General features: G+C 38.1%; 6 protein-coding genes and 1 pseudogene across 7 annotated transcripts in view; 1 reads left to right on the forward strand and 6 right to left on the reverse strand.

The window, feature by feature from the left end:
• Window positions 1-1238: 1238 nt before the first annotated feature.
• Window positions 1239-14931, reverse strand: LOC141348535 (patr class I histocompatibility antigen, A-126 alpha chain-like). Its single transcript, XM_073852818.1, has 5 exons — window positions 14799-14931; window positions 14608-14729; window positions 3710-3974; window positions 1581-1859; window positions 1239-1390 (listed from the first exon to the last, which is right to left on the reverse strand). Exons 1-5 carry the CDS (start codon window positions 14929-14931, stop codon window positions 1239-1241), a joined length of 951 nt encoding a protein of 316 aa, XP_073708919.1.
• Window positions 14932-26110: 11179 nt separating this feature from the next.
• LOC141348669 (DLA class I histocompatibility antigen, A9/A9 alpha chain-like) lies at window positions 26111-30364 on the reverse strand. Its single transcript, XM_073852946.1, has 8 exons — window positions 30246-30364; window positions 29766-29973; window positions 28015-28272; window positions 27513-27791; window positions 27028-27318; window positions 26748-26870; window positions 26581-26625; window positions 26111-26479 (listed from the first exon to the last, which is right to left on the reverse strand). The coding sequence occupies exons 2-8, from the start codon at window positions 29812-29814 to the stop codon at window positions 26457-26459; spliced, it is 1068 nt and encodes a 355-aa protein (XP_073709047.1). The 5' UTR covers window positions 29815-29973; window positions 30246-30364; the 3' UTR covers window positions 26111-26456.
• A 3328-nt stretch (window positions 30365-33692) lies between these two features.
• Window positions 33693-36463, reverse strand: LOC141348536 (major histocompatibility complex class I-related gene protein-like). Its single transcript, XM_073852819.1, has 5 exons — window positions 36211-36463; window positions 35717-35995; window positions 35255-35545; window positions 35004-35126; window positions 33693-33775 (listed from the first exon to the last, which is right to left on the reverse strand). The coding sequence occupies exons 1-5, from the start codon at window positions 36449-36451 to the stop codon at window positions 33693-33695; spliced, it is 1017 nt and encodes a 338-aa protein (XP_073708920.1). The 5' UTR covers window positions 36452-36463.
• Window positions 36464-48047: 11584 nt separating this feature from the next.
• On the forward strand, window positions 48048-57387 carry LOC141348537 (major histocompatibility complex class I-related gene protein-like). The gene is made up of 5 exons (XM_073852820.1): window positions 48048-48279; window positions 48871-49155; window positions 49428-49718; window positions 49907-50035; window positions 57353-57387. Exons 1-5 carry the CDS (start codon window positions 48048-48050, stop codon window positions 57385-57387), a joined length of 972 nt encoding a protein of 323 aa, XP_073708921.1.
• Window positions 53810-59912, reverse strand: LOC141348539 (class I histocompatibility antigen, F10 alpha chain-like; annotated as a pseudogene).
• Window positions 59913-60157: 245 nt separating this feature from the next.
• LOC141348670 (DLA class I histocompatibility antigen, A9/A9 alpha chain-like) lies at window positions 60158-64094 on the reverse strand. The gene is made up of 7 exons (XM_073852947.1): window positions 63958-64094; window positions 62680-62937; window positions 62289-62567; window positions 61824-62114; window positions 61558-61680; window positions 61351-61395; window positions 60158-61213 (listed from the first exon to the last, which is right to left on the reverse strand). Exons 1-7 carry the CDS (start codon window positions 64004-64006, stop codon window positions 61197-61199), a joined length of 1062 nt encoding a protein of 353 aa, XP_073709048.1. The 5' UTR covers window positions 64007-64094; the 3' UTR covers window positions 60158-61196.
• A 525-nt stretch (window positions 64095-64619) lies between these two features.
• Window positions 64620-71456, reverse strand: part of LOC141348667 (DLA class I histocompatibility antigen, A9/A9 alpha chain-like) — a 100066-nt gene continuing 93229 nt past the window's right edge. The window contains exons 1-7 of one of the 2 annotated variants that reach the window (XM_073852942.1): window positions 71014-71157; window positions 67898-68155; window positions 67021-67299; window positions 66563-66853; window positions 66299-66421; window positions 66133-66177; window positions 64623-66037 (exon numbers count right to left, since the gene is read on the reverse strand). In XM_073852942.1, coding sequence (XP_073709043.1) covers window positions 66015-66037; window positions 66133-66177; window positions 66299-66421; window positions 66563-66853; window positions 67021-67299; window positions 67898-68155; window positions 71014-71062 — 1068 coding nt within the window. In that variant the 5' untranslated portion in view covers window positions 71063-71157 and the 3' untranslated portion in view covers window positions 64623-66014. Of the gene's footprint in view, window positions 66038-66132; window positions 66178-66298; window positions 66422-66562; window positions 66854-67020; window positions 67300-67897; window positions 68156-71013; window positions 71158-71456 lie in introns of those variants that run through there. The other variant, XM_073852943.1, reaches the window with a different exon arrangement.

The raw sequence follows: 71456 nt of genomic DNA on the forward strand, positions 1-71456 counted from the left end.
TCACAGTACAGTGACTAGTTTAAACACTCTTTACCACAGTGGTAAACCCCAAAACTTCAACATTATGTAACAAAGGTCATATAAATTCCAACATAGAAGAACATGAAACAATTCTCATGCTTTTTTTCACCTTCCCCCTTTCAGATATAATATATTGCTTAATTTCAACATAGTTTACCCTTCTCATAAAATCATGTGCAAGGCATGATTCACTTACCAACACAAATGGATTAACTAAACATCTATTTTACAAATGTAGGTGGATTGATTATGATGAAATTAGGTTGTGACAAAATATTCAACAACTGAGTGAATTAGAATTAAGAATTAGGTTTACATGTAACATGAGACACACAACCCCAGTGAACTGCAAATCATTAACTTTTCTGTGATATGCTTTGTCTTAAACGTAAAATGAAAACGACCGACTTTAGTTTTTTATTGAGCACTTAGGTGTGTCATATAATACTAGATGTGTCAGGTGTTCATAGCCCACAAACTCCTGTGTCATTGCCACACAGCAGAAGATGGTTCTGTTGCAAATACATTTACGCAATAGCTCAATTACAAATTCATTTCTGTAGCTCTAGTATAGTGCTAGCAATGTCCAAGCTTATCAATTTGTTTTCCTAGAAAACACACATAGTGGCAAAAAAAGTATACCCTGATTGCACTGCAATTGCTTTGAAAAAAAGTGTCTGAAAAATGCATAGCCAGTGTAAATTGTTAATAATAATAATAATAATAATCTTATTTTTGATGATAAAGTTTGAAGTGTTCTCCTTTTTGCAACTTTCCAGTGTCTCAGAGACTCCAAAAAGAGCACCAGATATCCACAGAAAACAAAGAACAAATACTGTATGTATATCACTTCATCAATTTAAGTCCATACAAGCTCATTTTTCACGTTCCATCTTGTGCTGAAGCAGAAAAAAGATAAAAAGACATTGCTTCACAATTCAAAATATTAAATTTAAAGAACAACAGATATATACATGTTATAATATTTATTAAGTTGATGAAATAAGTGTTGAAAAAGTAAACAATAAAACTTACTAAAGATAAAAGATAAAAAATAAAAAGTTTACTTACTTGGAGTCTGGACATAATGACTCTGTGGATTCCTGGAAACTGAACCTAAATGAGAATAAAGCAGATACACACTTATACCATAATAAAGTTTAGAACATTACATAATTTTTCTTTTTCACTAAAGAACCAAGTATTTTTCTGTTACTTTAACAGTCTAGTTGTATATCATCCACAGGCTGACCATCTCTGAACAGGGTCAGGTTAATGTGACGCGGGTAAAAACCAGTGGCCAGACAGCTGATCTGAAGCTCTTGAGAGTCTGGGAGCATCTTTTTCATGAGTCTGACTCTGGGTTTCACTATGGTGAAGGATGAGAAGTGTTACTGTTGTTAAACAGCTGGGTTACTTGCATAAGTCATTCATTTATCATAATCATTTCATATGGTATTCAGAGGCACATTCTATGTCAGCACAGCTGCCTGGGCCATATTTATTAATGTGTTTTTATTTTATTTTTTATCATACGTTAATTAGGTTGAATCTCTCACCTTTTCTCAGCACGTTGTTCTTTTCCATGGTCAGGTACCTCCGCAAAGTTTTAATGCAAATAGGAAGATAAACATTTTCATACATGAAGTTTTCGTGAACCCGTTTTAGTTGGTCCCATGTTATCATACACGGCATTTTTATCTGGATAGCATGTTTTCCTATGTCAAAAATAAACTCCTCCATATTTTGTCCACCGAAAGCATCCCAGTAATGAAGTGGGCCTGCTTTATTACTGCTTAGCAGTTCACATCCAACAAGTCTCTGATCAACATGTTGTCACGTATTGGTCGTCTTGTCATCATGAACTCTTGCACACACATTCTGGACTGCAATCCCCATAAGCCACTGCACCAATCACTGCACACAGCTGCTCCTCGTTTCCCACTGCACTGATTGCTGCACACATCTGTTTCACATTGACTCTCATGCATTTAAGCTTCTCACACACACAGCCACCCGGCGAAGTCTTATTGTTCCGTATGGTCTGTATTTCCGAGCGTTTCTTCCCGAGTTTGTTTTCCCTGTGTTTTGATTCCTGGACTCCCTCCCGTGTTTGATTCTTGCTGCCAGCCCCGACCTTTCTGCCTGTTTTTTGACGACGATTTCTGCCTGCCCCTTTGTGTTTGTTTTGTTTCAATAAATGCAGCAAATGGATCCGCACGTCTCTGACCCTCCCTGTGACAGAAGACTTCGCCGCTACAAGGACCCAGCAGCTAGTTTGGTGTCATCCGGTTCCAGCACGAACCCCACTGTACAGATCATGCGTCTCAAGCAGGGTGAGCGGACTATTGAGGATTATGCAAGGGACTTTCTTGAATTGGCTAATCAGTCAACTATGGATGAGGGATGTCTGATGATTTTCTTCCGTGGAGGACTCTTAGAGCCATTGGCTTCCCTCATGCCAATGTTTGAACCGGGCTGGACTTTGCAATATTATATGGATCTTGCTCTTTTGTTGTGTGGCTCTCCTTTTACTGTGGGAATTGTGGAGGAGGACCATCTTTCCACAGTAAGTTCCAGCTCAGAGCCACAGCATAAGATGTCTGCCAACCCAGAGCCTGTTCACAAGATGGCTGCCCCTCCTGAGCCTGTTCACAAGATGGCCTCCCTTCCTGAGCCTGTTGCCAGGATGGCTTCTGTTCCTGAGTTCCCGGCCAAGATGGCTGCCTCGCATGAGTCTGTAAACAAGATGACCTCCCTTCTAGAGTCTGTTCGCAAAATGGCCGCCCTTCCAGAGTCTGCTCTCAAGATGGTCACCCTTCCAGAGCCATTGCACAAGATGGCTGCCCTTCCAGAGTCTCCGTTGGTTCCGCCCGGCCTTCCAGAGTCTCCGCTGGTTCCGCCTGGCCTTCCAGAGTCTCCGCTGGTTCCGCCCGGCCTTCCAGAGCCTCCGCTGGTTCCGCCCGGCCTTCCAGAGCCTCCGCTGGTTCCACCCGGCCTTCCAGAGCCTCCGCTGGTTCCACCCGGCCTTCCAGAGCCTCCGCTGGTTCCGCCCGGCCATCCAGAGCCTCCGCTGGTTCCGCCCGGCCTTCCAGAGCCTCCGCTGGTTCAGCCCAGTCTTCCAGAGCCTCCGCTGGTTCCGTCCAGTCGTCCTGAGATTCCTGTCTGCCCGGTTCTGGTCACGGAGGCCATGCATGGACTGTGTGGGTTCCCACCCACCCTCCCTGCTGCTCCAGTCCCGCCACCTCTGTCTCCTGACAGTCCCTCTTATAAGTCTTATTGTTCCGTATGGTCTGTATTTCCGAGCGTTTCTTCCCGAGTTTGTTTTCCCTGTGTTTTGATTCCTGGACTCCCTCCCGTGTTTGATTCTTGCTGCCAGCCCCGACCTTTCTGCCTGTTTTTTGACGACGATTTCTGCCTGCCCCTTTGTTTTGTTTCAATAAATGCTGCAAATGGATCCGCACGTCTCTGACCCTCCCTGTGACACATGTATACCTTCAAAAGAATGAAAAAAGTTCATATTAATTATCCTTCAAGAACATAAAACCTAAAGGAATTTGATGTAGAAGCAAGAAAGCTACATAAGGGCAGATTATTCATCTTAAGGAAATAACAATAAACACATAAAAGCTACATGCATTAATAAATGTTGAGTGGTTTATACTGATATGCAGACTATATCTCTCACCATCTGTGTGATTTTGGTGCTCCTTAAGATAAAAGGCTCGATCTTTCATGTCATAAAACATATCACGAAATACAACACCAGCATCACTTCGTTCCTCATCATAGTATTTTGAATCACTGTAGGAGCGATAGACAGGTATCCACGTGGTTGAGTCATAATACAGTAATTGCAGATCATCCAGCATCACCACAACACTGAACTCAGGAAATGGTGTTTGTCCAACTATACCCAGCCAGCAAAGACTTGTGGGGCCCAGCTGGGTTAACTACGGGTTCCATGGGAACTGTGTGGGCATGGGCTTTGGCTGGGTGAAATCAGCGGGTCCCATGTAGGTTTTGTAGTATGAGTCCCACATAGGAAGCCCATATGAGCTGATTACATGGGTCACATAAGGGACAGGCATGGGCCAAGTGGGCATGGGTTTGATCTGGGAACACATATATGGGTCCTGCATGGCATATTTATGGGCCAAGTGGGCATGGGTTTGAACTGGAAATGCACATATGGGTCCTGCATAGAATTTTTATAGGCCAAGTGGGCATGGGTTTGAACTGGGAACACAAATATGGGTCCTGCATGACATATTTATGGGCCAAGTGGGCATGGGTTTGATCTGGGAACGCATATATGGGTCTTGAATGGCATATTTATGGGCCAAGTGGGCATGGGTTTGATCTGGGAATACATATATGGGTCCTGCATGACATATTTATGGGCCAAGTGGGCATGGGTTTGAACTGGGAATGCATATATGGGTCCTGCATGGCATATTTATGGGCCAAGTGGGCATGGGTTTGAACTGGGAATGCACATATGGGTCCTGCATAGAATTTTTATAGGCCAAGTGGGCATGGGTTTGAACTGGGAACACAAATATGGGTCCTGCATGACATATTTATGGGCCAAGTGGGCATGGGTTTGATCTGGGAATACATATATGGGTCCTGCATGACATATTTATGGGCCAAGTGGACATGGGTTTGAACTGGGAATACATATATGGGTCCTGCATGACATATTTATGGGCCAAGTGGGCATGGGTTTGATCTGGGAATACATATATGGGTCCTGCATAGAATTTTTATAGGCCAAGTGGGCATGGGTTTGAACTGGGAACACAAATATGGGTCCTGCATGACATATTTATGGGCCAAGTGGGCATGGGTTTGATCTGGGAACGCATATATGGGTCTTGAATGGCATATTTATGGGCCAAGTGGGCATGGGTTTGATCTGGGAATACATATATGGGTCCTGCATGACATATTTATGGGCCAAGTGGGCATGGGTTTGAACTGGGAATGCATATATGGGTCCTGCATGGCATATTTATGGGCCAAGTGGGCATGGGTTTGAACTGGGAATGCACATATGGGTCCTGCATAGAATTTTTATAGGCCAAGTGGGCATGGGTTTGAACTGGGAACACAAATATGGGTCCTGCATGACATATTTATGGGCCAAGTGGGCATGGGTTTGATCTGGGAATACATATATGGGTCCTGCATGACATATTTATGGGCCAAGTGGACATGGGTTTGAACTGGGAATACATATATGGGTCCTGCATGACATATTTATGGGCCAAGTGGGCATGGGTTTGATCTGGGAATACATATATGGGTCCTGCATAGAATTTTTATAGGCCAAGTGGGCATGGGTTTGAACTGGGAACACAAATATGGGTCCTGCATGACATATTTATGGGCCAAGTGGGCATGGGTTTGATCTGGGAACGCATATATGGGTCTTCAATGGCATATTTATGGGCCAAGTGGGCATGGGTTTGATCTGGGAATACATATATGGGTCCTGCATGACATATTTATGGGCCAAGTGGGCATGGGTTTGAACTGGGAATGCATATATGGGTCCTGCATGGCATATTTATGGGCCAAGTGGGCATGGGTTTGAACTGGGAATGCACATATGGGTCCTGCATAGAATTTTTATAGGCCAAGTGGGCATGGGTTTGAACTGGGAACACAAATATGGGTCCTGCATGACATATTTATGGGCCAAGTGGGCATGGGTTTGATCTGGGAATACATATATGGGTCCTGCATGACATATTTATGGGCCAAGTGGGCATGGGTTTGATCTGGGAACGCATATATGGGTCTTGAATGGCATATTTATGGGCCAAGTGGGCATGGGTTTGATCTGGGAATACATATATGGGTCCTGCATGACATATTTATGGGCCAAGTGGACATGGGTTTGATCTGGGAACGCATATATGGGTCCTGCATGGCATATTTATGGGCAAAGTGGGCATGGGTTTGATCTGGGAATGCATATATGGGTCCTGCATGGCATATTTATGGGCCAAGTGGGCATGGGTTTGATCTGGGAATGCATGTATGGGTCCTGCATGGCATATTTATGGGCCAAGTGGGCATGGGTTTGAACTGGGAATGCACATATGGGTCTTGCATAGAATTTTTATAGGCCAAGTGGGCATGGGTTTGAACTGGGAACACAAATATGGGTCCTGCATGACATATTTATGGGCCAAGTGGGCATGGGTTTGATCTGGGAACGTATATATGGGTCTTAAATGGCATATTTATGGGCCAAGTGGGCATGGGTTTGATCTGGGAACGCATATATGGGTCTTGAATGGCATTTTTATGGGCCAAGTGGGCATAGGTTTGAACTGGGAATGCACATATGGGTCCTGCATAGAATTTTTATAGGCCAAGTGGGCATGGGTTTAAAATGGGAACACAAATATGGGTCCTGCATGACATATTTATGGGCCAAGTGGCCATGGGTTTGAACTGGGAATACATATATGGGTCCTGCATGACATATTTATGGGCCAAGTGGGCATGGGTTTGATCTGGGAATATATATGGGTCCTGCATGACATATTTATGGGCCAAGTGGACATGAGTTTGAACTGGCAATACATATATGGGTCCTGCATGACATATTTATGGGCCAAGTGGGCATGGGTTTGATCTGGGAACGCATATATGGGTCTTGAATGGCATATTTATGGGCCAAGTGGGCATAGGTTTGATCTGGGAACACATATATGGGTCTTGAATGGCATGTTTATAAGCTAAGTTTGGTTTGAACTGCAATTTTACTAATTTACTAATTTTACAGAAAATAACTAACTTTTTTACAGTAGTTTTCTGTGATTTCAAATTACATTCATAACTTAGTAATATTACTAATAGTGGTGGGCCGTTATTGGCGTTAACGTGCTGCGTTAACGTGAGACTCTTATCAGGCGATAAAAAGAATATCGCCTTTAATCTATTCTCAAAGTTGGGTTGGGAACTGGGTCTAAACTACGCAAGATATGATGACTTTCAGCTTGATATTTTAGTGTGGATGACGTATACCTAGCCACTGTAGGAGGTGAGAACGAGTCTTCAACCTGTGTGTATGCCTACTATGAGTGTGAAATGACCACATCAAACGAGACGTGCAAACATGGATGCACCTAAGAAGCCGCCGGGTTTGCTTCAGGGCAGGTGCGTTGCTAGACCCTGCACGTGCCCCAGTAAAATCTCAAGTTTGAGTTATAATTTACTTTGATAATCCCAAAATAAAGACATTAAACTATATGCAACAACTGAATTGACGCTTCTAAAAGCAACGCAGTTTAATCGAAGACTATGCACACAGATATCCATGCCCGCACGCGTCTGTGTATTTAAGGGGAACGCGCACGTCGTGCAGCCTTTTGCGCAGAAGTACTTGGTTACACAAGTTTGTATAGTTAATTATGTTGTAAATGCAATTGTCAAGCAGTTTGTGATGCATTTTGGAAACAGGAGATGAGTGCCTGGTCTAATGTGCCACCTGGCTTGAGAAACCCATTCTCAAAGACTACCTTTTAGTCATTATTTGGGTAGCACACATATTCGGATAGCCTTCATCAGAATTCAAATTAGCCATTTTAATCTAGATTAATTTCAAAATTACAGTGAGATTAATCTAGATTAAAAAAAAATTATCTATGCCCACCACTAATTACTAACAATATCTGTAAACGAACTATTTTAGGTCCTATATCATTAAAGGCAAATTACATTTTTTTTTCAGGAAAATTACTTTTACAGTATTTTTTGTGTTATTTTAGATTGTTAAAAACTTTGTAAAATTACAAACAATATCTGTAAATTAACAACTTAACTATTATTTTAAGTATTATTCCATTAATGACAAATTACAGGAATTCTTTTTTTTTTTTTTGCAGTATTTTTTCTGTTTTCTTAAATTACTTACACATTGACATAAAATTACAAAAACAATCTGTAATTAAATAATGTAGCTCATTAAGGTTTATGTCTATACTAACAATTTAATGTTCTTTTTGTACACTGTGTTCCAAATTATTATGCAAATTGGATATAAGTGTCATAAACATAAAAAAAAATTGTTTTTCAATTAAACTCATGGATGGTATTGTGTCTCATGGCTCTTTGGGTCACTGAAATGAATCTCAGACACCTGTGATAAATAGTTTGCCAAATGAGCCCAATTAAAGGAAAATTACTTAAGAAGGATGTTCCACATTATTAAGCAGGCCACAGGTTTCAAGCAGCATGGGGAAAGAAAAAAGATCTCTCTGCTGCCGAAAAGTGTCAAATAGTACAATGCCTTGGACAAGGTATGAAAACATTAGATATTTCACAAAAACTTAAGTGTGATCATTGTGCTGTGCAGATTTGTGGCTGATTCAGAGCACAGACTGGTTTGTTCAGGAAAAGGCAGAATGAGGAAGGTTTCTGCCAGACAAATTCATCAGATTAAGAGAGCAGCTGCTAAAATGCCATTACAAAGTAGAAAACGTCTCGGGTTACGTATGTAACCTTAGTTCCCTGAGGGAACGAGACGCCGCGTCTAGAAACGCTATGGGGAACGCCATTGGCGGGCCGCACTCTGAATCATGTCTACAACCAATGAAATGACGGGAGTGACGTCACAGGCGCGGTGACGTCATCGACCAGGAAGTATAAAGCACGTGCGTTTGAAGCCCGCGGCAGCTCTAAGGAATGAAGCGAGCGCCGCAGGGTGCGGGAATTATGGTCCGAGACGCGGCGTCTCGTTCCCTCAGGGAACTAAGGTTACATACGTAACCCGAGACGTTCCCTTCCGGGAACTCGAGCCGCGTCTAGAAACGCTATGGGGAACGAGACTACCAACGCCCCCATAATTTCCAGGACCCTGCGCTGTGTCTGCTTGACCAGGGTGGAAAGAAAAGGAGCCCTTGTCTAGCATTCCGCGGACAAGAAGGCCCTGTGGACCTCGGCCCTCGGGCACACGAGGAAAGGTAGTCTTCCTCTGTCTGGTCGCCAGCCAGAGCGAGAGGTACTCCGCGGCCCTCAGGCACACGCAGAGTCTTAGTCCTTTGTCTGGGAGATAGCCAGAACAAGAGGGACTGCAATAACCACTGTCTAAGTGGACAGAAGGAAAGTGGTCCTCGGTCCTCGGACCCACGAGGACGGTGTACTCGACCTCAAGAGTACTCCTCGGCCCTCAGGCTCGCGAGGAGAAAGTAGTCCTTTGTCTGGGGTTCCGCCAGAGCAAGAGGGACTCAAGAGCTCGGCCTGGTACTCTGCCAGGACGCGAGGGAATAAGCCTTTGTCTAGCCTTGTGCGGACAAGAGGGCACTGCAGTCCCCGGCCCTCAGGCACACGGGGAGGACAGTATGGGCCTCTGCTTGGTAGCCAGCCGGTGCAGGAGGCACTCCTCGGCCCTCGGGCAGACGAGGAGTCTTAGTCCTTGGTCTGGGAAAGGCCAGAACCAGAGGGACCGAAGTACACTCGGTCTGGTGGACTTCCAGAACGCGAGGAAGATAAACCATTGTCTAGTGTTCCACGGACAAGAGGGTGATATGATCCTCGGCCCTCGGGCTCACGAGGATGGAGTTCTCGACCTTTGCCTGTTTACATTAATAGGTGCAGAGGGAGAGACGGACCTCAGCCAGGTGGTCCACCTCTATCTGGTCGCCAGCCAGAACGAGAGGTACTCCTCGGCCCTCGGGCTCACGAGGAGAGGTAGTCCTTTGTCTGGGGTTCTGCCAGAGCAAGAGGGACTCAAGAGCTCGGCCTGGTACTGCTCCAGGACGCGAGAGAATAAGCCTTTGTCTAGCTTTGTGCGGACAAGAGGGCACTGCAGTCCCCGGCCCTCAGGCACACGGGGAGGACAGTATGGGCCTCTACCTGGTAGCCATCCAGTGCAAGAGGCACTCCTCGGCCCTTAGGCAGACGAGGAGTCTTAGTCCTTGGTCTGGGAAAGGCCAGAATCAGAGGGACCGAATTACGCTCGGTCTGGTAATCTTGCCAGCACGCGAGGGAAATGGACCATTGTCTAGCATTCCGCGGACAAGAGGGTTGTAAGATCCTCGGCCCTCGGGCACACGAGGATAAAGCAGACCTTCCACTGGGCTTACGTAATCAATGCAAGGGGCACTCCTCGGCCCTCGGGCACGCGAGGAGTCTTAGTCCGTTGTCTGGGGAGGCCAGGACAAGAGGGACCGAGCCATACTTTATCTTAGCCTTGCCAGGTCGTAAGCCGTAGAGAGAGGTACTCCTCGGCCCTCAGGCACTCGAGGAGTCTTAGTCCTTTGCCTGGGGTTACGTCAGAGCAAGAGGGACTGAATGAACTTGGCCTGGTGAGCCTACCAGGGCTTGAGAGGGAGAACCTTTGTCTAGCTTTCTACGGACAAGAGGTGAAGTGATCCCCGGCCCTCAGGCCCACGGGGAGTAATAGTCCTTTGTCTGGAATTCGCCAGCCCAAGAGGGACTGAGTGAGCTCGGCCTGGAAACCATCGCAGGACACGAGAGAATTGTCTTTTGTCTAGTCTTCCACGGACAAAAGGCTTCAAAGATCCGAAAAACGCTCCTCGGCCCTCAGGCACACGAGGAGGATGTGGCGAGTAGCGACTTCTCTTCTTTTAACTAAAAGAATGCGCCTAGAGAAGTCTCCTCCTGGCTAGGGAGATGGCTGATCTTAGTGGCTTTTCTCTAAGTTGAGTCTAAGACGAAGGAGCCTGGAGCGGCTCTGAGGTCGATTTCATAAAACCTGACGAAGGTCAGGGGCGAGGACCAACCCGCAGCATTGCAGATGTCCTGGATGGGGACACCTGCCGTCAGAGCTTTCGAGGCTGAGAGGCCTCGAGTGGAGTGAGCCTTGATTCCGATCGGTGATGGGAGACCAGAGGACTCATAAGCAGTAGATATAGCATCAATGATCCATCTACTAATAGTAGGCTTAGCAGCCGGGAGGCCCTTCTTTGGAGGGCCATAACAGACGAACAGCTGTTCTGATTTGCGCCACAGGGCAGCTCTGTGGACGTATGCATCTAATGCTCTGACTGGGCACATGCAATTGAACTTCCTGTGATCCGGCTCCAGGAAAGGAGGAGGATAGAACGCTTGTAGCGTGATAGGCTGTGGTGCTAGGGACGGGACCTTCGGTACGTACCCGACTCTGGGGTAAAGAAAAGCTTTGGCCATCCCAGGGGCAAAGTCTAAGTGAGAAGGGGCCACTGAAAGGGCCTGAAGGTCCCCTACTCTCTTTAGAGAGGTGAGAGCTAACAAGAGCGCTGTCTTAATGGTAAGCATGCGATCTGTGATCTCCTCTATGGGCTCAAATGGAGGCTTGCATAGAGCTTCTAGCACGACAGCTAGGTCCCACGTGGGAACCCTGGGTTTCACTCGAGGCCTCAGCCTGAGTGCACCACGGAGGAAACGAATGACCAAGGGGTCTCTGCCCACTGAGAGGCCACCGTGAGGGGCGTGGAAGGCAGATATAGCCGCCACGTACACCTTCAGAGTGGAGTGAGCTAGCCCTGCGGAGAGGCGAGTTTGTAGGAACTCCAGAACTGTACCGATCGGGCAGTTAACTGGGTCACAGCTGTGTTCGTAACACCATCTAACAAACAGGTTCCACTTAAGGCCATAAAGTTTCCTCGTAGAGGGAGCTCTGGATTGAAGAAGGGTCTCAACAACCTCGGTTGAGAGACCAGCTTCTATGAGTTGCGCCCCCTCAGGGGCCACACCCATAACTTCCACCTCTCTGGGTGGGGGTGGCAAACTGCGCCCCCAGCCTGAGACAGGAGGTCCCTCCTGACGGGAATCTCCCATGGAGAGCCGTCGAGGAGGGAGACTAGGTCTGAGAACCATACTCGGGCCGGCCAGTACGGGGCTACTAGCAACAGCCGTACTCGGAACCGGCGTACTCTTTCCAGAACTCCCGGGAGCAGAGCGATCGGGGGAAAGGCGTACAGACGAAGCCTCGGCCACGTCTGTACCATAGCGTCCAGTCCAAGAGGAGCTGGAGGAACTAGAGAGAACCAGAGGGGACATTGCGATGTCTCTCGAGTCGCGAAGAGGTCCACCTGAGCCTGGCCAAACTTTCTCCAAATCTGTTTCACTACTACTGGGTGAAGCATCCATTCCCCGGGCCTCGGCCCCTGCCTCGACAGGACATCTGCTCCCACATTCAGATGTCCAGGAATGTGGACTGCTCTCAGGGAGAGAAGCTTTCCTTGAGACCACAGGAGGATCCGGTACGCCAGCTTGAACAAGGGGCGTGAGCGGATCCCTCCTTGATGGTTTATATAATAAACTACCGCAGTGCTGTCTGTACGGACCAGTACGTGGCGGTTTCTTAGGTCTGGAAGGAAATACTTCAGGGCCTGGAACACAGCTAGCATCTCGAGGCAATTTATGTGCCATGAGAGATGGTGAGGGCTCCACAGGCCTTGGGCTGAGCGGCCACTCATGACCGCTCCCCATCCAGTGAGGGATGCGTCTGTCGCTAGCGTGACACGGCGACAAGGGGCTCCCAGAACTGGACCCTGAGAGAGGAACCAGGGTTTCTTCCACATGGCCAAGGCACGTAGGCAGCGCCGCGTGACCTTGATCTTGCGAAACGGGTTTCCCCTCGGGGAGAACCCCCTGGTTTTGAGCCACCACTGTAGTGGTCTCATGTGCAGCAGTCCAAAAGGTATCACGTTGGATGCGGCTGCCATAAGACCTAACAGTACCTGGAACTGTTTGACAGTGAGTGACTGGCCTAGCTTGACCGCATTTACTGCAGTAAGGATCGACTCGATCCGAGCAGGTGACATTCGTGCCTGCATCGTGGTCGAATCCCACACCACGCCTAAGTAAGTGGTCCTCTGTAGTGGAGAAAGTACACTTTTCTTGGCGTTGAGTCTCAACCCTAGATCTTTCATATGAGCGAGAACGACACCTCGATGTTGAACCGCTAACTGCTCTGAGCTGGCTAGGATGAGCCAGTCGTCTATGTAGTTGAGTATGCGGATGCCCTGGAGTCGCAGAGGAGCCAGAGCAGCATCCACACACTTCGTGAAAGTACGGGGAGAGAGAGCTAGGCCGAAAGGAAGTACTCTGTACTGGTAAGCTTTGCCCCTGAAAGCGAACCTGAGGAACTTCCTGTGTTGAGGAAGGATGGAGACGTGAAAGTATGCGTCTTTTAGATCTATCGTGACAAACCAGTCCTCGGACCTGATTTGTGACACTACATGCTTGATAGTGAGCATTCTGAACTTCAGTTTCTTTACTGAGCGGTTCAATTGCCTGAGATCTAATATGGGCCGGAGCCCTCCATCCTTCTTGGGAACGATGAAGTACCGGCTGTAGAACCCGGATTCTCTGTGTTGAGGAGGGACCACCTCGATGGCCTCCTTCCTCAAGAGAGTTACTACTTCTTGTTCCATTACCAGACCCTGCTCGGGGCTCACCAGAGTTGGAAATACCCCGCTGAAAGGTGGCGGCTTGGCGCCAAACTGAATGCAGTACCCTTTCTCTACAGTGCGCAGGACCCACGTGGAGACGTTCGGCAGTAGTTTCCACGCTGCCAGAAAATCTACTAAGGGAACCAGCCTCTCGAGACTGGCTTCTGGATTTGTTTGAGGGGCTAGTTCGGGGACCTGTAACAGCGTACTGGCAGGAGACTCCTGAACTAGCTTCTTTGAAGACCCCCGTAGGGGTTGCGAACTTCCTAGGGCCACTACGTTTCCGGGTGGAACAGCTAGAAAATGGTGTTCGCGGGAGATTGCCGCGCCCTGATTTTTTAACACTGGCAGAGTTAGCTGACAAATCTCCTGAGGGCCCCGAGGGGGCTCGGTGACCACGGACTGTGGCGCCGAATAAACCCCCTCGAGAGGGGCTGCCCTCAATGACCCTGGTGCTTGACCGTCAGGGCCGTTTGGCCGAGGACCTCTTTGACTGGAGGACGACCCTCAGGTCAGGCCTCCTCTTAGAGGCCCCCGGCCCAGAGCGTTGCCGGCCCCGTCCTCTAGGACGAACCGGAGGAGCGCGGGCGGCAACACTCTGTTTCTGTGCCTCTCTGTGCGAGGAGCTCGTTGACGGCTGAGGCTGCGCCCGTCCAGCAGCCTCAGAGGAGTAAACGCGGCGAGGGAGGTACGTCCTGAACGCCGCTGCCTGCTTCCTGGCCTCCTGGTGCCTGGCGACAACTGTGTCCACCGAGGCACCGAAGAGGCCGGAGCTTGGCTCTATGGGGGCGTCCAGGAGTGTTGCCCTGTCCTTATCTTTTAGTGCGGACAGGGACAACCAGAGATGCCTCTCCGCGGCCACCAGGGCTGCCATAGACCGACCCACTGCACGGGCGGTCTCCTTGGTGGCGCGGAGGGCGAGGTCTGCTGTGCGCCGCATCTCTGAGATGTTAACCTCCTCGCCGTCGTTAAACTCCTTCAGCAGGTCAGCCTGATAAGCCTGAAGGATGGCCATGGTGTGCAAACATGAACCAGCCTGACCTGCTGCCGTATATGCCTTGCCCACCATGATGGATGTGGATTTTAATGGCTTGGTGGGCAAGGACGGAGCCTTCAGGGACGATGCCGAACCGGGTGCCAGATAGCCCGCGAGCGTCTGTTCTACCCGTGGCATCGCCCTGTAACCGTACTCCTCCGTACCCCCCACGTTAGCATAACTCTCAGTGGGGTTATAGAGGCGGAAGGAGTACGGCTTCCCCCAGGATCTTGAGATCTCTTTGTGCAGATCTGGGAAGAATGGAAGGCTCCGTTTGGGAGGTGCTGACCGTGTCCGCAGGAAGCGATCATCTAACTTGCTTCCCTGCGGCTCATGATGTTGCTCTGCGGGCCATGAGATGTTTAGTTTGGCTACCGCATGGGTCAGCACCTCCACGAGCTCCTCGTACTGAGGCGAACGGGGTGGCTGTGGTGTGTCCTCCAGGCTTTCCATATCAACCTCCTCGGAGGAAGATATGTGGAGCTCTGGGATCTCTTCTTGGAGGGAAGAGGCCGCAGTGCGGGCTTCCTCATCCAATAGGAGATCGCTCGCGCCGCTGAGTGAGGGAGGAGATAGGGGGTCACCCGTCTCCAAACCCTCCAGCAGATCGAGCTGCGAGCCCCACGAGTGGCGCAACCGCTCCGCCTCGGCGGCAGCGGGGCCAGACCCGCGAGGCACGCTGGTGAAAGCCCCCTCCTCGAAGAGGGCTTTCCGGGAACGGAGCACCCGCAGCGGCAGGCGTTCACACTGCGGACAGTCAGCCTTTTCGAGGGCTGACTGTGCGTGCTCCGGTCCCAAACACACCACACATAGACTGTGTGTATCCCCACCAACAATAAAGCGTTGGCAGGGAGGAACACACGGTCTATGTCTTCTAACAGCCACCAAACTTTTCTTTTGTTCTTTTAAAGGTTGTTTTGAAGCCATTTCACTCAAAAGAAATGCGTGCAAACTGGCACAATAAACAGCAAAATGGCAGACAGACAGACACAGAGCGCTCTCGCTGAATGACAAAAGCTGCCGCGGGCTTCAAACGCACGTGCTTTATACTTCCTGGTCGATGACGTCACCGCGCCTGTGACGTCACTCCCGTCATTTCATTGGTTGTAGACATGATTCAGAGTGCGGCCCGCCAATGGCGTTCCCCATAGCGTTTCTAGACGCGGCTCGAGTTCCCGGAAGGGAACAGGTTTTTGAAGCTGCTGGTGCCTCTGGAGTCCCGCGAACATCAAGGTGTAGGATCCTTCAGAGGCTTGCAGTTGAGCATAAACCTACTATTCGGCCACTCCTAACTAATGCTCACAAGCAGAAACGGTTGCAGTGGGCCCAGACATACATGAAGACTAATTTTCAAACAGTCTTGTTTACTGATGAGTGTTGTGCATCTTTGGATGGTCCAGATGGATGGAGTAGTGGATGGAACATGTCCCAACAAGGCTGCGACGTTAGAGGTGGCGTTTTGGGCCGGAATCATAGGGAGAGAGCTGGTAGGTTCCTTTAGGGTCCCTGAAGGTGTGAAAATGACCTCGGCAAAGTATGAAAATGAGAAACTCATTGTGTGGCCCCCATCCTCCCCTGACCTCAACCAGATTGAGAACCTTTGGAGCATCCTCAAGCAAAAGATCTATTAGGTTGAGAAGCAGTTCACATCAAAACAGCAGCTCTGGGAGGCTATTCTGACATCCTGCAAACATATTCAATCAGAAACTCTCCAAAAACTCACAAGTTCAAAGGATGCAAGAATTGTGATAGTGATATCAAAGAAGGGGTCCTATGTTAAGATGTAACTTGCCCTGTTAGGATGTTTTTGATTGAAATAGCTTTTGATTTCAGTAAATATGACCACCTAATGCTGCAAATTCAGAAAATGCCAATTTTCAGTTCTTTACAACCTATAAAATGTTTTAACTCTGTTGTGAATAATAATTTGGAACAGTGCATTTTCAGTTTTTTATTTTTGAAATAAATACTGTTATCATTAGGAGGTTTTTTCAATAAAATTCAAATTATGCCCTATGGTTGATGACTTAAAAAATTATACTGACTGTCATTTGCATTGACTAATTATGAAAATCGGAGAAAGATATCATTTGCATAATAATTTGGAACACGGTGTAATTTGAAAGTAAATCTTATTAGTTTTTATTTAGATGTATTTTACATTAAAACTCTGTAATTCTAAAAAAGTAGAATATGTATAAAATAGAAAATCAGTCTTAAAATCCACAAATCATGTAACCATGCAATAAAAATGCATTTAATTTTTTTTTTTTATAAAGAAAAAATTAACCAATAAAGAATGAGTGTATAATTTATTTGCATTAGTCGTGTCAAAAAGCAATACCACAGTAGTCCAAATGACAATACGTTTGCAGTCCTCTCTGGTGGAATATACAGTAGGATGATAATTTAGTGTGGGAAGCAGTGCATAATTCAAGTTGTTAAATGCTGAAAAAGCTATAGCGAATTCACTATAGCTCAGTTGACGCGCTTTCTTATTTAAATCACGCATTACCGGCTGAAAGTGAAACACGGCAAATTGCAATCTATGACGGTACTGGCGACAGCCAATGAGCGTTTGATTATCGCTGCCTTTGATTATTCTGGCCAATGACTAGTAGGGAGCCGTTTCCCGGTTAAATTTGAATATGCTGATCGGCTTCTGTTGCAGTCTGTTTCGGTCGTTCCTCTAGCAACGACTTTCACGTGGATTATTTTACGTCTGACTGTTTAATTCATATTTTGAGCGAGTTTTGGTTGTGGGATGAAGATTGAGAACAAACAAACGCGAATATGGACTTTTACCAGCAGCTAAAGATCATGCAAACTGCAAAAGGTAAGTACTTTTTACTATTATATAAAGTTCTATAGACTGTTACACTAGTTACATTAAGGTACTGAAGTGATATACTAATCGCGATTACATATCTTAGTATCCTACCAGTGTGTGTTACAGTGTTTTGTTAGTATTAACTAATACTGTTAGCTGCGGCTAGGCGGTAACATTATATTTATGTCTTGCCGAACATATGTAGTGAAAGAAATCTGCAGCTCACTTGAATAGTCAAATACAGACAGTTTACTTAAGATGTAATTGACCTAAATACAGTCACTAATGTTTTGATACAAGATTAACAAACCAGGTTAGGTGTCAGTTACTGGATCTGTGCATTTTCTTCTTAAAGTTACAGTATAATTAAGCTTAACGTTACCAGTCGGTCTTAATTATAATCAAACAACAAAATACTAAAGAGAAAATCATTAAATGTACTTAACTTGCTTTTGTATTAGTCCTATTGTTTGCAACTACTTTGATCGTATGTTGAATGCAATACAATATTATAAATAACTATACTGTGATGTATTACTATTGTGAAATAATATGGTCATATCGTGCACCCATGCTAGTTTTAAGATCAAACTCACAAAATGTGACAGAACTTCAAAATGAGTAACCTGAGAACACTGTTATGTGAACTCATCTGACAGATAGAGGACCTGAAAGCATGATCATTGGACTCCATGGAGAAGAATACTAGATGTAAACCAGGATTTTGGATCAGCTGTGCAAATTTGGTATGGAGCCGGTGAGTACATTTTCGCAAGCCCATGTCTGTCAGTAAGTAGATAATGTCTTATCAAACAAATTAATTTTAATTTAATTGATTGCTTGTGTGTGTGTTTCCCCTTATGATCCAGAAGTTTTGGGAATGAAAATCTTCTACTACATGATCTTCAGAAGAAGTAAGTATTCATTTTACATTAAGACACACTAACATTAATTTATTTTTAAAGGAAAGTTCGTAGTATTTTTCTTCAGTTTTTTGTTTTAAATTTGTTTTTGTTTTGTTTTTTACCCCCAGCTGATTCAGCTGATTCCTGGCCATTTGGAGGAGGACTGCTCTTTATCTGGTGTGTCTGTCACTTCTGGTGCAGAGTCATGGACCTTTTGTTGTATGTTTTGGTTTCACTTATTCTCACACTACATTAATTATCAGAGCTACAGTGGTGCCCAAAATTATTAGAACACTAGTATTTAAACTACCTTAACTAATGGTTTAAACTTATTTATTTCATTTGCTATAGTGTGTCAGTATGAAATATCAGTTTACATTTCCAAGTGTTCATTTTGCCATTAATTATAATAATCAGTGACACAATAAGTATGAAAACAAACAGCGCTTGACACAGAGGTCTAATCTCATCATTTAAATCCAGAAGAACTGTGGCAACATCTCCAAGATGCTTAAAGAAACCTACCAGCAAAGCAGTACTGTTAAAAGTTTTAAGCACTTGTGTACAAATTCTGTAAAATGAGAATGTTGATAAAAATGTCATAAATGTTTTCTTTATCAATTAACTTCTTTTAACTAAATTAAATCAACATTTGGTGTGACCATCATCTTGTGTTTAAAGCAGCTTTTGCACTAGGTGCACTTGCGGATAGTTTTTCAGGTTTGCAGGTGGGTCTCTTGAAGCATCTTGGAGACGTTGCCACAGTTCTTCTAGATTTAATCTGTCTCAGTTCTGTTTCTTCATGCCATTCTGTGCAGAATAGATGATGATGAGATCAGATCTCTGTTTGGAGCACTGGCTGTTGTCAAACAAAAATCTTACTGGATTATTACATTTAATGGCAAAATTAATGTTTAGAAATATAAAATAAATTACCCATTGAAACACTACAGCAAAAGATAGACATGCCTGAATTAAAATCATTTTTAGCTGGTAAAAATACTAGTGTTCTAATAATTTTGGACACCACTGTATGGAGCCCATGGGAGTCAGTAGAATATTGTGGATTAAAATAAAATGATGTGGATGAAATAGAAATGCATTTTCAGTTAAATTTCACCTCGGAGCTCTGAATAACTGGTAATGAAAAATTCAATAATCTAAATTTACATCTGAAACTAATAAAATTGTTAATCTTGACAATTTTGTAGATGTATTGGTTTTGTATTTATTCAGTTTTAAAGGACTAGTTCAATTCTGGCACAAATATTTCCTGCTGATAATTTACTCACCCATGTGTCATTCAAGATGCTTGTGTCTGTCTCTTTTTCTGTCAAAAAGGTTTTTGAGGAAAACATTCCAGGATTTTTCTTCATATTTAAATGGGAGCCAAGGGGTTGAAGGTCCAAATTTAATTGTCAATGCAGCTTCAAAGGGCTCTACATCATCCCACCCAAGGAATAAGGGTCACTGGGAACTTGTAAAGCCCTTTGAAAGCTGTATTGAAATTTTGAAACCTTTATCCTTGACCTTAATCCCACTGAAGTCCACTATATGGAGAAAAATCCTGAAATCTACTCCTCAAAAACTTGACTTTCTTTTCGACTTAAAGGTGCAATGTGTAATATTTAAGATTATCTCTAGACAGAAATGCAATATAATATAGATAACTATGTTTTCAGGGGTGTCTAAAGACCTTACGTAATGAGCCATTATGTTTTTATTAACTTAGAATTATCAGTTTATATCTACATACACCGCGGGTCCCCTCACATGAAAGCCGACATTATGTTTCTACAGTAGCCCTGAATGGACAAACTGCTCTACAGATCGCGTTTCATCACTGTTGTTCAAGCGAAAAAACACTAACACAATGATGAACAAGTAACAGTAATATTCACAATAACATCGTTTTATTGAATTATCAAGTAAATCTAATTCCCTAATTTATAAAAGAAACTTCATTATTCTTTGCTGTCTAAAACGATGACAGCTTAATCCCGTGTCGGCTGCCGTAGCTTCTGTGAAGGGAGGGGTGAGCGGTGGACTAAACCGTTGGTTGCAATTCATAGCCTTATTGCTAGATGCCGCAAAAAATCTACACACTGCACCTTTAAAGAAAGAAAGATATGAACATCTTGGATTACATGGGGGTGAGTGAATTATCAGGAAATATTTTCTAATAGTTTTAAGGTAAACATATATTTAATTAAACGTTTTAATGAAACTGTCCCATGTTCTTTTAATTTAATTGTGCTGTATTTCTTGAAAAATAGCTGAAATGTAAAATGTAAATTTTATATGGCATTTGCACAGACTTTGTATTGCAGACTGTTTTTTGTCTTTTAAATAAAAATATTAATTGTCCACCTTGAGCATGCTTTGACACTTTATTGAAGGTTTTTTTATTGTAATTATTTGGGGGGGGGGTGCTGCCGGGGCGTCCGGGTGTGTGACTAAGGCGCGGATTCCGGCACATCCCGGGGGGGCGTCTGGGGCGGCCTGGACCTCCTGGGCGTTGGCTGGCCCCCATGTGGATCCCGGGTGCAAACCCACTTTAAACCCCTTTGGGCAGGTGGGGCCCAAATGGGTCTGTCATGAATTGCCCGATTAAGACCCACATAAGACCCTTACAGATCCCACTTAAAACCCACCTGGGCATCCACGGCGTGCCCCCATGTGGATCCCAGGTGCAAGCCCACTTTATAACCCCTACAGACTGGTGGGCCCCAAATGGGTCTGACATGTATTGCCCGGTTAAGACCCACATAAGACCCTTACAGATCCCACTTAAAACCCATCTGGGCATCCACGGCTAGCCCCCATGTGGATTCCGGGTGCAAGCCCACTTTAAACCCCTACAGACTGGTGGGCCCCAAATGGGTCTGACATGTATTGCCCGGTTAAGACCCACATAAGACCCTTACAGATCCCACTTAAAACCCACCTGGGCATCCACGGCTGGCCCCCATGTGGATCCCGGGTGCAAGCCCACTTTAAACCCCTACAGACTGGTGGGCCCCAAAGGGGTCTGACATGTATTGCCCGGTTAAGACCCACACAAGACCCTTACAAATCCCACTTAAAACCCATCTGGGCATCCACGGCTGGCCCCCATGTGGATCCCGGGTGCAAGCCCACTTTAAACCCCTACAGACTGGTGGGCCCCAAATGGGTCTGACATGTATTGCCCGGTTAAGACCCACATAAGACCCTTACAGATCCCACTTAAAACCCATCTGGGCATCCACGGCTGGCCCCCATGTGGATCCCGGGTGCAATCCCACTCTTTGTGCAGGTGGGGCCCAAATGGGTTTGGCATGAATTGCCCAATTAAGACCCATGCAGTACCCTTACAGGTCCCACTTAGTAAGTCTGGGCTTCCACAACTGGCCCCAATGTAAATCCCGGGTGCAAGCCCATAATGGGGCCCACATTTGCCGCCCATGAAGCCCTCATCTGGGCCCCACATGTCATTGCTGGCTGGGTATATGTTGCCAAAGCCATCAGTGAGTGGGAACCTGTGTACACAAGCATATAATACAAAAAGGGTTTCAAAAACCCTCATGACTGGTTTTGGGGTACAGGGTCACATATTTGTAAATGTCAAAGTGTTTGAAGCAGAACTATTATTGCAACGCCGGGACTTTTATTTTGACATCGCTAGAACCCAGCACTTGAGTAGACGCTCAGTAATAGAAGCTCACACTTATCAGTCTTTCAAGTCAAGTACTGCACAGACAAACAATAAATAAATGTGTGCTCATTAGTCAATGCTTTAATCCAACACTAAATCATACATAAAGTTATAGACTAACGTTACTAAATAACTAACTTACGCATAACTTTACAATTGTTCAGAAGTTACAGCTTTTAAAATTAATTGCTTATAGGCAGTAAACAATCTAACCCAGCATTTTTCGAAAGAAAGACTCCTAAACGTCATTATTCCCCAAAAACATAACCAGCAAAACTAAGATTTACGTTAGCGCACAGACATTTAAAAACATGTGGTAAACGTGCCCACTTCACAGTGCCCACAGACATCACATTATGCACGTCACAAGGTTTCTGTAAAAACGAAACCAAAGTGCATTCCCTCTATGCAGGTGAACGTTGTTTGCAGTGTGTGTTAAATGTGCCTGTTGCCACACAACCACATCCATTTGAATGTGTATTTGGACATGATCAAACACTCTCTTTTTTATATGTTTCGATTTAATGTTAAATAAAAAAAAGTAATTTACTGGTGTTATTTCATGATATTCAAAAAAAAAGAAAAAAAAGAAAAGTCGATTCTTTTTTACAGTCTATGCCAAATACACATTCAAATGTATTTTACCTTAAATATCACACTAACTATAATATAAATACTATATTAGAAAATGTTATCTTTTAAATGGTCAGGATCATTATTGCACATTTAGTACAAAAAAAACCTCCTCAAAATATTAACTAAATAGAACTGAACTATATATTACAATTATTTATTATTAATAATTACTCGAAATTGCTGAAAAAACAGTAAAACGGCTGTCTATCCTACTTAAACCCATTCAAACACATTGACAGCGCGGAGTTGTTTGGAACTATTGAGAGCTCCATGAACCACGTGACCGCGCGGCGGCGAGATCAAAGCGTGTCGCAACTCTCTTTCTCTATGGCTCTGACCTGCGTTGACGACGGGCCAAAATGACAACATACACACAAGCATGAGCATTTTCTCAAATAATTAACACCGGCGGTTTAGAAAATAGCGCAAGTGAGGCGAACTTTTAAAAGTGTACTCTTATCGTGGTTGTCCGTTAACAGTTTGTTGTTATTCTTCTTCGTTTTTGGCGTGTTTTTGGGTGGCAGTAACAAGCAAGTTACTGCCACCTGTCGGTGTGCGTGTAGTATCATGGCTTCAGATATCAGTTTCACACCAACAGCACAGATTTCCAAACCAAACAGACCTGATTCCACTCATCGGCTTGTTAGTAGAGAGTCCAATACCTGAAACTGGTGTGTGTCAGGGAGACATACTAAATGTGTACTGTAATGTATGCCTCTGGGAACATAATTAGGAACCACGGTCATATAAAATTGTGTTTTTGAAATAGCATGGGGCATTCTTAGCCAAGTCCTAGCCATTTGCAGAACAACCTGTACAAAACCCAGGGCTGGCCCAAGCCTTCAGGGGGCCCTAAGCAGAATTTTATTTGGGGGCCCCTCTGTGCCACCAGTATGACTAATTATTGTCAATCCTTTATTATTCGCACACTATAAATCTATATGTTTTTACTCTTGCTATGATCTTTAATTGTAACAGTAGCAAACCCACAGGAGTAGTCAGGTGTTCATTTCCACTTTAACATTCAAAGTCTTGCAGGACCAGTTGGCATACTTAATGTGGTGTACTAAAAAGTAGCAAAATAAACTAGTAGACAATGCTCTTACTGTAAACACTTTAACCACTTTAATTTATTTTTTTGCAACATGTAAAAAGTGCAATATAATCAACTACAAATAAAATAAGTAATAAAATATAAGGCTAACGTGAACCACTTTAATTACTTTTTGTTCAGAAAATTTTGCAACATGTAAAAAGTGCAATACAATCAACTACAAATAAAATAAATAATATAATAATAAAATATAAAGCTAAATACCAAAGAACTACAAATTAGTCAAATACAAACAGGGTATTTTTATATGAAAAGACAAACTAACTCAACTTTACATTCCACCTCAATATTACTGTTATCAGTACCAAAGTTATAAAACAGAAGCTTATTTTTTTATTATTAGCACCAAGTTTATGAAACAAGCTTATTTTTATTACAAAAATATAATCTAGGAAAGTTATTTTTACACAGAATGCAAAAACTTGAATCTTAATCCAGCTAAGTAATATGTTGAATTATAATATATTAATATTGCAAAGCTTAAATTTGCGGATGTTAAATAAAACATTAACTTTCTTGTTTGCCTAATTAACCAGCCAGCTAACGTTAGCTTGCAATTTAGCCTCGTTTAGTTTATACTCTTCTTTTTTTTACTTACCTTTATCTTGCTGTTTTTTCTCTTCCTCTGATTTCTTCCATTTTCTTTTCCCTGCACCAGAAAGATATGTCCTTTTTTTGTGACATTATTAATTGTTTTGCTGCAGTGACGCTGCTTCTTCAATGAATTTAAGTTACCTCACTCAGTCATGCATCGAATGGCTGTCATACTCCAACTGTGCATGCATCCTGCAGCAGCCAGTTAAAATAATATTGCGTTGTTTTTTTTAAATTGAATAACGGATTTCATTACCAATATGAAATATTGAAATATTGTACATATATAAATAAAAAATTTAAATAAAAAAAAAAACGATGTAATTTCATGTATTCTTGGGGGGCCCCCTGGTGGCCACGGCCCACGGGGCCCTTAGCAGCCACTTAGTTCGCTTATGCCTTGGGCCAGCTCTGACAAAACCTACCTGTATCCAATCATACTTTTTCATTCTTTTATTTGTTGCAGTAATAAAATTATTAAATAGACAGATTTTAAATTTAGAGTCAGCATTTTGTCTGATATCCATCTTGTCAACTCTTCTAACAGCCCAAGATGCACACAAAGGCAGGAGATAAGCATGAGCAGAGCTTATATTATAATCTTATCTTTTTTAATTCATGAATTCATCTGACCTGCACAGTTTTAAAGTCCCCATGAATTCAAAATGGAAGTTTTTTTTTTTTTTGGCTTTTAGTATGAATATGTTAGCCTTAAGGTTATCTATAATCTACTGTGTTTCAAAACAATGCCAAAATTCACATTTACAAGATATTCAGAACTTTCTAACTTTCACCAATATGGATCGATGATGCCATCACAGCACCCTGCACTTCAGCTTCTCATCAAACTTCTGTCCAATTGCCCTCTAGAACATGAAGCCAGAAAGAATTTTTGCCTATATGTCATGGTAACACATTGAATTCTATGGAGAATGGTATATTTTATAGCGATATGAGTGAGAATGTATCAATATTATTAAAGCATTCTGTGTTAGGGCACATTGAAGGTTACCTTCCATCTTCTTTGCATTTTCTGTTTCCATGTTCCTTGTGTTTTGCTTGCTCTTAACTATTGCTTCTTCCCAGCTTCAGCATCACAGACTTTGTGTTTAACCTTGAATCGGACCAGGAATAATGTGTTATTTTTTCCTGTATGTCCCAAAGCATAGCAAAAAACATCTTCTGATGTTTCATTATTGTATTGACTTTGTTGGTCAAATCTATTTATTTTTAAAGGAACACTCCACTTTTTTGGTCTAATATTATTCAATGATCTATGCTAAGCTATGCTAAAAGTGATATCGCCAGAACATGAGAAGGGCTGAATGGATTTCAAAACGGTAAAACTCAACTTATTAACTCAGGGGGAGTTGGAGAATGAGCCTATTTCCAAAAAAAGTGGAGTGTTCCTTTAAGGTTTAAGAATGCTCATCCACTATCTTGTTCCTTGAACACCTGTATGATGTGATAAATAAACTGTACATTACTACAAGAGTAGACTAAGTTTTAGTGTCTGGATTGATGACAAAGTGATGGCAGCTTAAGTGTATTCACTCTACGGTTCTGCTCCCTTGCAGTCTGCTCCCCTTTTGACCTGCAAACATCACTGATTGATACTGATATGAATATTTTCATATATTTCTCATCTACAAGACAAAGGTCTTTGTTAGTCTCTTTCTAAAAACCTTCCGATGCTTAAGTTTGTGCCATCTCAACAGGAAAGTAAAAACTATAAACTCCAGGAATATTGTATTCTAAGCAGTGTCATATAGCACTAGATGTGTCAGGTGTCCTGTTGCTGTAGGGAATAATCTCCCATGGCACTGTTCATAACATAACAGACAAAAGTAGCTGATTCATGCATGCATGATGACTCAAGTTTTACTTGCAAAAACCATGTACATATCTGTAATACCATATAAAGCATACAAAACAGTGTCAAAATAATTCACTATTATACAAACATTGCAAAACAATACAGCAAGAGAGAATGATCTTAAACAATATTATGATTTCAGGTCAAACAGACTCAAATTTTTATGTTGCATACCATACACTATATGCTTTTATTCGGTGTTTATTATATTCCTTAGTTTTTTTAATCAAATATAATTTGATACTCATTATTATAACAAAATGTAAATGACATCCACCAAGCAAATGCTCAGGCTTTTTAAGTTTTTCAAGCATTAGACTTGTTTTTTATGTTTCATCTTGCAAGGAAGCTGAAAGAAAAAAAAAAACTTCATCTTTTTATGTTCAAACTTAAGCCTGAAATAAAAATGTTGAATAATTCATATTACTTCATAAACCACAGTGTACTTACATGGAGTAAGGGAATAATCACTCACTGATGTCTCAGATCCTTGTCCTGAATAAGAACGACACAATTAAACCAGGATGAATAAACAATAACAGAAACATGAAACTGCATACACTGATCTCTGTATTGTTTTTTTTTTCTTTTTCTAATTGCATTTACAGAACATTTACCAGCCGCACATCTCTTCTTCCATATGATGAGTGCAGTTATGATGAGAACAGCCACCAACATGAACACCAGCAAACTGAAAACTACAGACAGACTGAAGGATCCTGGATCAGATTCAGCCACATCTGAAATTGAGGTGAAGCGAGCAAAAAAAAAAAAAAAAGAAGAAGTAGAAGAAGAGGAAATCAGTAAAATACATTATTTTTTGTTGTTGTTTTTAAACCTGATGTCGAATTTAATTTTCAAAGGGGCATTTTACTTAATTGATAATTTTTTCTTTACCAAACATAATGTCCAGTTTGTTGTCCAGATTGAGGTGCTTCATTGAACAGTTGTATACATGTCCTTCATGTTGCTCTTCTTCACTGATCATCAAACTCTTCCTCATCTGGTAAGTTCCGTCTCCGTTGGGCAGAAGGTCTCCTCCTGTGATCTGACCATCATCCACAGGCTGACCATTTCTGAACAGGGTCAGGTTAATGTGACGCGGGTAAAATCCAGTGGCCAAACAGCTGATCTGAAGCTCTCGAGATTCTGAGAGAGTCTTTCTTATGAGTCTGACTCTTGGTTTCACTGCAGAGAAATATGTTAAGTGTTACTGTTATTAAATTGTTGGGTTCATTGCGTCAGTATTAAATTTATGATAATCATGATTCATAAAGTGTTTGAAGACATATTTGTCAGTTATGTTGTTTTCTGTATTTTCTATTACTTCTAATATTTCAATTAATTCTAGTTAATTTCTATTAATATTAATTAATTCTTACCTTTTCTCATCACATTGTTCTTTTTCATAAGCAAGTATCGCCGCAGAACTTTAATGCAGATAGGATGATGAACAGTTTCATACATTAACATTAGATGACCCCATTTTATTTGGCTTGCTATAACCGTCCACGGCCTTTTCTCCTGGATTTTGTCTTTTTTCATGTCAAAGGTGAACTTATCAATATTTTGTCCACTGAAACCATCCCAAAAATGAAACAGACTTGCATTACCATTATTCAACAGTTCACATCCAGCAATTATCTGATGAACATGTACACCTTGAAATGGACAGAAACTTCTTTAAGACATCTTGTTTATAGCACAACATAAAATGTAGTGAAGTGAAAATAAACCCACTGGACTTTTATGGTTATTCTTTCTAGGACATGTACCTTTCTTGCTTTTACATCAAAAACTTTTATTGAAACAACAATAAACACATAAACATATGTTATTACATGTTTTGTGTGATAATAATAATATAAACGCTATGGTTCTCACCATCTGTGCAATTATTTTGATCTTTAAGATGAAATGTTCGGAATTTCATGCCATCATACATATAACGAAATACAGAGTCAGCATCACTTTGCTCTTCATCATAGTATTTTGAATCACTGTGAGAGCGATAGACAGTTTTCCATGTAACTGAGTCATAGTACGCTATTTGCAGATCATCCAACATCAGCACAACACTGAACTCAGGAAATGGTGTATGTCCATCTATATATGTTGCCAAAACCATTAATGAGTGGGAACCTGTGAATACACAAGGACATTACACCCTGTAAAATAAAATTAAGTCTTAACTTTTTTGAGCTGCATGTACAAATTATAACCCTCATCATTAAAGTAAAAATATAATAATAATAAAAATAAAAAAAAATCTGGAGGATTATTAAAAAATTAATTAGTGAAAAGCCTGGTTTAGTAAATTGATCAGCCCCTTAGAGTATACAGTTATAAACCTACTCAGGTGCAAGCAATCAACTTCCAGATTAAACACCAGGCTAACTGCTTGCCTGCCTTTTTTTTTTTATTAATTTGCAGAACTGTTGTTTTTTTCTTTCAATGGTTTGATGTTGCAAGACCAAAATTGTAAATAAAGCCGGAAAAGTTATGTGGAATGGGGTTTGATTTCAGGTTGTATGACAAATAATGTAACTATTTTAAAGGGGTATTGTGATTTTCTGTATACTAACACGAAAAACAAAAATAGTTATTAACCCACCGGGTCACTATTGTTGCCATCAACATGTTTACTCATTCTATGTCCACATTCAACAAAACTGAATAATTGTGAGTTAATTTATTAATACTAGACACACTAAAGATAATGTGTACTAAAAATCTTTTTCATATCTTTGTGAACATACTTTACTGGCCTTTTGTTTTAGAGCTTTAATGCAGCCTGATGATTATCATCTAATGGTTCAAACAGGAAATAAATTGCTCTGGTCATGTGACAATTTGCACTAAGCATGTGACACTGCACGTATTTAATTGAGGCACTTTATTTTGTTTTTCCATATTTGTAGAAAATGCACTAATACACCAGTCAGTAATATTTTTTTAAGCTGAAACCCTTTTTTTTTTTTTTTTTTTTACGGTCACTATTGTGACCCGTGGGATTAGATGGGTTAAGTCTGACAAGTACATTTATGTGTATTCATCTATATAGAGCTACACAGACAGTATCTAACAATGGAACCAAATGGAACCCCAATACAGTTTTATTCATCTATAAAACTTATTGGCTGTCCTTTTTTTTACTTTACTGCTGAAGTAATTCTAGTGACTAAAAATACTGACCATATCTCAGTAGCTGAAAGTCCAAAAAAGTAAGTGTTTGTGTATTAGAAAAAAACAGGCATAAAGCTGGTGACACAAAGGGCAACATTTTGAGAAATTTTGCCAGGCAACTTTTTTTTTGAGCAATGTTGCTTGAGCATATTCCCATTAAGTGTAAATATAAGCCTCAAGAGTTTATTAGTGCAAACGTTACACGTATCAGCAACTTTGTTAAAAGCAAATAAATAATTTGACAGTGGGTCTTAATACAAGATACAGTAAAATAGGAAAACATCTTAAAACTGTATGCAACTTTGCTTTAACCTTATTTAAAATACTGATTAAAGCCTACGCTGTTTCAGAAAGAACTCATTCAAAATCATGTGACCGTCCAAATGGACCAATGGAATTTTTAATACGGTAAAATGAAAAAAGAAAAGGAAAGCAGTAAATTAACTTACCTGCATTGATGACTGTCCATAAGGAAAATAGATACACAAGTATAAGCATTGTCTCAGTTCCGGTCTTTAGAACAGTCTTCGCTGAACAAAACAGTTCCTTAACAACAATTCAAAGTTCATTTGGCACCTTCTCAGAAGAGAAGAAATTGAATTGTTTGTTTTTCCACCTACTTGCGGACAATGCAGGGCATGAGACAACAAATACACCCTATAAATACACAATAGGTTAATATTTAATTAATATTAATTTAATATCTTACTTTTTAAGAAACACTATTTGAAAGTTTTGAAGGAAGTGTAATCTCCCTGAAAAAGGGGAACATAGATGTGCTAACGAACAGACACAAACACTTGCTGCATTTCCCTAAATCTTAATAAGATTATAATTTTATTATAATACAGGTACATCACAACTATACAACAATCGTATATATACTTAAACTCACATGAACATTATTATCAGAAAATTGAGAGGTTTACCTGAAAAAGGGGGAACATAGATGTGTTAATGAACAGACATGAACTGCATTTCCCTCAATCTCTGCATTATTAGAGTGGGGGAGAGGAACTTGTGTACCTATAAATTCTCTATGTTCTCCCCACCCCCTGCTGGAGTGTTTCAGTACTGCATTGTAACGTCACAAAAACTTATTACATATTAACTTTGAAATAACACTACTAACAAAAAAATATTTTCTCTTAATAGTTGTACATGTTACATCCCACCCCCACCCACAAAAGGGTATTTTAGTCAGTTCATACAATCCCCAAACTGTCAAATGCTTGCTGTCCTTTGCCCTGGTGGTAGGATTTTCATTGATCTAATAATGAAAACAAAAGTATTACCTCCTAGGCCACCCATCACCTCCTGGACTCTATAGGAATTGGTTGCAGTGGTGTAGTGGTGCCTGGAGAAGTGGGTAGGGTAGCGCGGGGCACAAACTAACGCGGGGTTAGTTGTAACACACGTGATTTAAATATTTCCACTCATGTTAGCACCAAATTTACGGTATTTACTAGTTGCCATAGCAACACCATGCAGAAAGAAAGTGCGCCAAAATTCAAAAGCCTTTTGAAGATATTGCTGAATATTTATTTTACCATAGTAAGTACATTTCTGGCTGAAGTACACTTTTCATTTCAGGTTTTAGTATTCATTTAATTCCAGGCATGGGCAGGGGTGGGCTAAGCCCACCCAAATCACTGCCTTGCCCACCCAATTGGAATTAGATAAAGCATTTTTCGTGCAGTGATTAAAACCTGAAGCGGACTGTATCTTGAGAAATATAGCTACAGACTGCCCCAACAGTAATAAAATAACACCAGAAAATTGCAGTCTTTTTTTATTATCTGAATGCAATGCGCTGAATTCACGAAGAGGCTTCAGTCTGTTTCGTAAAAGCAGATGACAACGAGAGAAAACGGGCTGAAATATTTGCGCGCTATCATGGGGAGTTTGTGAGTTACGGGAGTTTAATACATGACTATGTTTTATAGCCTACTGAAATTACCTTTCAATAAATAGCCTATTCTAAAAATTCTCACTTATTCAATAACGTGCATTCATTGCCTGGATGGGGCAACAACATCATAGGCCTATAAGCGTCTAAAACGCAAGTAGGCTATAGAGTTCGGTTGAAAGCTTACCCCTTTTGGCTTGCTGTTAATGCTGAATGAAAACTGAAAGTAAGATCTTGTGTGATGAAAGTTGCGTTCATTACGGCAAAAGTCGGTTCGACTGTAAGAAACGCAACGTTCCCCTTCTATAACATATAGGGTAGAGCAGGACACAAACTAACGCGGGGTTAATTGTAACACGTGGCTTAAATATTTCCACACATGCTATCATAACCAAATTTACGGTATTTACTAGTTGCCATAGCAACGCTATGCAGAGGAAAAAGAGCACCAAAATTCAAAAGCCTTTTGAAGATATCGCTGAATATTTATTTTACCATAGTAAAAGTACATTTCTGTGGTGTTTTTAACTTTAAACAGAACACACTTCACACGGCTTCTCTCTAGCATCCTTATCTTTTATTTTCCTTTCTTTAATTTCTCCACATAATTTACCACTAGAGCCCCTAGTGGTGCAGTTTCACCTTACATGTAGGCCTATTATAGTGAACAATTAGGCTATAAATTGAAGGTCACATATTCTATACTTCTCAACACAACAATTTCTGGCTGAAGTAAACTTTTCATTTCAGTTTTTAGTATTCATTTAAAATTAGACAAATCTAAAGTGTTCAATGTCAAACCCCAAAATTAGATTTTTTTTTTAAAACGTCACTTTATTTGAAAAAGTTAACACATGTATTTTATTGACAATATATTTTAGTTTGTTGTGTATATTTTTTTCATTCGATCAGATAACATTTTAAGCTGTCATATGGTCGTGTTACATTGTGCCCCTCAGGTGTTACAATGTACCCCACCTACAGGGCATGTTGTCACGTTTCACTTCCTTTCTTTTGAGGTAAATAACGAAAAACATATACACTGTAAATATGAAACAAAGCGATATATCTGTACAAGACAAGTGTGAAAATAATGTGGACAAAAATTATACTCTGAACCCCTCGTGGATTTACATAAACCACGAAATTCAAAAAGTTTTAGGTTGTGCCCCGCGCTCCCCTACGTCCAACAATATTCAGTGATGCAAGCTATTAAACATTTTTTGGTCAAATTTCGCAGTTTTGACTGGAAAGCAGGTCTGTCATTTAAGTGATTCATGTAATTCAAAATTTATTATCACGACAATAGCATTTTTCTGTTTTGCGTTTTCAACAATTCAGCTTAAATTAAATAGGTGCATATTTTAAAATAAAATATTATTCGCAGATTAGATTGATTACTTTACAGAAATTCTTATTCTTGTTCTTTTACTGTTTTTCTTCTTTTAATTCATGCCCCTAGATAAATCTATTTAAATCCTTTATCATTTATCCTTTCTTTAAAGGTGCCATAGAATGGAAAACTGAATTTACCTTGGCATAGTTGAATAATAACAGTTCAGTACATGGACATGATATACCATGAGTCTCAAACACCATCGTTTCCTCCTTCTTATATAAATCTAGTATTTGCAAAAGACCACCGAAAAATAGGTCAATTCCAACATAACAGGTCTGTTACGCAACATCCCCGAGATCGTTAATAGTTACGCCCCCAACATTTGCATCACCCAATCATCTGTAACGTCAGCACATCAGTAAAACAAGGCAATCCACAGAAGGGACACGGTTAGCTTAATGCTAGCGGTAGCCTGTTACATTGCTATACATAGGATTTCACTTACCACAAACAGAGAGATGACTGTGCTGATGATGGCGAATGATGGAGAAATAAGTGCGTTGATTATGGCGAATGATTTACAGATCTTGAGCATCACTGAGAAGCAGCTCAACTTGTGTGGTAAGAAGCACTCCCTCTGCATTGTAACTTTACACAGAGCACATGCGATCATAGTAATCACACTAAAATATCCGCGATTTAAAATGGCAGATTCAACAAACCGCATATTAAAAGCGGCTAGAGCTCCTAATTAAATATATATATTTTTATCCATGTGCGAGCTATTGAGCTCTGTGAAACAGCCAGTCATAGCGGAGCTCATTAATATTCATAAAGCTTCCAAATAACAGAGCATTTCATTCTAGGGGCAAATCCTAGGGTTGTAAATGGACCTGTAAAACCATTTCTGGAGATTCGTTGCCCTTTCCTATGCCATATACCTTCTATGTAGATATCAGAGAACAATTTAAAATATTCTCTCAATGCATTCTATGGCACCTTTAAATAAATACCACTACCATAGTGGTCAGGTCTTCATATTTTTCTCAAAACAAAACCATATATTGTCGTATTAGTGTGTTTATTAGTCACACTGAATCTATGAAAGGAATTCTATCTTCTGTTTATTCAGCTACTGCTATCAACCTTATTTTTCAACATGGAGGTAAGCTGTTTTCTGTGAATGTGCAAGACTTCCGCTTCATTAGGCGCTGTAAGGAAATAACAAGAAGAAAAACAAAGAGCGGTACATGGTAAAACTGTTTGCACTACAAAGTTAATACAGTAAAATAATATGTTAAGACACACTAGTTTGCAATATCAAGAAGCAAAATTAGCTGTTTTGTACAGCTAAAAAAAATGGAAGTGGATGAAACTGGAAGCCAGATACATTCAATTTACAAAATTACAAATTTTACATTTTATTCATGTATCATTTGACGGTCATTAGCATAAAAAACATAAATGACATTCACCAAGCAAATACTAAAGCTTTTTAAATTTGTTATGTGTTATTTTGAACATAGGCTAATATACGACCATGTAGACTCAGGTTTTATGGTGCATTCACACCAGACGCGAATGGCGCGTTAAGCGCGAGTGATTTACATGTTAAGTCAATGCAAAGACGCGATAGACCTTCCTGCGGCGCTATTCGCGCGAATGAGGCGGCGCGAATGACACGATTCGCGCAAATTATGTGGCGCGAATTGAGCGTTTCTGGCGAGTTGAAAAATTTGAACTTTGGAGGACAAAATCACCGTTGCTGTCTGTGGTTACTCGGAGCTGTACCATACATCTTTGTACTTTTATAGAAACAGGAATAAAAAGGATCTTGCTTGGAAGAAAGTGAGTGAAGAGGTCGGACAATCTGGAAAGTTTTAAAAAACGCTCTTTACTCAATTTGACCTACATATATATACATATTGAGACTACAAGCAAGCTAAAGCTAGCAAATTGAGCTCATTCGCCTATTTTACAACTACTTTCCCGCTAACGAGTGGCAGACGCCCCTCCCATGACGCGAATTCGCGTCTGTTGTGAAGTAAATTTCATGCGCAAATGAAGCGAGTAAACTCAAAATGTTCAAGTGTCCAACTACGCGCAAATAGCGCGATTTATTCGCGCAAGTCGCGTCTGGTGTGAACGCCCCATTATGTTTCATCTTGCACAGAAGCTGAAAGAAAAAAAATCATCTTGTCATGTTCAGACTTAAGCCTCAAATTAAAACGGTGATTAATGCATATTATTCCATAAAACAAAGTGTACTTACATGGAGTAAAAGAGTAATCACTCTTTGACATCGCAGATCCTCGTCCTGATTAATAATGACAAAATTAAACCAGGATGAATAAACAGTAACACTAAAAACAGTAACAAAAATAAATAAATACATAAAAATGTATGAAAAATGTTTGGTTTCTTTATTTCTTTATTTACCAGCAGCTCGTCTCTTCCTCCATATGATGAGTGCAGTTATGATTAGAACAACCACAGACATGAACACCAGCAAACTGAAAACTACTGACGGACTGAAGGATACTGGATCAGATTCAGCCACATCTGAAAGAGTGAAGAGATTAAAAAAAGAAAGCTACAGACAAATAAAGTTTATTTTGTTTCTGTTGTCGACCTAATGTTCAATTTAATTTCCAAAAAGTAATTTTACTTAATTGATAGTTTTTCTTTACCAAATGTAATGTCCAGTTTGTTGTCCAGATTGAGGTGCTTCATTGTGCAGTTGTATTTATGTTCCTCACGTAGCTCTTCTTCACTGATCACCAAACTCTTCCTCATCTGGTAAGTTCCGTCTCCGTTGGGCAGAAGGTCTCCTCCTGTGATCTGATCATCATCCACAGGCTGACCATCTCTGAACAGGGTCAGGTTAATGTGACGCGGGTAAAAACCAGTGGCCAGACAGCTGATCTGAAGCCCTTGAGAGTCTGGGAGTGCCTTCCTCATGAGTCTGACTCTGGGTTTGACTACAAAAGTGTTACTGTTGAGTTTATTAAATTAGTCATTAATGTCTTATAATCATTATTAAAAGCTTTTAAACACAGATGTCTTTTCTTTCTGTACAACTGTATAGGCCATATTTTTTTCACGAACGCTCTTTTTTATCTTTTTATCTCTTTTTATCAGGTTTCTCTTACCTTTTCTCATCACACTGTTCTTTTTCATATTCAGGTACTTCCTCAAGGTTTTAATGCAAACAGGATGATAAACATTTTGATGTATGAACTTCATATGAAGCTGTTTTGCTTGGTCCCATGTTGTCATCCATGGCTTTGTCATCTGGACATCATTTTTTTCCATGTCAATGACGAATTCCCCAATATTTTGTCCACCAAAAGCATCCCTTGACCTAAATGGACCTGGTTTATCATTGTTCAACAATTCACAGCCAGTAAGCCTCTGAGTTACATGTACACCTTTAGATGAATAGGAACAAATTTAGTTTAGACCTATTGGTCTTCAGTGACACAGTACAACATTAAACAATGTGAACTGAAAATTAATTCACTTTTCATGATTATGGTGTCTACATGTAGCTTTCCAACTTCTATATCAAAAGATTTATATGCTATGTGCATAAACGCATAAAAGTTATATTTTTTATTGCATGTTATTGTGTGCTTTGACTAACCTGTGTGATTTAAGCGATCCTTAAGATATAATGTCCCATGTTTAATGTTGTTATATATATATTTAAATATAAAATTAGCATCACTTCGCTCTTCATCAGAGTATTTTAAATCACTTTGAGTGCGATAGAAAATGTTCCACGTGGTTGAGTCATAATATCCAATTTGCACATCATCCAACATCAGCACAACACTGAACTCAGGAAATGGGGTTTGTCCATCTATATATGTTACCAAAGCCATCAATGAGTGAGAACCTGTGAATACACAAGGACATGTGGTTGTCACACCTTCACATTGTTTGGACTTTGTTTTCAGTTAGCTTCATTTGCAAATGAAAAGTTATTGTGTGAAAACATATTGCTGATTATCCGGGACGTGAATGGGGGGGGGGGGGGGGAATGGGGGGTGGCGGGGCACCCGCACACGCCCCTTTCGCCTCGATGCCCAAAGTGCCCTTCTATCAAAGGTCTCTGAATTTTTCTTTTACACATTTTTCCTTATGGTCAAATTATTGCAATTATCGACCTACGTTGTTATGCAGAAAACACGAAGTTGTAATATGTGAAAGAAGTTAATGTGCCTTCTAAAAATCTAAACAAATTAGACAGTAATATTTATGTTTTTAATAAATGATAAACTCGATTTATCCCTTTTAATGGTATAAAGGCTGAAATTCCATTGTATAAGGTATTTTGTTTTTGTGTGAAGCTGTATCTGAATTATAAATCATGCCATTTTATGCCTTAATATTCTACCGTACATTGTCAAATCCTACTCATACTGTTCATTTTACTTATGCGGCTCTTAAAAAGGGTCACAAATTGCCTTAAATTGATATTTAAAATATTTTAAGTAGTGAAATAATATTCCTTCCTTAATATGTTTGTTTTATTTATATACTCTGCAGTAAAGCCTGTTACAATCTAAAAATACAATACATCAGGGGCCACATATAGTTTCAATAGTGACCACTCAGAGTTTAATATAACAGCTGTTCTTTATTATTGTGTTTAACAGAGAGAAGAAAATCTTTAGGTTTGACAATTTAATACACAATAATTTCTAATCAAAATGAATAGGTCCAAGGAAAATATTTTTTATCTTCTGAACATTAAAATGGTCTTTTATGTTCCGTTTCTTTCTCAAAACTGCTTCACAGCATTGGCTGCTAGAGGCCACTGTAATAATAAATATATGTGACCCTGGTCCACAAAACCAGTCTTAAGTAGCACAGGAATATTTGTAGCAATAGCCAAAAATACATTGCATGGGTCAAAATTATATATTTTTCTTTTATGCCAAAAATCATTAGGATATTAAGTAAAGATCATGTTCCATGAAGATATTTTTTTAAATTTCCTACCATAAATATAAACTAGTAATATGCATTGCTGAAAACTTCATTTGGACAACTTTTAAGGCGATTTTCTCAATATTTAGATTGTTTTGCACCCTCAGCTTCCAGGTTTTCAAATAGTTGTATCACAGACAAACATTGTCCTATAACAAACCATACATCAATGAAAAGCTTATTTACTAGATTTTGAAAAAAATACTCTTATGACTGGTTTTGTGGTCCATGGTCACATATCAGCAGGGAATGTGTCACAATATACAGTACAGTATTGCTGTACTGATGTTTTGAGCACAGCCCTATTTATGGAGCCCCTTTTATAGTGAAAAAAATATTACTGATTCTGTTGTTTGAGTCCTGAAACGCAATTAAAACTTCAAATAATGCATAATTTGTCTTATTAATGACATTGTTACTTGTTACATAAGTAACTGGATGACTACAATGAGATGATGGACCCTAGGGGCTCTTTAATGCCTTTCAGATGCCCTTTTTATACTTTGAGCACCTGCCCCTTTAAAGGTCTCTGCACGGCCCTGCTGATTATTGCCTTTCATTCACTTAAGTTATTGGTTTTTGTGGTCACGTTTCGTTCGTGGATCCTTTATGTCAGGTACCACCAATGACATACATCTCTGTGCTGTATATGGGACAGTCATGATTTCAGCTGTGTTTTCCTTCAGACTCGGTATGTGAATAACAAATACTTGTTTTTTTATGATCCAGTTACTGGGTTTATAATAGCAAAATATTGATGTTAAAATCAAAAGGTTTTAAAATTCGGAAAAGAATACTTCGAAACAAGACAATGCTTCAGAACTCTTAAGTCATGCAGTGTCAGTATGATGTCTGCTCTGGCTTTGCTCGGTTACTTCTGAAAGGAGACTTCTGGTCTACCACTTCTGTCAGAAAACTTCTGTGATGTGTGGCTCTGCAAATGTCTCAATCCAGAGAGGAACCAGATTCAGCGGGGGGCCAATCTTACTCTGGCATATCAATAAATGCAGCACCGTACACATTTTTTTATAAGTACAGAGGTCCCAAAATGGAGATTAGTATGGGATAATAATATAGGTTTATGTAGCATAAACTATTTTTCAAAATAACAGATTCTTAAACATGAGAATCAGATTAAATGTTGCAATGAATGATCCACGCTAAACAAGAAAAGATTTGTTTATTTTTGACAATACCCAATAACATATCCCTAACAGGAATGGCCTTAATTAAGAAATATATTTTAAGAATCTGTTCCATCACCATCTCTCTATTTCTTTACAGTATCTGTGTTTCTCATACATTGATATATTTGTGGAGGCCACCACAGTATCAAAACTGACCGCCACAAATACACTTTTCAAAAGGCTTTGACTTTATTGAATAAATATGAGAACGGCACATTTCAAAATCAAATCGCGGTGCTAGTGTTTATAAGTGTATAGCTGAAGGAAATTTTCGATTTAATTTTCTTTTCCTTTTGCTTGTAATGCCTGATAAAGCAGCATTCGTGGATTTTTCCTTGTCTGTGGATGAGAGCTAACTTGTGTCCGGTAACTTAACATATTTACATTAGCTTGATATCTTTCAACTGCTTCTATTAACTCCTCTGCCGTTACTGGATTGCTCTGACTTTTTTGCTTCATATGAAAGGGCTCTTAAATACTTATCTACCCCCAGTTTCTCAACAACTACTGCTGCTGTGTTCTTTTCAGGTTCTAGCCATTTCTTCGTCAATCGCATCAAATCATAAAATTGTGCATGAGGAGGTTGATCTTTTTGAAAACCCCATTCATATCGCTAGGCCATCCCAAATGTTATGAGACTGTTTCTGCTGAGGATTTCTTTTTTCAAGCTATCATAATCATTTGCAGTTGTAGGGTCTAAATCTAAAAAAAGCTTTTTGTAATTCATCTGATAAAAATGGTGCTAACATCCTAGCCCACTGTTCTTTTTGTCACTTTTCTCCTTGTGCAGTTGTCTCAAAAGCATAGACATGTATGCCTCCACATCATCAGTAACCCCATTTTGGAAATAAAGTAACTATCTTTGACTTTGTTGCTCTCTTGTCTCATTCTTAAATGAAGCTCCTTTGCTTTCAACTCACTTGCACGTCTTTGTTCTTCTACTAATGTAGCATTAGTTTGTTGTTGGATTTCATTAGTTTCTAGAATTGCTTTCAACAACTCCTTCATTGTAGTGTTGAAGTCTTTTGTACTTAACTTAGCAAAGTTGGTAAACTTTGATACCATTCCCATATTTTCGGGAATGTTTAAATATTAACAAATGATGGTGTGTCATTTCAAAATAAATTTTGATTGGTTGGTTTACCTTCTCATTTGATCAGTGATCAAAACTGATCTGGGCAACCATATATGAAAGTAAAATTAAAAATGGGTAAAAAACAAAGTCCAATTATACATTTTGCATTAAATGTGTCTGAGTTATGCAAATTATTACATAAAATTATTCAAACAAAAGTTAACTTGATCACTTTTACAAAATATCTTGAGAATTCATTTTGTTGCCTTTAAAAAGAATCTCACCCATTCCTTGTTTCAATGATATAAGGTCCTTTCATAATTAAGAAAGACAATCTGATAAATGAATTCTAAACATATATAATATGTTGTTGTTTATTAATACTGAATATATGAGCATTTGCATTGTTACTTTTAGTGTTTACACAACTTTTTACACAATTTTTTGAAATACAATTAAGCAATTCAAAATCACATACAAAATGACATACCTGCTTTGACGACTGTCAAACAAGACCACACATACACAAGAAAGAACATTGCTCTCTGAAAAGATCCTTGTGCTTCAGAATGGTTGTGTATTTTCTCAGGACTATTTTTCAGCTTCCTGATGCAAGCCAAAGAACAACTTCAACTGAAGTTTAACCTGATTTACTGGTTTGCAGTTTACTCAGTTCTTGTAAACAGTACATCCAAAAATAATTTATTCAATCCAGAATACGTTTAGAAGTGTCATACGTATCTACGCATTGTGAAGACTTACTTGGATATTTTATTTATATTATTCTATTAGGCTATGTAAGGTTATATTAGATAAATTGGGCCACTTTTTGGTGAATCACTTAGAACACTAACAAAAAACTGTGTTCTTATGGACTGTTTTAATTAATTAATTAATTAATTCCTTGGTGTAATAGTCAAGGAAGTTTGTTGCCATAATATGGACGCAGCAGGCGCAGTAATATCACGCAGCACCTGAAATTAGTTCCCAGCTAGATAACTTCCAACGAGGAACGCTCCCTGTGCATGCAGTTGATCACGTTGTGCTGCGATGTGCTGCGCGATATTACTGCGCCTGCTTCGGCCATATTACGGCTGAAAACTTCCTTGACTATTACGCCGGAATGGAAGTGTAGTTCCTAATCTTATCCGCCTAGAAAATTGTAGCTTTACATTTTCCGCCGGTCTTAGTACACAATATAACTACAGAAAAGTCAAGTTTTAAATAGGACAAATATCGAAACTCGTTGGTCATTTTTGAACGTGATGCTATATTGGTCTCATAGGATTCAATGATCTATGCTAAGCTATGCTAAAAGTGATATCGTCTGAACAGGAGAACGGCTGAATGGATTTCAAAATGGTAAAACTCAACTTATTAACTCGGGGAGAGTTGGAGAATGAGCCTATTTTTACAACAAAAAAAAAGTGGAGTGTTCCTTTAAGCTGATATAGTTATATCCACATTATGTCAACACAATTCATCAAAATAAATTTTGCAAAATGCATTTAATTATTTTTTAGTATTGGTACCCTGAATAACTTCTGAGTTATGCTCAACTTTGAGCGACAATAATAGCAAAGATGCTATACTTTTCAGTGCAGTATTAATAAATAACTGTAATAAGATGTTAAAAAATGTAAGACTTTTTCCCCTCATTAATTGCTGCAGGATGTGTTCATAAAAGTCACTGTGTAACTTTTACTGTTCCTTGTATCCACAGGTTCTCACTCACTAATGTGAAGGAAGGGGGAAATCTGTAATATTGCACTAGCTGATATCACAGTGGTCTTAAACTTTATACTGACATCTAGTGGAGCGAAGGCAGTGTGAAAAAAACTATTGTACCAACTGCAAAACCAAGGGTGTTACCAACTGTAGAAATACTTAAAGGATTCTGAGATCAAGTAAGCTTTGACTGGCCATTTTAATTTTTTAACCCTCATGGGGCAACCCACTCCATTTAGAAAGCTACTGAAATTAGCCATTATATATTCTGAGTGTACATTCTTTTAAATAGATTTATCAGAGGTACTAATCATTTGCTGGTCTAAAACATTTGCCTAATGACAAACCAGGAAAGCTTCAGTTACGGGATGGATTTGATGGTCAGGATTATGATAAATGGACCTTTAATATGGAAGAAAGCAACTGGCTGATTACATCTGAACAGACAGTATTCTTGTCTATACATACTTATTTAAGGTCTCAAATTGAAAATAAGGTTCATGAGATTTCCATTAAACACTTATGGAGGTCGAGAAAAATACTGTTTCGCGAAAAGGTGAGATAATCAAAGTAGCTTTCATTTGTCAGCATATACCGTTATGTAAAGCAGCTTAAATCAAAGAGTATATTATATCAAATTTAATGTATGTTTCTGAAAAAGAAAAACACTGTAATTAAATAATGACAATACTGATCATCAAGGATTTGACAGGTGTGTTAAAGGATAGATCCTAAGTAAACGGACATTAATGGCTATTTAACCTGAGTTCTCGCCATTAGTCATGCTTGTTCTTTTTTCAGTGACACCTAGAATCAGACTCCTTAGGAAGACACTAAAAGACTCTGGAGGGGAACAAGTTACCTGTCTCGTCACGGGTTTTGAACCTGTGGAGGACCATCGAATCACAGGAGACCTGCTGCCCAGTGGAGAAGGAACATATCAGATGAGGAAGAGTATGGAGATCTCAGCAGAGGAATGCAAATACAACTACAACTGTACATTAGCACACCTTGGCTTGGACAACAAATTCAATATTACATTAGGTAAAGGTTAATTCACATCAAAACTTTCGTGGATCCATTTTTATATTAGTTGGTGTTGTTGTTCATGCTTGTGACAGCTTTCATCATATCTTTACTCATTTTGTGCAGAAAGAGATATGATGTTGGTAAGAACTCAATACAAATTCTTAATAATCCCTGTGATTTTGTAATATATGCAGTGCCTTGCGAAATTATTCATATCCCTTCAATTTTTTTCACATTTTGTTATGTTGCTGCCTTATGTTAAACTACTTTAAATTACTTTTTTCCCCACATCAATCTACATTCCCTTCTCCATAATGGCAAAGCAAATTTTTTTTTTTTTTTTTTTTTTTTACATTTTTTTTTTTTTTTTATTAAAAATAAAAAACTGAAAAGATCCCGTTGCATAAGTACTCATACCCTTTTCTGGGACACTCGAAATTTAGCTCAGGAGCATTCTTATTGCTTCTAGATGTTACTACACTTCGAGTGGAGTTAAACTGTGGCAAATTCATTTGAATGAGTATAATTTAGAAAGGCACACACCTTTCAGAAAAGGTCTAACAGAAAATGCATATCAGAGCAAAAACGTCTTCCAAAAGACGTCATAAAAAGACGTCCTAAAAACTTTCATTCTGGCTGGTCAGAGGACGTCATTTCGGCGTCCAACAAAAACGTCCAAAAGACGTCATAAAAAGACGTCATAAAAACTTTTGTTCTGGCTCGTCAAGGGACGTCATTTCAACGTTCGACAAAGACGTTGAAATGACGTCGTTTGGACGTACTTTTGCTTAGGCTTGCAAAGCCGGTGTTTCACGGTGTTTGGCCATCCACCGATTAAATTAATTTTCCACCCCCCACCTTTCGTTTTTTATATAAATCTTATAGACCTTTTTCCTGAGTAAACGATGAGCGCCGCCATTACGAATTCTAACGTCAGATTGAATGCTTTTCTGTTCCGGTTTCCACAAGAGGACCTGGCTGCAGACATACAGCGAGTGGCAGAAGGGGTTCAGAAAAAAAATGGCAGCTGGCAGCAGGAAGTACCTGCCATTGACAGCCGGAAGCCAGTTACTGGCATTCGGAGGGTAGGAGGGACCTGCCACTTGGTGACAGCCAATCAGCATCGATCAACTTGGCAGCAACCAATCATATGCAACTACGACAGACACGAATGGCAGCGTTTGTTGGAGCGGTACATTTTGAAATTAATGATCGGAGTAATGAATAATTGTTGCCTTGTATGTTTGATTTTAACTTTTATGTTAGTGAACGACAATGTAACTGTCTACTATAGTTAATCGTTAATCTTAGTATGTTAGTGGGCTACCATTAACTTAAAAATTTTCGTTTACTATTAAAAATTAACATGATCAAATAATCTGACATCATACAAAGCCCGTTACAAATTTAAAGGCTTTATTAAACAACTGCAACAATGTTGTTTCTTGAAATACTACAAATGTAAAACTGAACCTTCATAACACAGCTTAAATTATTACAAAATAAAGGTAATAAGCCCGTGTAGTGTACTTTTGTAATTCTGTCTTTAATCAGTTTACTGAATGTGTGAAAAAAAAAAAAAAAAATACGTATATATATACGTATATATATATATATATATATATATATATATATATATATATATATATATATATAGTTGTTGTTGTGGTTTTCTTCCCCTCCGAGCGACAGCTGACGTCTGGTTTTAGTGGCAGGTACTGTCGGCTGCCACTGGCAGCCACTTCCTGCTGACAACTGCCGATTTTTCGCTGAACCCCCTCTCGCGAGTGGAGCTCCACCGGAAATACGTCACCTCCACCCTCAAACCGGAAAGATGTCATCTCCACTAAAATCAAAATGGCGTCGCGCACTTTAATTCAGGTAATTTTATTTTTTATTGTAGCCTATTAATTTAGTAGTGATGGGAAAATGAAGCTTTTCGAAGCACTGAGGCTTTCCCCTTAAGTGTATCGTAAAAAGGTACATTACTCGAAGCTTTTCAACACGTTGCACACTAATGACATCTTGCGGTCAAAGGTGGAAAAAGTTGCTTTCGCGTCCCAGATGTCCAAGCGATTTTTACACAGTTTCATAAAATAATTCACTTTGTGCTACGAAAACCATAAGAAATAAACAAATAGAATTTTAATTTTACTTACACAAGGTATAAATGAATTAATCTGTAAATAAACTTATAAAAGTATAAGCATGGTTCATGTATGCATATGATCAAAATAAATTAAGAATATTGACTAATAATTTTATTAATTATAAGTGCTTGTGAAGCGGGGATTACTACAAAATGACCATGCGCAAAACTACTATTTATTCATATTATGGTAAATGACACTTAAAACCTGCCCAAGAGGTTTGCCTTCTTTGAATCAGAATACGAAGCAGTCACTATAATTTAGCATCGCTACATTAGCGAGTTACAACGAGGTTATCATATCATAACAAAACTACTTGTGAAATTTCAATGTTAGTTTTGTGAAAGTTTCCATAGGCGCAATGCTGCCTTGCAGACAACTTGAAATTAGGATTTTCCCAATTAGAAATAATGCATGATTTAAAGATGGATTTCTCGGCTTCGACACCACTTGAAAGTCGGCAATATATGTTTTGGTATATAATAATATTCACGCTTTGTTAAGGAATAAAATATTTGCAATTGTATGTGTCTATTTATTAATTCTAGAAATTAAATTAAATTTTTTCTAAGTAACCCTTAAATTAAGTGATCCTAAGTACTTCTGGTATCGAAAGTGTTGGCATGAATGTTTGTGTGTTTTTCAAAGGTTTTGAGGTATGTGTATTTTATGTTTGTATTATCTTATGTATTATCTATATTTTGTTACTTTTGTTGATATGGACCTAAGAGTCTGAAATAAAGGAATTAAATTAAACATTGTGGAAAACATTATTTTACTGTGATATGTACATGTTGTTATTTTGTTTAAAATACAAATTGTGATTAAGATGTTTAATAAATTAACTTCTCATTTAATGTCCAGTGATATTATAGATCTACTGTTTACTTTCTAAAATATATAATTATATACATATATAATTTGCCACGGCAAACATTTTAACGATAAAATGTACAGAAAATTTAAATATTACGTGCATGTATATGTAACTATAAATAATACAAAACGAAAGATTAAACAATACGTTTTAAATATGCAATGTCTTAAAATTTTGCCCGGACCAATATGGCGTAATTTGCGTCGGAAGTGGAGGTGATGTATTTCCGCTCTTGAGTGGAGCTCCACTCGCATCCACGGTCTGCAGCCAGACCCTTCTTCCTGTGTTCGAATCCCGACTCGAGGACCTTTCCCGATCCCGCCCCTATCTCTCTCCCACTTCGCTTCCTGTCATTTCTGATCTGTCCTATCACAATAAAAGGCAAAACTGCCAAAAATAAATCTGTATAAAAAGAAAAAAAAGAAAAAGAAATGAAACTTGGGTATATTTTAGAGTAGTCAATGTGCAGCTTTGACCTATAGTGAACGTTGCAACGTTGTATGTCAATTAAATGTCAATGTCAAATTCAATGTCTAATGTCAATGTTAATTTGATGTCCAATATCAACATCAGCTGACATTGATATTTTGTTGTTTTTAGGCTGTGTAACCAAAATCCAACATTAAATTGATGTCAAACACTGACGTCAACCCGATTTTCATTTTCAACCAAAATGCAACAACTGTCCAACATCATGTCCAACATCAACCTGGCGTTATACTGACATCCAGCACCTTCAGGTAGCATCAGTACCCCTGCTCCATATACACAGACTTTGTGTAGTGCACCAAAGGGGCACCATCTCATTTTCACTGGCTCCAAATGTGGAGGCCACCCTTAAATAGTCTGTCATGATTGCATCCATCCATGATTTTCTTAAATCATTTCATATTTTTTGTAATACAGATTGTATTACAAAAAATATGAAATGATTAAACATAAACATAAACAGCTAAAATTATTATTTAAAATGTAGGCTACAGCAATGAGATATTGAGCATATCTCACTTGTTTAACCTAGACTGGAAAGACCGGCAAGACCAGCAAAGAATTCCAAACATTAGCTCAAGTGACTACTTTGATTTGTAGTTGGAAGGCTGTAAACCTCAACAAGATCATACCCAATCTACATACGCTAAAGTGCAGGGATTCATTTACTGAGAGAATGCAGTCTCTTGTGTGTCTTTTGTCATATTTGACAGCTGTTAATGCAGGTAAGTCAGTTTACCACTATTCTTGTGATCATGATGTGTATGGCCCCCATGACTGTATGCTATTCTGGGGCACGAGAGGTTATCTTGGGCAACTTTATTTCAGTCTCTAGCTAGTTTCCATAAACTAAATGTCTCAATAGCAAATCAAATGAAAGTTTCAGTGATATCTTTATTTTATTAAAAACTTTGTTTGTTCAAACATGTTTAGTACATATTTAATCTGAATATGGTCAGTTTATAGTTTTTTTTTATGCATCCAAAAAAGGGAACTAAGTTTTAAGGAATGTTTAGCTTAAGAACATATTTTTAAAAAGTTTTACAGTGATGTTTTTATTTTATTTTATTTTTTTTATTTTTTTTATTTAACAATTATTTAACCAGAAAAGACTCTCCCAGAGTAAAAATCTATTTCACAGGAGTGTCCTGGATAATTCAGGATTATAATTCGATTATTTATTATTTCTATATACTCCTAGCATTCTTTTCTGGGGTGCATATTTTTGTTTTGGATTTTTTATTGTTTATCTACAATTGCATTAGCAGTTTTAGAACATGCAGCAGAAAAGACTGACGGAACCAAACTATTTTTGGAAGGGTAGGTCTATGACATCATGGGTGGCATTTGACGCAGACACATCAGCCTTTATTTTACACATAACTTCCTCAATTTGATCGCATGAATTGTTGAGCAACTATCTGGTGGAGACAGAGAAGATTACAACAAAATCCAGCATTCTTTAATAAATTATATTCCCAGCCAAAAAATTCAAACTTGAAGTGCTCTGTTTTCACGCACTAACTGTGTGCTTAATATAGTTACCACTTGTAGTACACTTGAGCCCACTATGGTATGAAAGATGGGTTCAAGTGTACAAGTGGTAACTAAATACTTTTTTTTTTTAAAATCAAACCCTTCTTCTATGCAGTATGCGACACAGCTCCTCAACCAAAGTCTTGTAATTTCCAGCCTTCTGCAATTTTCTATTGGTGTGGCTTTGAGTCAGTTGTGACGGGATTCCCAATTGTAGCCAGGATTAAATTTAAGGTTTTGCCTCTGGCTTTCAGGACTGCCACTGGAACAGGACTAGAGCTGAGAACTGGGGACCCTAAATGAGCAGTTCTAATCAATCATATGCAAAATGAGCAAATCATGTAGTTAATAAGTTGTAACGTGTCTGTTTAGAAAATTGTACCCTTATGTGTTCTCACAGGTTCTCATTCACTGATGGTTTTCGCAACATACATTGCTGGACAGACAGAGTTTCCTGAGTTCACTCTTGTGCTGATGTTAGATGATGTGCAAGTGATGTACTATGACTCAGTATCATTGAAAGCTGTCCACCGCAGTCAGAGTAATTCAAGCGATGACAATGGTGCTGGTAGTATATTCAGTGATGTATACGACTTAATGAAAGATCGAACATTTTATCTCAAGGACCACCAAAATTGCACAGATGGTAAGTGCAACCCTATAAATTTTGTTTTTACCAGCAATCAAAAATGTAAGATTAAGAGATTCCTTTATGTGTTTTTGGTGCATCCTCTCATTTTTGCCAACACAAGCTCCTTTTATAAGCTGAATTTTGACCCAGGACCACAAAACAGTCATAAGGGTCAATTTTTTTCAAATTGAGAATCATACACTACATGAAAGATTAATAAATAAGCTTTCCATTGATGTATGGCTTGTTAGTATAGGACAATATTAAGTATAGGCCAAGAGACAACTATTTGAAAATCTGGAAGTTCTTAGCAATGCATATTACCAATTAAAAATTAAGTTTTGATATATTTACTGTAAGAAATTAGCAAAATACCTTCATGGAACATGATCTTTACTTAATATTATTTTGGCATAAAAGAAAAATCAATCGTTTTGACCCATACAATATATTTTTTGTCTATTGTTACAAATATTTCAGTACTTCTTGTGGTCCAGGGTCACAGTTATGATTGAAGAAGCAACGTATGCTATTGTATAATCATGAAACGTGTTTAATTCTATATTTCAATGAAGACTAATATGTTTTCTTTCCATCTATTTTAAGGTTTACATGTTTATCAGAAACGTGTTGGATGTGAATTGCTTGACAATGATCAGCCAGGTTTGTTTCTTTCATGGGATGCTTTTAATGGACAAAATACTGAAGAGTTCACCTTTGATGTGGTAAAAAGAACTATGCAAATTAATTTACCATGGATGAGAATAAAAGGCATGGGTCAGATGGAATGGCTTCATGTGAAGTTTCTGTATGAACATGTTTATCATCCTGTTTGCATGAAGACTTTGCGGACATTCCTGGAAAGAGAAAAGAACACTGTAATGCAAAAATGTAAGTCAGCATTAGTTTAAATAAAAATAATAGTTCACCTAAAAATCAAGATTCTGGGAGAAGTTTATCAGATTGTCCCAACTTTCTTTTCCATACAATCAAAAATAATTCCAGATTTAACTTTTTATTTAAGATATAACCGAGAAAATGAACATGAAGTAACTCAAAAATGTTTAGGACTCATATTACCATATATAAAATAACTGATGCATAAAATCCAGCAGTTTTGTCAGAGTAATACTGTCTACTGTTTCTAACCTTCCTTTCTAAAGTGAAACCCAAGGTCAGACTCTTTAGGAAGCCTCTAACAGACTCTCAAGGGCTTCAGATCAGCTGTCTGGCCACTGGTTTTTACCCACGTCACATTAACCTGACCCTGTTCAGAGATGGTCAGCCTGTAGATGATGATCAGATCACAGGAGGAGAGATTCTGCCCAATGGAGACGGAACTTACCAGATGAGGAAGAGTTTGGTAATCAGTGAAGAAGAGCTACGTGAGGAACATAATTACAAATGCACAGCAAACTACCTAAACCTGGACAACAAACTGGACATTGCGTTTGGTGAAGAAAACTAACAAACAATCATTAGAACATAATTTTTAAATATACAGACAACATACTGAACTCCAGCTGTAACATTCTAAATCTGTTAGAGTTGTTTCTTCATATGAGTCAAATTAAATTAAAATCAAATCTAAATTTTATAAGTTTAAACATTTGTTGGCTGATTTTCTTGGTTTTTACCACAGATGAGGATCTGGAAAAATCTGACTTTGGATCTTCTGCTCTGTCTATAATTATCGGTGTGCTGGTGTCCATGTGTGTAGCTGTTCTCATCATAACTGCACTCATCAAATGGAGAAAGAGATGTACTGCTGGTAAATGTTCTGTAGAAAGTTTTATTTTTTAATTTGTTTAGAGAAAAGCAACATAGTAATATTAACCTTTATGCTGGTATAACTTTTATTCAAAACTAGGCTCCAGTACTTCACATCAAAGTGGATATTCACCTACTTCATGTAAGTTCCACAGTTTAACAGAAATCAAAAGAATTTGCCATACAATATTAGTCTTTTTTCATGTTTAACAACAAAACTATTTAAAATTACAGTATAATATCTGAACTTTAAATTGTTTCTCTTTTCAGCTTCAGAACAAGAAACAACATGAAAGATGAGTCCATTTATGGCCCCGAAACACAATCTTGTTATAGAACACTATTTCCTGCTATTACCGATTTAGACAGGCCATTTAAGTGGGTTATGCCATGGTAGCAACCACCTGTATCTCAAGATGTATTTAATTACAGTTCCAGAGAATGTAATATATAGTACTAAAAGACTTTTTGCTATTTTCATGACTGCATTATACATGTCATATTATATACAATTGCATTTTTTGTTTCCATTAAATAATTTCACTGGCATGGATATCACTTTAAAAGCGGATAAAGATGACAATATTTTTCTTCATTCATCTCAGAAACCTACAATCTTAACAGAGCCTGTAAACCTTTTTTTCATAGCTACTGTATTTGTAGGACACATTTATGCATAACTAACTAATGGCAATAGAGAGATAATATTGTTTTTGAAACAGTATTGAATTAACATAAAGTTTTAATGGGAGAACCAGTGTAAAGTAAGAAGTATGAAAACTTTGCAAACACACAGGACAATAGTTTTAGACATTTGCAAAAAAAATGTATAACTGTGCACCCTTTCTGTTTTGTGATGGCTTTCATTTTCACTGTCAGGGGAAACTCTTAGCAGGAGTGTGAACTGGACCAAATGTAGGTCTGTTTTCAAGGACATCAGTTTTACCCGGCACACACACACACACACACACACACACACACACACACACACACACACACACACACACACACACACACACACACATATATATATAATTTTTATTTATTTTTTTATTGTGGAGGGAATAAAATTATTACATTGGCAGGAAAAGGAATAAAAAAAACTACAATTATTACTACAGAATTGATACAAGTGTGGAAAGGAAAGAAATTATCTTATTCACATCTTTATTTATAGTTTTATAAAAAAAATTTTAGGAAGTCTGTGTCTTTTTTTGTGGCGTTGTGGGTCGATCAGTCTCTAGTTGAATGTGGCATACTGGGGGATTCATTCTCCATGATACAGTACACACTGTTACACACTGTTGATAAGTGTCTCCTTTCTGAATCTTTTTACACTGTTATTAAACAGTTTCTCAAGACAAACTCTGATAATAGAGTCAACAGACTGTACGAGTTTACAATAGTGTAGGAGTTTAGGGAGCAAAGGCCACTAGAGGGCCTCAGCAAACTTCCAAAGAAGCAAAATGACTTAACATTAGGATTATATATATATATAATATTAACTTAATTACAATTCTACAAAACCAAGATAAAATGACATTTACATTTGAACAAAAAGTGGCATGTCCAAAATTATTCATACCCTTTGCAAACTGTCACAGGCCCCGTTTACACGAAGGGAAAACGCAGATATTTCCCTGCGGTTTGGCCTCTCATTTACACGAAAACCCCGTTTTTATCACAGAAAATGATTATTTCTAAAAACTCCGGCCAAAGTGGATAACTTAGAAAACGCCGTTTTCACGTTGTAGTGTGGACTGTGAAAACGGAGGCTTTTGAAAACGATGACGCATATTTATAGTCATGTGACGCATATTGTACCAATAGATATCTATGTTTACACCAGTAATTGTGCCTGTGCTATTCACACACTGCTGCTAAAGAGATTTACCTTGTACACTCCTCAAATTACAGTCCTAAAATGATGACGGAAAATTTACTCACAGTTGCTGTCCTGCAAAACATGACGACAACTGCTTTTCTTCAGATAAAATATGAATGAGCGCGATATAGACGCGTCAGTGGATAATGAGATATTTCCGTAAATTATCCCGCCAGAAGAATTGCGTGAAAACTTATTACGTCTGTATAATTTTGGAGGCTTTACGCATGCGCAGTAAGGCGAATTTGTATGAAGGTATTTTTGGTGCAAAACTACTGAACACATGTGCGAGCGGAATTTGTAGCTGTAGAGCATACCCACACATGTGTATCAATAAATTTGAAGTCACAGAGAAAATTTTTTTAGGAGTTGTAAACTTGTAGATTTTTTTCCTCTCCTACAAACACAACACAACAGTTACACCTTCACACATTCTTCACTGCAGGTGCACAAATCCGATTCTACGAATCACACATGAAGAAACTCGTACGCTCACATTTTTTGTACAGTTGCTGCAGTGAATATGGTGCAAAACGCATTCGCACACCCGTATCAAAAATGTGAAGTCACGGACAAATTTTACACACCCGCAAATTAATATGTGAATCCATACAATGAGAGTTGCAAACTTGTAGAATATCTGATCACAAATGCATTACTTTTCTTGGATAGTTTTCTAACATAATCGCAAGTCCAATTACTACAACTGCTTGAATCTGCTGCTACGAGTCTCAAACGCAGATTTTTCGCCTTCAAATGACAAGTTCCGCGCGCTCTCACTTTTGCACCATATACTCCGTGAAATGTGGAGCAAAAGTGATTTGTGCATCTGTGAGGCAGCGGCAGGCAGGCCCTGTTCAGAGAGCAGAGAATTTCGGCCAATCACCGCGCTGGCGATGTGAAGGACCAATAAAGGTATGCTTTTTTCTTATCTCCCCCCTGCAATCATTCACCGTTATACATTTGTTTAAGTAGTTTTAATATGTGCGCTGGTCGTCTAAGTTGGTAATCATTGTTTCTTAGTTGGGTTAATTAGCCTTTATTATTTCCTAACGTATCTGTACTGTTAAGTTTGCTATTCAATCGTCTCATAATTAAAGATACTCTCATATTAAACGATGTAAGTTATTCCTTATATTCTCTTCTGCTTTACCTTCTAGAAAAATGACAGAACAGTCTCATATTACATCAAATGTGTAACGTAACAATGTTTTTCTTTCTTTTGGTTTGGTTTGTTTTTTATTCTTAAACTATGTAAATAGTGATTTTATATTTCATGGAACACCAATTTGCAGTAATTTTGGATTTAAAACATGCTTTAAATCGTATTGGCTTTATATAATGTTAATTAACCTGCTCTGTGACTCACTGCAGCTTCCAATTATGCCTACTGGGCAAATAAAATACCTTTACTTTACTATGGTAACGTTATTCCTATAGGCCTAAATGTTACCATCCACCAAAAACAAACCAAACCAAAAGAAAGAAAAACATTGTTACGTTACACATTTGATGTAATATGAGACTGTTCTGTCATTTTTCTAGAAGGTAAAGCAGAAGAGAATATAAGGAATAACTTACATCGTTTAATATGAGAGTATCTTTAATTATGAGACGATTGAATAGCAAACTTAACAGTACAGATACCCCAGCAAACACAAAAACGTATTAAAAACGTTTTTTTCACGTTGTGAAAAGGTTGTGATAACGTTTTTTTCCGACGTATTTAATACGACAAATGTCGGGTTTTTTAAACGTTATAAATACGTTTTTTTCACAACGTTGTAAAAACGTTTTTATCACGTCTGTATGTCTCCTTCGAACGTTTTAAAAACGTACTTACCACGTCCAAACTGGTACTTAAAATGCCATATTAAATCTGAATATTGATCTTAATACCAGCACTTTTTTACATTACATCTTACTTGTACCGTTGCTGACATCATCGATTTTATAAGCCTATTAAGATATGTAGGCCTAATAACTGATACTACACACAAATTTTGTCACTCATCATATTTATTCACAAAATATAAAAATATGACACCTAAACAAGACAAATGCATAAACATATAACAAAATGGTTTCAAATAAAGTACAACATATGAAAATTATGTAATGCCTGGCAAATTTGAATATAAGCACATTAACAAAGTTCAAGAAATTTCAGGGCATATATATTTTAACAGAAAAAAGCAGAATTGTTTTTGCAAAATGTAAAGCATTTCATTTCAACTAGTTACAAATTATTTTATAGCAGTTATAATAATCAGTCATATTGCAATCTTATTACTCGTTTGCACTAAAACTATTGCTTATATTTTTAGGTATGTTTTAACACAAATTACAGGTATATGACATCCAATTTAGAACGTGTTTAATGTTTTACAATGGTTATTATTTTTCAATAAATAATATTTAATAATACTGACATACCTGATTTAGAAAAATGTATGTTAGCGATTTTTCAGTGCTTTCATTGCAGGTTACATTGTTGTGCCAGTAGGTGGTAGCAAGAGACTGTCTTAATGAGTTAGTTAGAAAAACATTCATTCAGTGCTGATTCATTCAGTTGCTGAATTCTGTGACCCACCAAATTATATGACTCTAGTACAGAGGGTAAGTTACGAACATGAAAACAATATATGGTTATTGTAGCAATTCTATGGTAACCACAAATTAACATTGTTTTTGCTACAAAACATAGTTTTAACTATGGTTACACTAATGGTAATCAATACGGCAAAAAAAGGTTTTAGGGTTTGGGTTTAGTAGTAGGTAAAAAAAAAAAACTTTAATGTATAAGAGCAATTAACATTCATATCCTAAATAAGGCACATTCCCTATTCTTGCAATATTTGTGTTCATGTTCCTGAGTAATATCTGCATGCACCAAATACTGAGAACAAATAGTAGAGAGCAATCCATATGAAAAGTCTGGTGTGGAAGGTGGATCTGGAACTTATGTCCAGATTGACACAGCATCTCTTGTTTATCTGTCTTCACAAACTGCCCTGAAATACAATTTAAACATCAACAATGATTGTTATAAATATAACACAAGTATCTTATATTCACAGTGCTCAGTACTTTTTTTTTTATATCAACTTGTTTTCTCATTACATACACATACCAGGTTAAATTTTTTTTTTTTGATATTTAGTTGATATATATTTTTTTAATTAATAAACGGTAGTGTATGTTTTAGGTTTTACTTTCTATTCAGATGGTTCATAGCACTTTGGAGATGCTCTTCAACAGGAGGTCCGCTCCAACTTTGCAGAACTGCCATCAGCAATGAAGAATCTAACGTTAAGAACATAAACAATTTGTCACAGAGACAACATACGTAATATACAACGTCAGGTTTATTAGAAATAAACAAACTAGAATATAGATGAAATGCAGAAAAGAGAACAATATTAAGAATATACAAATTTAGTAATCCTCATACAGTGTCACTTACAGTATGTTTGGACGTCAAAGCCTTCTTAAAATAACTAATAAATAACTTAAGGTTACATCTGACGATCTTGAAATACAATATTTTTTTAGCGCGATCAAAACGTGTTTGTAAATTGTTTTAGCTAATTTTTAGGCTCCGTGTAACGTTAACTTATGTGACCTCACCGATAAAAAATATCGTTCGTTTTCTTCCATTCATCCATTGACAAATTGCCAGCAATATTTACAAAACTATAAAAACCTGTCATCTAAACATAAAATGTGATTAAAAGCGAAAACTTTATTAAATAAGAGCTAAAGTCTATAGCTACGTTACCCTACGTTAGCCTAATGGTTGAGATGCTAACGGACTTTTTCAGAAGACACTAAACCATTTCTTTAAAGTATGTATTCAACAGAAACGTGTCTATTACATGTAAGAAAGTGTTAGAAACAGTTGTATGTATTATTTGTGTAATTTTAGGGACAAAACTTACCTAAAAACAGTGTGACAGGCGGAGATCTGCTCTGCTTGTTGGCTGAGTTGCTGCTTGTTTCCATGGTAACTACTAACCGCTCCAGTTTAAATGCAACTGAAAAGTTCGACGTGCATGCCCGTTTAAAAATGCAGCGTTTACATAAATACATACATGAAGTACAACGTTACATACAGATGGATTGAATTATCAGAATGATAGATAAAATGTCCTGAAACATGATGACTTTTTGTGTAAGTGGATAGACCAAATGTAGGTAATCAAACTGTAAATGGAATAGCTTTAGAATATGTATTTCTTTCTTTCTTTCTGTCTTTATTTAACACATTAAAAACAAACGTACAGTTGTGGCACGATAGTAATTTACTGTCATAATTATATATATATATAGGCTATATATGGGGATTTGTCTTTACTATTACTCAGTCACTGAATTGCTGTTATTTTTATTTTACTGATATTTTTACACAAACAGAGGTTTTTTGCAAGGTTGTATTTGGGTACTTTCATAACGTTTTTAAAACGTCTTATTCCAACGTGCATATTACGTTATTTTAACACCTGGATAAAACGTCCCTCGAAAGTTGCAGTTTGGTCTGGTTTTATTTTCGTAGTAGACAAACGTGATATTTACGTTTTTTTGACTACCTAAAGAAAACGTTCGTGTTTGGTATTTTTACAACGTTTCTAAAACGTTTTATTTTGGTCACATTATTTTTTTATTTTAAAAAACGTTTTAAAAACGTTTTTAAAACGTTGTACTACAACATTACCTAATTACAACCAAAATACAACGTTGTGGAAAGTTGTAAAAACGTTTTGTGTTTGCTGGGACGTTAGGAAATAATAAAGGCTAATTAACCCAACTAAGAAACAATGATTACCAACTTAGACGACCAGCGCACATATTAAAACTACTTAAACAAATGTATAACGGTGAATGATTGCAGGGGGGAGATAAGAAAAAAGCATACCTTTATTGGTCCTTCACATCGCCAGCGCGGTGATTGGCCGAAATTCTCTGCTCTCTGAACAGGGCCTGCCTGCCGCTGCCTCACAGATGCACAAATCACTTTTGCTCCACATTTCACGGAGTATATGGTGCAAAAGTGAGAGCGCGCGGAACTTGTCATTTGAAGGCGAAAAATCTGCGTTTGAGACTCGTAGCAGCAGATTCAAGCAGTTGTAGTAATTGGACTTGCGATTATGTTAGAAAACTATCCAAGAAAAGTAATGCATTTGTGATCAGATATTCTACAAGTTTGCAACTCTCATTGTATGGATTCACATATTAATTTGCGGGTGTGTAAAATTTGTCCGTGACTTCACATTTTTGATACGGGTGTGCGAATGCGTTTTGCACCATATTCACTGCAGCAACTGTACAAAAAATGTGAGCGTACGAGTTTCTTCATGTGTGATTCGTAGAATCGGATTTGTGCACCTGCAGTGAAGAATGTGTGAAGGTGTAACTGTTGTGTTGTGTTTGTAGGAGAGGAAAAAAATCTACAAGTTTACAACTCCTAAAAAAATTTTCTCTGTGACTTCAAATTTATTGATACACATGTGTGGGTATGCTCTACAGCTACAAATTCCGCTCGCACATGTGTTCAGTAGTTTTGCACCAAAAATACCTTCATAAATTTGCTGTTTTCCTACGTTTCAGTGTGGATGAGAAACTTTTGGAAAACGCTTGGAAACGCTAGTGTGGACGGAGAGCGTTTTAAAATGAAAACTCCGTTTTCAAATGTATCCGGATTAATGTAAACGTAGCCACAGTCTATGAGGAAATCTAAAGTGATACCATTCCAAATAGTCCAAGCTGTTCTAAAGCATCCTAATTATCCGGATTCATTGGGAACAGCTGTTTTAATCAACTCAACAGGTGAAAAACAGAAGCTCTCTGCTGTTGGTTTGTGGACAGTCATGGCTAATAAGACAGGAGCTCACTGAGGACCTGCGGCTGCACATTGTGGCTGCTCACAAGTCAGGAAAGGGCTATAAGACCATATCTAAATGTTTTGAAGTTGCAGTGGCTACAGTGCAAAGTACTATTAAAAAATAAAAGATGTTCCGAAGCCAAAAGAGACACCTGTGATGGCCAGGAGGATAGTGAGGTTAGATTCATCCATATCTGAAATTAAGGTGAGTTGACAATCAACAACAAGAAAAGAAAGCTTCAGGCCACAAACAGATATCGGAATAGTGGCAACTGATTTGTGCTGTTTAAAAAGGGAGTTTTGTTTTCTTTACCAAATGTAATGTCCAGTTTGTTGCCCAGATTGAGGTGCTTCATTGTGCAGTTGTATTTATGTCCCTCATGTAGCTCTTTTTCACTGATCACCAAACTTTTCCTCATCTGGTAAGTTCCGTCTCCATTGGACAAAATCTCTCCTCCTGTGATCTGATCATCATCCACAAGCTGACCATCTCTGAACAGGGTCAGGTTAATGTGACGGGGGTAAAAACCAGTGGCCAGACAGCTGATCTGAAGCCCTTGTGAGTCTGGGAGAATCTTCCTAATGAGTCTAACTCTGGGTTTCACTAGAAAGGATGAGAAGTGTTACTGCTGTTAAACTTTTTGCATCAGTCATGAATTGTCAGTTTGGGTTTTATCTATTTATTCTTCTAGTAATTCTCTCACCTTTTCTCATCACATTGTTCTTTTTCAAATTCAGATATCGCCTCAGAACTTTAATGCACATAGGATGGTAAATATTTTCATACATAAACCTTAAACGAAGCCATTTTAGTTGGTCCCATGTTACCACCCATGGCATTTTTATCTCAATATCAGTTTTTTTTCATGTCAAAAGTGAACTCCTCCATATTTTGTCCATGGAAACCATCCCAGAAATGAAGTGGACCTGGTTTATCATCGTTCAACAATTCACATCCAACAAGTCTCTGAAGAACTTGTACACCTTTAAGAATGGAAAGAACCCAAGACACATTATCATATTCACATAATCAACAGATTATCATAAGATTATTCTTTTTAGTACATGTAGCTTTCTTGCTTCTACATCTAAATTGTTCAAGGAAATAACAATAGAACCTACATCTGTTATTAAATGTTGTGTTTTAATACTGCTATGTAGACTATCTCTCTCACCTTCTGTGTGATTTAAGTGTTCCTTAATATAAAATGCTCGCTTTTTCATTCCGTAATACATATCACGAAAAACAGTATCCCCATCACTTTGCTCTTCATCATGGTACTTTGGGTCCCTCACACTGCGATGTAAAACACTCCATGTGATTGAGTCATAATATCCTATTTGCACATCATCCAACATTAGGACAGCACTGAACTCAGGAAATGGTGTCTGTCCAACTATATATGTTGCAAAAAGTGTCAGTGAGTGAGAACCTGTGGATACACAAGGACAAGAACACAATATAGGGTCTTAAATTAGACAATTTCTAGAATATTCAAAATTAATATCTAGATTTAACAAGCATTTATTCATTCATTCATAAGTCAGAAACATTATTGTAAACCTGAGCTGTTCTCATATTTCTCCTTTTCTGTTGAATGTCACACTGTTTTCACTTTTTCTAAACCTATTCAAAATCTGGAAACAAGCAAAGTTAGCTATTACTTAAGACAGAATATGAAAATGAAGTTAAAACTATTAGTTCTGTTTGTGTAAGATGAATTCAAAGACAAGTCATAAAGACAAGAGTTTTTAACCATAAGATGAACTACATACATCATCAGCAAACTTATGCTTAAGAAAATGGGGTATGAAAAAAAATAGTACAAGATAATGTATACAGTTGTGTCAAAACATCTTAAGATTCTATATATATAAATATACATATATATATATATATTTTACTGATAAACGAGACGAAATACGGATTAAGAAAATTATATTTGAAATTCATATAAAAATATGCTGGCCTAAGTTGTTTTAACTCATTTGTGATCATTACACATGTATCAATGGACTTATTCATAAAACAAAAACAATAGAAAAACAGTAAATTAACTTGCCTGCATTGACTACTGCCAAAAATGCCAAAAGATACACAAGCAAGAGCATTTTAGTTAATTAATCCTGGTCTACAGACGTCTTTCTTTGAACGTTATTGTCAAGTGAACCTTAACACGAAGTCAAAGTTCATTTGGCACAATCTCAGCACGGAAGAAAGTAAAGTGTTTCACTTGAGGAAGACATTCAACAGGGTGTGAGACAGAACAAGCAATACAGCCTAAACAATAATAAGATACATTTTATTAATGAACAAATAAAAAAATAAAAATACAAAAGTTTTTAACTGAGCCTAATTACATTGTTGACAGTGCTTCTAACTGAATTGAGCAAACCACAGTAAAGTGGTAAATAGCTGAGTTCACCAATAGCCAGCAGAGGGACACACTAGCCTGATAAATGCAAATCTTCTTTATAATACACTGAACATATGTTCTTTGCAGGAAGTGCAAATATGAGGATGTCAGTCACTGTGCTTACTAGGCTGATATTTTCACAGTACAGTGCCTAGTTTAAACACTCTTTACCACAGTGGTAAACCCCAAAACTTCAACATTATGTAACAAAGGTCATATAAATTCCAACATAGCAGAACATGAAACAATTCTCATGCTTTTTTTCACCTTCCCCCTTTCAGATATAATATATTGCTTAATTTCAACATAGTTTACCCTTCCCATAAAATCATGTGCAAGGCATGATTCACTTACCAACACAAATGGATTAACTAAACATCTATTTTACAAATGTAGGTGGATTGATTATGGTGAAATTAGGTTGTGACAAAATATTCAACAACTGGGTGAACTAGAATTAAGAATTAGGTTTACATGTAACATGAGACACACAACCCCAGTGAACTGCAAATCATTAACTTTTCTGTGATATGCTTTGTCTTAAACGTAAAATAAAAACGACCGACTTTAGTTTTTTATTGAGCACTTAGGTGTGTCATATAATACTAGATGTGTCAGGTGTTCATAGCCCACAAACTCCTGTGTCATTGCCACACAACAGAAGATGGCTCTGATTCAATTACATTTATGTAATAGCTCAATTACAAATGTATTTCTTTAGCTCTAGTATAGTGCGGGCAATGTCCAAGCTTATCAATTTGTTTTCCTGGAAAACGCATAGTGGCAAAAAAAGTATACCTTGATTGCACTGCAATTGCTTTAAATAAAAGTGTCTGAAAAATGCATATAGTGTAAATTGTTAATAATAATAATAATCTTATTTTTGAGGATAAAGTTTGAAGTGTTCTCCTTTTTGCAACTTTCCAGCATCTCAGAGACTCCAAAAAGACATCCACAGAAAACAAAGAACAAATATTTTTCACGTTCCATCTTGTGCTGAAGCAGAAATAAGATAGATAAGATATACATGTTATAATGTTTATTAAGTTGATGAAATAAGTGTTGGAAAAGTAAACAATATTTACAAAAATGTTTATCACTTACTAAAGTAGTAAAAATTGAAGTTTACTTACTTGGAGTCTGGACATAATGACTCTGTGGATTCCTGGAAACTGAACCTAAATGAGAATAAAGCAGATACACACTTATACCATAATAAAGTTTAGAACATTACATAAATTTTCTTTTTCACTAAAGAACCAAGTATTTTTCTGTTACTTTAACAGTCTAGTTGTATATCAGATATTTTTTCCTTTGGTGCCTCTCTACCTAACATTTACCAGCAGATCGTCTCTTCCTCCATATGATGAGTGCAGTTATGATGCAAATGGCTGCCAACATGAATACCAGCACACTGAAAACTACAGCTGGACTGAAGAATCCTGGGTCAGATTCACCCACATCTGAAATTAGGATGAAGTGATTAAAAAGAAGAAAAGAAAAATGTAAGCTACAAACAGATGAAGTTAGTTTTGTTGTTGCTGTTATTAAACCTAATGTTGAATTTAATTTCCAAAGAGGCATTTTACTTGTTAGTTCTCTTTACCAAATGTAATGTCGAGTTTGTTGTCCATATTGAGGTGCTTCATTGTGCAGTTGTATTTATGTCCCTCACGTAGCTCTTCTTCACTGATCACCAAACTCTTCCTCATCTGGTAAGTCCCGTCTCCGTTGGGCAGAATCTCTCCTCCTGTGATCTGACCATCATCCACAGGCTGACCATCTCTGAACAGGGTCAGGTTAATGTGACGCGGGTAAAAACCAGTGGCCAGACAGCTGATCTGAAGCTCTTGAGAGTCTGGGAGCATCTTTTTCATGAGTCTGACTCTGGGTTTCACTATGGTGAAGGATGAGAAGTGTTACTGTTGTTAAATAGCTGAGTTAATTGCATAAGTCATTCATTTATTATAATCATGTTTCATATGGTATTCAGAGGCACATTCTCTGTCAACACAGCTGCCTGGGACATGTTTTTTTCTTAATCATACATTAATTAGGTTGAATTTCTCACCTTTTCTCAGCACGTTGTTCTTTTCCATGGTCAGGTACCTCCGCAAAGTTTTAATGCAAATAGGATGATAAACATTTTCATACATGAAGTTTTCGTGAACCCGTTTTAGTTGGTCCCATGTTATCATCCACGGCATTTTTATCTGGATAGCATGTTTTCCTATGTCAAAAATAAACTCCTCCATATTTTGTCCACCGAAAGCATCCCAGTAATGAAGTGGGCCTGCTTTATTACTGCTTAGCAGTTCACATCCAACAAGTCTCTGATGAACATGTATACCTTCAAAAAAATGAAAAAAGTTCATATTAATTATCCTCAATAACATAAAAGCTACATGCGTTAATAAATGTTGAGTGTGTGTTACTACTGATATGTAGACTATATCTCTCACCATCTGTGCGATTTTGGTGCTCCTTAAGATAAAAGGCTCGATCTTTCATGTCATAAAACATATCACGAAATACAACACCAGCATCACTTCGTTCCTCATCATAGTATTTTGAATCACTGTAGGAGCGATAGACAGGTATCCACGTGGTTGAGTCATAATACAGTAATTGCAGATCATCCAGCATCACCACAACACTGAACTCAGGAAATGGTGTTTGTCCAACTATATATGTTGCCAAAGCCATCAGTGAGTGGGAACCTGTGGATACACAAGCATATAATACTAGTGTCAAATTTGATCATTACAACATCAATGGAAAGCTTATTTAATCAGCTTTTTTCAATTTCAAAAACCCTTATGACTGGTCACATATGTGACCCTGGACCACAAAACCAGTCTTAAGTCGCTGGCGTATATTTGTAGCAATAGCCAAAAATACATTGCATGGGTCAAAATTATTGATTTTTCTTTTATGCCAAAAATCATTAGGAAATTAAGTAAAGATCATGTTCCATGAAGATTTTTTGTAAAATTCCTACTATAAATATATCAAAATGTAATTTTTGATTAGTAATATGCATTGCTAAGAACTTAATTTGGACAACTTTAAAGGTGATTTTCTCAGTATTTAGATTTTTTTGCATTCTCAGATTCCAGAATTTTAAATAGATGTATCTCGGCCAAATTTTGTCCTATCCTAACAAACAATATATCAATAGAAAGCTTATTTATTGAGCTTTCATGCGATGTATACATCTCAGTTTTGTTAAATTTAACCTTATGACTGGTTTTGTGGTCCAGGGTCACATATTTGTAAATGTCAAAGTGTTTGAAGCAGAACTATTATTGCAACGCCGGGACTTTTATTTTGACATCGCTAGAACCCAGCGCCTGAGCAGAAGCTCACCCAGTCTTATCAGTCTATCAAGTCAAGTACTGCACAGACAGACAATAAATAAATGTGTGCTCATTACAGTCAATGCTTTAATCCAACACTAAATCATACGTAAAGTTATAGACTAACGTTACTAAATAACTAAATTTACGCATGACTTTACAATTGTTCAGAAGTTACAGCTTTTTAAATTAATTGCTTAGGCAGTAAACAATCTAACCCAGCATTTTCCGAAAGAAAGACTCCTAAACGTCATTATTCCCCAAAAACATAATCAGCAAAACCAAGATTTACGTTAGCGCACAGACATTTAAAAACATATCTGTAACTGTGCACAGTATATGGTTAATATATACAGTATAACGTTAGCAGCACTAACTCACCTGCGTTAACGACGGGCCAAAATGACAACATACACACAAGCATGAGCATTTTCTCAAATAATTAACGCCGGCGGTTTAGAAAGTGAGGCGAACTTTTAAAAGTGTACTCTTATCGTGGTTGTCCGTTAACAGTTTGTTGTTATTCTTCTTCGTTTTTGGCGTATAACAAGCAAGTTACTGCCACCTGTCGGTGTGCGTGTAGTATCATGGCTTCAGTGATATCAGTTTCACACCAACAGCACAGATTTCCAAACCAAACAGACCTGATTCCACTCATCGGCTTGTTAGTAGTAGAGAGTCCAAGACCTGAAACTGGTGTGTGTCAGGGAGACATACAAAATGTGTACCGTAATGTGTGCCTCTGGGAACAGAATTGGGAACCACTGTCTTATTTAAAATTGTGTTTTTGTAATAGCATGGGGCATTCTTAGCCAAGTCCTAGCCATTTACAGAACGTTTGTGCAGTCTTTGCAAACAAATATGGTATTGTTTTTTACTTTTTTTTAAATTAGCCTATTTATTTTAATACCAATGTTGGAAACACAACCTGTACAAAACCTACCTGTATCCAATCATACTTATTCATTCTTTTATTTGTGGAGGCAATACAATTATTACATAGGCAGATTTTAAAATTAGACACTGCATTTTATCTGATATCCATCTTGTCAACTCTTCTAATAGCCCAAGAGGCACACAGAGGCATGGGATAAACATGAGCAGAGTTTATAGAATAATATTAGTTGTATCTTTCTTAATTCATGAATTCATCTGACCTGCACAGTTTTAAAGTCCCCATGAAATCAAAATGGAAGATTTTTTTTTTTTACTTTTAGTATGAATATGCTAGCCTTCAGATTATTTTAAGATTACTGTGTTTCAAAACAATGACAAAATTCACATTTACAAGACATATACATTCAGAATTTACAGTCTCTTCTGTCAATATGGATCAATGATTTTGATGACACTTCAGCTGCACTTCAGCTTCTCATCAAACTTCTGTCCAATCAAATGCCTCCGGAATACGAAGCTAGAAAGAAGTCTGGTTTTGTGCCTTCATGCAAACCACCGCACATGCTAGCATGCTAACACATTGCACTATGCAGAATGGTATAGCCTATTTTAAAGCGAAATTAGTGATATTGTGGCTGCCATGCTGTCAAATGCGACTTAATGGCTCTTGTTACAAAGTAAGTCTGCTATTTAATTTTCTGCTATTGCGCTGATAAGTCTTTGTATAAAAAGCTGTATACATCTATTATAATGCCATTTTGAATTATTTTAAGGATGCTCTCCCACTTTCTTGTTCCATAAACACCTGTATGGTGCAATAAATAGCACACTACTACACTGAGTAGACTAAGTTTAAGTGCCTGGATTGATGACAGCTTAAATGTATTCACTTTATGGTTCTGCTCCTTTGCAGTCTGCTCCCCTTTTGACCTGTAAACATCACTGATTGATATTTTATGAATATTTGCATATATTTCTCATCTACAGGACAAAGGTCTTTGTTGGTCTCTTTCTAAAAACCTTTCAATGCTTAGGTTTGTGCCATTTCAACACGATAGTGAAAACAATAAAGTTCAGGAATATTGACTTCTAAGCAGTGTTATACAGCACTAGATGTGTCAGATGTCCTGTTGCCAGAGGGCAGAATCTCCCATGGCACTGTTCATAACATAACAGACAAAAGTAGCTGATTCATGCATGCATGATGACTTAAGTTTTACTTGCAAAAACCATGTGCATATCTGTAATACCATATAAAGCATACAAAACAGTGTCAAAATAATTCACTATTATACAAACATTGCACAACAATACAGCAGGAGATAATGTTCTTAAACAATATTATGATTTCAGGCCAAACAGGCTCAAATATTTATGTTGCATACCATACACTATATTCTTTTATTCAGTGTCTATATTATATTTCTTTTTTTTTTTTTAAATCAATATAATTGCTTCTCATTATTATAACAAAACGTAAATGACATCCACCAAGCAAATTGCTTAGGCTTTTAAAGTTTTTCAAGTATTAGACTTGTTTTTTATGTTTCATCTTGCAAGGAAGCTGAAAGAAAAAAAAATCTTAATCTTTTTTTATGTTCAAACTTAAGCCTGAAAAAAAAGTTAATTCATATTACTCCATAAAAATAGTGTACTTACATGGAGTAAGGGAGTAATCACTCACTGACGTCTTAGATCCTTGTCCTGAATAAAAATGACACAATTAAACCAGGATGAATAGCAACACTACAGAAACATGAAACTGCATACACTGAACTCTGAAAGAGTGTCTTGTTTTTTTATTTTGCATTTACAGAAGACTTACCAGCAGCACATCTCTTCCTCCATATGATGAGTGCAGTTATGATGAGAACAGCCACACACATGAACACCAGCAAACTGAAAACTACAGACAGACTGAAGGATCCTGGATCAGATTCAGCCACATCTAAAATTTGGTAGAAGTAGTAGAAGAAGAGGAAATCAGTAAAATACAGGCAAATGCTATTTTTGTTGCTGTTGTTATTAAACATTATGTCGAATTTAATTTCCAAAGGGACATTTTACTTAATTGTAAATTTTTCCTCACCAAATGTAATGTCTAGTTTGTTGTCCAGATTGAGGTGCTTCATTGAACAGTTGTATTTATGTCCTTCACGTTGCTCTTCTTTACTGATCACTAAACTCTTCCTCATCTGGTAAGTTCCGTCTCCGTTTGGCAGAATCTCTCCTCCTGTGATCTGATCATCATCCACAGGATGACCATCTCTGAACAGGGTCAGGTTAATGTGACGGGGGTAAAAACCAGTGGCCAGACAGCTGATCTGAAGCTCTCGAGAGTCTGAAATTGTTTTTCTTATGAGTCTGACTCTGGGTTTCACTACAGAGAAAGATTTGAAGTGTTACTGTTATTAAGTTGTTGGGTTCATTGCATCAGTGATTCATAAAGCGTTTAACGACATACATATTTGTCAGTTATGTTCTTTTCTGTACTTTCTATTAATTCTAATATTTCTATTTATTCAAGTAATTTTATTATTCTCTTACCTTTTCTCATCAGATTGTTCTTTTTCATGACTAAATATCGCCGCAGAACTTTAATGCAGATAGGATGATAAACATTTTTATACATAGACATTAAATTAAGCCATTTTATTTGGCTCCCTGTTACTGTCCATGGCATTTTCTTCTGGATATTGTGTTTTTCCATGTCAAAAGTGAACTTATCAATATTTTGTCCACTGAAACCATCCCAAAAATGAAACAGACCTGGTTTACCATCATTCAACAGTTCACATCCAGCAAGTGTCTGATGAACATGTACACCTTCAAATAAACAGAAACGTTTTTAAGACACATTATTCATACCACAACATAAAATGTAGTGAGCTGAAAATCAATATACTAGACTTTTTATGTCTTTTCCATTTAGTACTTATAACATTCTTGCTTCTACATCTAAAACTTTATAGAAACAACAATAAACACATAAACATGGCTTATTAAATGTTTCATGTTATAATAATACTATATGTGACCCTGGACCACAAAACCAGTCATAAGGGTGAATAAATAAGCTTTTAATTGATGTATGGTTCGTTAGGATAGGGCAATATTTGGCCGAGATACAACTATTTAAAAATCTGAAATCTGAGGGTACAAAAAAATCTAAATATTGAGAAAATCGCCTTTAAAGTTGTCCAGATGAAGTTCTTAGCAATGCATATTATTCATCAGAAATGAAGTTTTAATATATTTACAGTAGGAAATTTACAAAATATATTTATGAAAATTGATTTTTACTTAATATCCAAATGATTTTTGGCATAAAAGAAAAATCAATAATTTTGGCCCATACAATGTTTTTTTGGCTACTTAAGACTGGTTTTGTGGTCCAGGGTCACATATATGGTATGGTTCTCACCATCTGTGTGATTTAGGTTATCTTTAAGATAAAATGTTCGCATTTTCATGATGTTATACATATAGTGAAATACAGTGTCAGCATCACTTTGCTCTTCGTCATGATATTTTGATTCACTGTGAGAGCGATAGACGGCTTTCCATGTGGTTGAGTCATAATATAGTATTTGCACATCATCCAACATCAGCACAACACTGAACTCAGGAAATGGTGTTTGTCCATCTAAATATGTTGCCAAAGCCATCAGTGAGTGAGAACCTGTAGACAGACAAGGACAAGCATGTAATAGTACATTTAACTTTTATATGTTTACACAAATACTTGACTTGACATGAGCAGACTTGACAGAAACAGACTTGACTTGCATGAGTAGACTTGACTTAGCATGGACAGACTTGGCTTGGCATGAAACTAGGGTGACCATACGTCCTCTTTTGCCCGGACATGTCCTCCTTTTTGGCTATAAAATTATGTCCGGGGGGATTTTGTAAAATATCATAAAATGTCCGGGTTTTTTTTATTTTTTATTTTTTTTTTACCTCATTTCACTGACCGTCATTAATTCAACACTTTAAATGCAGCCACTACCCACCAGCATTATTCTGAGGTACCTGCAGGTATGAACTGGCCACCGGGAGCACCGGGACATTCCCAGTGGGCCGATCACCGAAGCGAGGGAGACCTCCTCCATATTAGGCGCTATTTTAAATTATAGCGCATTCAAAACCGCAAATAGCCGAAAAGTGTGAAGCGGTGGGATCAATCACCCGCACAGTGCTGACGAACGCGCGCTGCGCTTCTGCCACGATGTACAGTGATAAACAGTGTAAGTTGCTTGATCCATTCAGATAACACACAGAATTGTGTTATAGGCCTACAGTCATGTGATATGAGAACATTAAAGGTTCTGTAAGTTCTGCTGGGCTGGCTGAAAACAGCCACGACATTGGAAACTGCATGATGAAGTAAAGTGGAAAATGCCAATAAATAATTACTGTCAAAACAAAATTATTACAAATTTCATAGTTTATTATTACTATTTAATTTTAAAAACCATATAACTAATGTGTTCTTGTGACCACCGTCTTACTACTAATATTCTAATCAATAATTTCTTTTAATTTTTAGTTGTAATTCGTTTTAATTGGAGTAAAATGTTAATTCAATAAGAGCCTGATTAAAGAATTAAATATGGGTCTTATATAAATTAGGTGTTTACTATACATAATAAAGTTCTTAAAGGGACAGTTTACCCAAAAATAAAAATTGTCATCATTTATTCAACATCATGTAATTTCAATAATTTCAATCCTGTATGAACTTTTTTCTTCTGTGTAACAAAGGAAGATACTTTGAGAAATTCAAAACTTTTTTGTCTATAGAGTAGAAATCAAGGGTAACCAAATATGTTTGGTTACATTATACAAAATATCTTTTGTGTTCCACAGAAGAAAGTAAGCCATACAGTTTTGGAACGACATGAGGGTGATGATTTTTATTAATGAATGTTTTTTTTTATTACATAATATATTAGCAACAAATTTCCTGCATTCTAGCTCAAAATCAATGCTTTACTGCATGCATTTCTCTGTGACAAAAATGTAATTAAGTTTGTTGCATTTGAATTCAGCAGTATTTATCATTATTTGTTTAAATCCTGTTTTATTCATTCATGTACTCCAATTAAAGATCCTATAACCCTGCTGAAATAAACAGCTTAAACCAGCCTTGGTTGGTTGGCCAGTTTAGGCTGGAAGTAGCTGGTTTAAGCTGGTCTTTTAGTTGGTGGTTTCCGAGCCTGACCAGCTAAGACCAGCCTGGCCAAGCTGGAAAAGTGGTCAAAACCCTTCTAAAACCAGCCTGCTGACCAGCTAAAACCACCCAACCACCACAGGCTGGTTTTAGCTGGGGGTTTTTTCACCAGGAAACCCAAGAAAACTTTCATGTGGAACTTGTGGGCCGGATGGGCTGAATTTGTCCAGGGCCGAATTTTAACCCCAGTCCAGCCCTGGGTACCTGTCTGATGACGTGAAAGACCCAATTGTCAAAACAATACAAAGAGGAACTGCGCTGCAAGAGCTGTGTGTCACTAACATGCCGAAACGCAAATGTAGTTTCACAGACAAATTGGAAAAAAAAAATGTTTTACAAGGCAATTCTTATTTAAGCATTTTATGTATTATTTATTTATGTTTGCATTAGGCCTGTATAAAGAAAAGACTAAGAGAGATGATATTTTTTACAGGGCAAATATAAGATTTAGTTCAAACAGAAAGAGAATTTAAATAAATGTGTGATTTCTAAAAGCGCCTTGGGGGGGGGGGTGTCCTCTTTTTGGATTCTCAGAATATGGTCACCCTAATGAAACAGAAACATGACTCACTAACAGCGGGTTACAACACAACATGAGGGCTATAGAGTACACAGATGGATCAAATTCACCAAATGACAACGATCACATGTGTTTTGGGTTTATTCTAACCTTTTCAATTCCAATAATGGCCACAAATCTGTGTTTTTAGTACAGTAAACACTTTTTTACTGTAGTCGCAATGTTATATTGACTAACATTTATGATAAAACACTGATAAAATCATATGTGCCCCCACTTTATTAGTTTTTAAATAGTATATAATTATGATCGACTTTATTCTTGAACAGATGGTGCTGTATTAAGCAGTATATAAAAAGCATTTCTGTTGCTAATAAAAACGTTTCTGAAATGTCTTGAAATGTCCGTTTTCAACTCTGCTCCTGACTTCAACTGGCTAATCTCTTTGACCACTGTGTAGCCATTCAAGTCGAACACACCTACAGATAGGGTCGCACATGACATGATCACATGAGGTGCAAGGAACACATGACAAAACAGGAACCGTAAATATGACTAAATAAAAGACATGAGAACAATGAACAGGACACAAAACCTAAACCCACATTACACCCCAATAAAGTTATTACCTGATACTTAAAGGTACAGTAAAATCTGAAAAACATCTTAAGATTGTATGCAACTTTGCTTCTCAAGTAAATTTGCAACGCGTGGAAATTCCATCTGGCCTAAACTGTTTCAAAAGGGTTCAATATAAACACATTCAAAATTATTATTAACTCACCTGCATTGATGACTGTCCATAATGACAACAGACACACAAGTAGTAGCATTCTCTCAGGTAAATAATCCGGTCTTCAGAACAGTCTTCGCTAAACAATATTGTTCCTCAGCAGCAATTCAAAGTTCATTTGGCACATTCTCAGAAGGGAAGAAAGTGAACTGTTTGTTTTTCCACCTACTTGTGGACAATGCAGGGCATGAGATAGAACAGACAACAAATACACCCTTTAAATACAAAATAGGCTAATAATTTAACATTCTACTTTTTGAAATACTATTTGAAAGGTTTGATGGAAGTGTAATCTTCCTGAAAAAGGGGAACATATATGTGTTATCGAACAGAAACAAACTTGCTGTGTTTCCCTAATCCTTTTTTTTTTCTTATAATACAGGGACATCACAATTATACAACCAACATATATACTAAAACTCACATGAACATTA

This window comes from Garra rufa, chromosome 13 (assembly GCF_049309525.1).
Source record: "Garra rufa chromosome 13, GarRuf1.0, whole genome shotgun sequence".
Classification (NCBI taxonomy): domain Eukaryota; kingdom Metazoa; phylum Chordata; class Actinopteri; order Cypriniformes; family Cyprinidae; genus Garra; species Garra rufa.

Bases quoted from the DNA above. Each gene is read 5' to 3' on its own strand.
- LOC141348670 (XM_073852947.1), bottom strand. From the start codon at position 64,006: ATGCTCATGCTTGTGTGTATGTTGTCATTTTGGCCCGTCGTTAACGCA. The intron at 62,938-63,957 runs GTGAGTTAGTGC...GTGTATCCACAG, and splicing joins TTGGCCCGTCGTTAACGCAG to GTTCCCACTCACTGATGGCT. The intron at 61,681-61,823 runs GTAAAGAGAACT...TCCTAATTTCAG, and splicing joins CAAACTCGACATTACATTTG to ATGTGGGTGAATCTGACCCA.
- LOC141348537 (XM_073852820.1), top strand. From the start codon at position 48,048: ATGGTTTTCGCAACATACATTGCTGGACAGACAGAGTTTCCTGAGTTC. The intron at 48,280-48,870 runs GTAAGTGCAACC...ATCTATTTTAAG, and splicing joins CCACCAAAATTGCACAGATG to GTTTACATGTTTATCAGAAA. The intron at 50,036-57,352 runs GTAAATGTTCTG...TTGTGTTTGTAG, and splicing joins GAGAAAGAGATGTACTGCTG to GAGAGGAAAAAAATCTACAA.
- LOC141348669 (XM_073852946.1), bottom strand. From the start codon at position 29,814: ATGCTTATACTTGTGTATCTATTTTCCTTATGGACAGTCATCAATGCA. The intron at 27,319-27,512 runs GTAAGAATTAAT...ATTTCTCTGCAG, and splicing joins GAACAATGTGATGAGAAAAG to TGAAACCAAGAGTCAGACTC. The intron at 26,480-26,580 runs GTAAGTACACTG...TTTTTCTTTCAG, and splicing joins TGATTATTCCCTTACTCCAT to CTTCCTTGCAAGATGAAACA.
- LOC141348535 (XM_073852818.1), bottom strand. From the start codon at position 14,931: ATGGAAAGCCTGGAGGACACACCACAGCCACCCCGTTCGCCTCAGTAC. The intron at 14,730-14,798 runs GCAAGTTAGATG...CATTCTTCCCAG, and splicing joins ACATCATGAGCCGCAGGGAA to ATCTGCACAAAGAGATCTCA. The intron at 1,860-3,709 runs GTGAGAGATATA...CGACCAATACGT, and splicing joins GCACCAAAATCACACAGATG to GACAACATGTTGATCAGAGA.
- LOC141348536 (XM_073852819.1), bottom strand. From the start codon at position 36,451: ATGGCTTTGGTAACATATATAGATGGACAAACCCCATTTCCTGAGTTC. The intron at 35,996-36,210 runs GTTAGTCAAAGC...ATTCATCTAAAG, and splicing joins GGATCGCTTAAATCACACAG to GTGTACATGTAACTCAGAGG. The intron at 33,776-35,003 runs GTAAATAAAGAA...ATTTCCTTACAG, and splicing joins GAGGAAGAGACGAGCTGCTG to CGCCTAATGAAGCGGAAGTC.